Below are 72,089 nucleotides of genomic sequence, written 5' to 3' on the forward strand. Positions count from 1 at the left end.
GGGGCATTAAAGCACCTAAATATAATTATAGATTTGTCTTTTTCTCCTTGAAATTTTGTACGTTTTGCTTTATGTGTTTTGAAGGTCTGTTATGTGGATAAACATTTTGATAGAATGATCTCCTTTATTCTTGGCAATATATTTTTTTCTGAAATCTGCTCACTGTAATGAAAACATAGCCACTCAAGATTTCTTCAGATTAGGTTTAGAGTATTTTTCTCTTTTCATCATTTTACTTTTAACCTGTTTGTGTTTTACATTTGAAGTTATTTTCAAGTTTATTTTTGATGGACCGCAGATATACAGGGTTTGCTTTTTTTAACCAATCTGACAATCTCTGCTTTTTTCTTTTTTTCTTTCTTCAGACAGAGTTTCACTCTTGTTGCCCAGGCTGGAGTGCAGTGGCACAATCTTGGCTCACTGCAACCTCTGCCTCCTGGGTTCAAGTGATTCTCCTGCCTCAGCCTCCCGAGTAGCTGGATTACAGACGCCCACCACCACACCTGGCTAATATGTGTAGTTTTAGTACAGACAGGGTTTCACCATGTTGGCCAGGCTGGTCTCAAGCTCCTGACCTCATGATCCTCCCGCCTCGGCCTCCCAAAGAGCTGGGATTACAGTTGTAAGCCACCGTGCCCAGCTGACAATCTCTGCATTTACAGTCATGTGAAAATTAATGATGGGAATAAATTCTAAAAAAATGCATCATCAGGCAACTTTATTATTGTACAAAAGTCATAAAGTATACTAACTTAAACCCAGATGATATAGCTTACTACATGCCTAAACGAAATGGTACAGCCTATTGCTCCTAGCTTACAAACCTGTATAGCATGCTACTCTACTGAATTCTGTAGGCAACTGTGACACTATGGTAAGTATCTGTGTATCTAAACCTATCTAATCATAGAAAAGGTATAGTAAAATTCATTATTATGATCTTATGGGACCACCATCACATACTCAGTCCATTCTTTACCTTGTCTGAAACTCTGTTCTGTGGCACATGACTGTATTGTATTTAGTCATTTGCATTTATTTCAATTATTCGTATGACTGGGTTTAAATCTATCTTCTTCTTGTCCCCTTTTTACTCTGTTGCCCCTTTTCCTTTTTTCTGCTTTATTTTGGATTAGTAAATATAGCCAGTCAGTTGCAAAGACTTCTTAATTCTGCACATGCAGTGGTTCTCATACAATCCCACTGGTTCTACTCCTATAGCTTTCCGTGCAAATTATCTTTCTCCTGATGAATTTTATTAAGTTTTTTGGGCTTTCTGATTCAAAATTTTCTTTCCAATATACTTTCCTTTTTCTTCTTTCAAGAAGAATAATTTCAAATAATATATCAGTCTTTTGTGTTATAATATTTATGACTCAAATTTGCTAGTTTGTAACTCACTATAATTTATCAAACTTACATTGAGCTTTATTCTATTTTGTTTCTCATGGTTGCTTCTGAATCTTAGCTTACTGTGTTTACTTGGCTGTTTTAAATTATGTAATTTCTTTCCCCTCATTTCATCTATACTACCACTGCCTTCCCTACCAACATGTCTAAAAATTTCCTGGAGCCTTATCTGATTGTGCTATCTAGAATAAATATTTCCACATCCTAAGTTATGATCATGCTTAATATTACTTTTTTGTTTTCATATTTTATATCTCCTATTAGACTGCAGGGTAATATTATTCATCAATGCTTTTTACTAAGTACTTATTAAAGGATTTACATATAGTAGTCTCTCAATGAAAATGTAAAAATAAATTGGATAAATAAGTTAATCAGTGATATGGTATAAGAGCCACCCCATTCCATACATAACAAACAAACACACATAAGCATTCTCATTACATTTTAGGATACTTCTGCTTGGATACTTACAGTGATCGAAAAGTTCATCTAGGCAATTTTCCATTCTGTTGCTGGACTATCCTATTTACCTAAACATTTTTTATTTTAATAATCTAAAATCTGGGTTTTAAAACTTAATAACTAAAAATTATAAGAATAGTAGTAACGATTGCTTCAGAATTTTGTATTAAATTGTAGCTTATAAAATATTTTTACATAAATTTCAATAATTTCCCTGAAGATACACAGAAGGAATATACCCTTTTTTCTGCTTTTCTGTCTCATATATTATCACTCTTCCCCAATTGTTAACCATGAGCAAAGCTCTTCTAATGACTTTTCTCTAAAATTAGCATTAAAACCCCTTTTGGATATGTCAGAGAAAGGGTTAATATTGTTTAGCTAAAAATAGCTCATATAAGTGGAGTTTCAGTAAGCATTGTTATTCTAAAAACAGAAAAAGGACAAAATCAATTGAAAAATTAAATAAGATAATCCACATAAAGCTCTTAGTAGCATATCACATATCTTTTTAAGGAGAAGATGCATGAAATAAATTATTATTATTATTGTTAAAATAAATAATAAATATGTATGGTGTATATAGGAAAAATTGTCAGCATCTCTGACAACCAAATATAGTTAAAATATTATATATATATGAAAATATTCTATAATAATTATAAAAATTGCCAAGAACTTCATAACAGAGATATAGAAAATATCCTATATTTGCTTTTAAAATAAGGTGTATGTTTTCTTTTATAATTTGAAACAATTTTTATTTGACTGTTAAATATCTACTTTGGTTGCCTTTCATTTTTCACATATCAATTTATTCTGAACCTAAGCTTTCCTAGCACTCTTCTTTCAGATTCACAAATCTTGCTATTTTTGTCCTTTAATAGGACTTTTGTTCATATACTATACTAGCCTATGCCATTTCCAATCTAATTAGTGACCTTCTTGTGCATTTATATTAATTTATGTGACTACATTTATTTTTACTTTCAAGTAAAAAACAATTCAAGATTATTTTTAGAATAAAATTACTGGATCATTTATTCTTAATTATTTCTGTTCTTAAACATCTTTACTCCTTTGATAACCAGTCCCACCAATACCAATGACTTACTGACAGTACCACAAACTAGGGATAAAATAATCTGTGTATGTAATATATAATAGTCTGTGTGGGGGGGGGGAGTGGGAGGGGTTAAAATAATCCCACAAGTAATCTTGATAAACTTGCCTTCAACCCCTCATTGAGACTGCTACAAGAACTCAGTCTGAGACATTTAATTTTGCTGGTATGGGCTGCGGAACACTAGAGAGATGGAAATGGTCCTGGACTTATCAGATGACCTAGGTTAGAGGTCTCACTCCATCATTTACAAATCTTGCAATCCAAGACAGTCACTTAGGTTTTCTCATTTCCCTTCCTTGATTTTAAAAGAGAGATTAAAATATCTCATAACAAACTTGCCAGGATAAAATGAGTTAGTACCAAGCCCTCTGTAAGATAAAAAGAGTTATATAATCAAAGGCATGCGTATTACTCTTATTTCTTTTAACTTTGAAGTGTGCTTACTTAACATTAAGAGCTCCTTCACACTGTGCTCTCTCAGCTCTTTCGTTATTTTGAAATTTAACATTACAGGCTCTTTTTCAGACTTTTTCACATTATTGATTAGTTCCAATTGGGTCTTCCTCATTGGTCAAAGATCAAGTCTTCATTCATGTTTGTGTCTAAAGATTGATACACGATGGGAAAGTTTGGAGAATGTAGGCTAATACGTATTGTGATAGAAGTCAGGTCACCAAAGAATGCATTTAGAAGAAGTTTAAAAGTTATTTTCTCAGCTGGAAGCAGTGGTTCATGCCTGTAATCCCAACACTTTGGGAGGCTGAGGTGGGTGTATTGCTTGAGCCTAGAAATTTAAGGCCAGCCTGGACAATATGGTGAAACCCCGTCTCTACAAAAAATACAAAAATTACCTGGGCATGGTGGTGCGCTCCTGTCATCCCAGCTACTCCAAGGCTGAGGCATGAGAATCACTTGAGCCCAGGAGGCAGAGGCTGCAGTAAGGTGAGATGGTGTCACTGCACTCCAGCCTGGTGGACACGGCAAGACCCTGTCTCTCTCTCTCTCTCTCTCTCTCACACACACACACACATATACACACAAAACAAAAAAGAAGGAAAGAAAGGAAGACACGAAAGAAAAGAAATATCAGGGGAACCAGCCCCCAATATTTCAATGTAAGTCCTTTCTATTTTCTCTAAGTGTCGGCCGGTCTGAGAAATAAAGAGAAAGAGTACAAAGAGAGGAATTTTACAGCTGGGCCTCCAGGGGTGACATCACATATTGGTAGGTCTGTGATGTCCCCTGAGCTGCAAAACCAGCAGGTTTTTATTAATGACTTTAAAAGGGGAGGGGGTGTATGAATAGGGAATAGGTCACAAATATCACATGGTTTAAAGGGCAATAAAGATCACAAGGCAAAGGGCAAAGCAAAGATCATAAGGCAAAGGGGAAAAGTAGAATTACTGATAAGAGTCTATGTTTGGCTGTGCACATATTATCTTGATAAACGTCTTTAAACAACAGAAAACAGGGCTTGAGAGCAGAGAACCGGTCTGACCTCAAATTCACCAGGGCAGGATCTTTTCCCCACCCTAATAAGCCTGAGGGTAGTGCAGGAGACCAGGGCATATTTCAGTCCTTATCTCAACTACATAAGGCAGATACTCCCAGAGCGGCTGTTTATAGACCTCCCTCCAGGAATGCATTCCTTCCCCAGGGTATTAATTATTAATATTCCTTTCTGGGAAAAGAATTCAGCAATATCTCTCCTACTTGCACATCCATTTATAGGATCTCGGCAAGAAGAAAAATATGGCTCTATTCTGCCCGACCCTGCAAGGCAGTCAGACCTTTAGGTTGTCTTCCCTTGTTCCCTGAAAATTGCTGTTACTCTGTTCTTTTTCAAGGTGCACTGATGTCATATTGTTCAAACACATGTTTTACAATCAATTTGTACAATAGTGGTTCTGATGTGACATACATTCTCAGCTTATGAAGATAACAGGATTAAGAGATTAAAGTAAAGACAGGCGTAAGAAATTATAAAAGTGTGAATTTTGGAAACTGATAGATGTCCATGAAATCTTCACAATTTATGTTCCTCTGCCATGGCTCCAGCTGGTCCCTCTGTTCGGGGTCCCTGACTTCCCACAACAAAGAAAGAAAGAAAGAAAGAAAGAAAGAAAGAAAGAAAGAAAGAAAGAAAGAAAGAAAGAAAGAAAGAAAGAAAGAAAGAAAGAAAGAAAGAAAGAAAGAAAGAGAGAAAGAAAGAGAGAGAGAGAAAGAGAGAGAGAGAGGGAGGGAGAATGGGAGGGAGGGAGGGAAGGAAGGAGAGAGAGAAAGGAAGGGAGGAAGGAAAGAAGGAAGGAAAGAAGGAGGAAAGAAAAGAAAAAAGAAAAGAAGAGAAAGAAAAGAAAATTATTTTATCACTACTTTGAAGGATGCTATAGGTAAAGGCAACCCTAGAGAATATGACAGGCATGATTTTTTTAAAAGATCATTAAGTGCCCTCAAAAATCCACTACATTGTCTTAAACATATGCAAATTATTGAAATAACAGATGTTGGGATAGGAGTAGAGACGCCAAGAAACATAGAAAGTACAAATTAAAAGCAGTATTAAAATTAAATGTGGTAGATAAAAATAGGTCAACATACAATAAGGTTATTTAATATAAATTTAAAACAACCAGAATGATTTTTTAAAATACATAACATAATACTGCTGGTTAAAATTCCTTAATGGCTTCCAATGCATTTAGAATCAAGTTCCAACAATTGGACTTTTAGTTGTTTAAAATGACTCCATGTGTCTGTGTGTGTGTGTGAAAGACTGTGTGTGTATGTATTCTATGAGTTCTCTACTTTATTCTCATAATTAGAAAAGATATTTCATTGTTTAAGTCAATAAGCATTCAATAAATATCTTTATTATTTTTATTTTTCATTTCAATAGTTTTGGGGAAACAAGTGTTTTGGATTTTATAGAAAAGTTCTTTAGTGGTGATTTCTGAGATTTTGACTCACCTATCACCCAAACAGTGTACACTTTACCCAAAGTGTATTCTTTTATCCCTCTCCCCACTCCCACCCCTTCCCAAAATCCATTAATAAATGTCTTTTTTTAAATTGATAAACTCATAATGGGCCTTGACATTTTAGAGAATTAAAAAAATTATTAACTATTGTTCTTTTAAATATAGCTTACTTTTTAGTTAAAAAATAAAGTCTATCAATAACCAAATTAAATTTGATAACAGAAATGACATTAATTTTTTATGTTTAAAATGCTATTTATTTGGTGGAATACAAACATGTACATGTAGACATATATGTATTTACATGCGTATATAAATCCTTAGCAATTAATTAAAAAGCTATTTTGGAAGTCTAATATCTAGTAACTTCTCCATGCATTCTTGTTTCTTTATTTCTGTTTTCTTTGTCTTTCTTCAAAATAGCATGACTTTGTGATAATTGTAAAAATTTCCCAATTAGGAATTCTAGAAATTGCATTTCAATATTACATTATTCATAGATAAGTGTAGGAAACTGTTTCTCATCTCCAATTAGTAGGTGATTTAAAAAAAAATCAGTAGGATTTAAATTTTAATGACGGTTTTAATAGAAGCAGAGTTCTCAGAAATAATGATAATATGGCAACTTACTATGCTCAAGTCCTGTGTTATCTAATGAATGTATGTGAAGAGCTTTCTGGCCCTTCTACATTCTGTTGTTAATAAGAATATCTAGGGAACTAAGTGAAACCAATAAATCTTATATTTATTGTTTTTTGTCTTTAAAAAAACAATTAATTAGAAGAAACTGAAGGATGAGACTTAAGGAAAACATATGAAGATAACAAAGTAGGAATAAAGAATCCATGCTAGCAGGTGAAAGCGCTCAAGGAGTTAAAAATAATTAAAAGTGACAAATCTTAAAGGTGTGGCCTTTCACCCAAGGTTTGAGCCTAATTATATTTTGTAATCTATTTTAATAATGACTAACCCATGTTTTCAAAAATATCACAAGTTTTTCCTAAACATACAACCCTAGTTCTAGTGTGGTTTCTAATTCATCTACTAATTAACAGAAAATATTGATATAATAAAACCCAAAAGCTCATATCATTCTTAGTTATAATTGCCTATCAGATGAATACAGTTCAAATGTAATGGATGAGAAAGGATTATAAATCTTATTAATATGATTGTTATTTGGACCTGGCATAATAATTTTAATAACTTTGGATTTACTCTCAAATTAGCTATTTATGAGAGGTGTAGAGAATGGTTCTCACAACTAGAAATATTTCTTAAGATAGAGAATTTAGAGAAAATATTTATTTTTCTATTTTTCACCTCCCTTTTGCTGCTAAATTACCAAGCATGTTAAAATCTTATCTTCCCTGACTCTTGTTTTAAAGCAAACAAAACTCTTCACTATTTTAAAAGATTAACAATGTCCCAGATAGATTTATTATTTGTTCAGTATAGAGCATCACTCTGTTGCCATGTTTGACACTTCCAATTTCAATTTATTTCCTCACCTCAGGGTAACCTCAGATCTTAGATTAATGTCATTTGATAGCAGAGTACAATACTGCATGACATATTCTCAGTTGCCATAGACAATGCTTTGATGAACGCCTTTAAAGTAGAATAAATCTCTTGTGCTATAAAACAAATGGCCTTGTATACTTTTGCAACAATAATGAATACTTTTCAGGGGTAAAAATGTCAACAAAATTTTCCAAAGGCAATGAAAATAGGACAGTGGTAGTGTTCTTCTCTGAATTAGATGCATCAGGACTATTCTAACTGGTTCCCACTGATGCCACCTTTCTTGGAGATAACAAAGATGAAGGTGGAAATGATGAATACATGTGCAAATATTCAAGCCAATTCTTCAGTCATCAATGCTGCAAGAATACTGGGCATACCTAAATTAGGTAGATTTTACTTCTGAGGATTAAAAAAAAATCCCATTAATTTAGACCATTAAGTTAGAGTTCTATTATATTTTGAGCTGATTATGATAAAGTAATATTCTTTATGAGAGTTGTTCATCAAAATTAAATTATAAATCACTACAATATCGATTTTCCACTGTAGCAATTCAAAATATTTTTATGTTGACATGTTTAAGTGATATTCAAATGATCAAGGAAACAGCCTTAAATATATGTCACTCTGATTTCATAATCATAGCCATGCTCTGTGAAATTCTGTTTTTTCAAAGACGAGATACAATGTTCTCAAATGGTACAAAACTTAATAGTTTAAATCAAAGGAAGAATGGTTTAATTCAAAATAAAGATTTAAAATAAGAATAGTACTAAAGAGCAAGGTTCTAATTCAAGGTATTTCAAATCCTAACAAGACACTGTGTTGGTGATATGATTCAGGTTTGTGTTAGTAAGGCCTAAGAGTGCTGGACAAGAACAGATATATGATATTTGTGTTTGTTTGGATCTATCTATCTACCTAGCTTTATTTCTGGAAATAATTTTGAATAAATTTTTTTTCTATTAAATATTATCATGGTATCACTATTAAGTTTGCTCATCAATTTTTAGGTAAAAAGTTTCTTTGTAGTTATTGATAAGCATATACACACACATATACATATAAATAGATATATTTATATAGCCACTTACGTGAACCCAAACAATCTGTATGCCACTTTGGAACTCCTCAGAAGCTACTTCAAAAGCATAGGTAGTAGAACCTTCAGTCTCATCTGGTTGACCTCTCCTGTCGAGACACATAGAAGACCATCCTTCCCAGACTACTTGTAGTTAGGTAGGGTCATTTGACTCATTGTGATAAATAGACATGAATGGAATGGATGGGATTATGTTAGGACGGAGGTTGTGTAAAATCTTTCCACAGTTCTCTAGCTTTCTCATTTCCTTTTTCAATGCTCAGAGAGTAACATTTTTATGATGAAAAAAATCCCAATATGAAAACCAACCAGATATCCCAAGACATGACTTAGAAAACTTTCAGATTTATTGAACCCCTGCAGATTTTGCATTAACAAGATAGAAGCTTCTATTTTATTAAATCACTTAGATTTCAGGATAATTTCTTATTTGATCACAAACTAGTATTTATGTAAATGAAAATTATGTTTATTCTATCCATCTTGAAGTTCAAGGTGTGTTGAATTGGATATTTAAGCATATGATGTGCACCCTGGAATGTTCTTATTGATTCACATGATATTTATTAACTTTCTATCTTGCAATTGCATTTTGCCAGGCACTAGGAATACAAAGTTCCATATGATATCACAATCTAATAATAAAAAGAATATGAACAAGTAGTTAAAATTCTGTGATATTATTAGTGCCATTGGTGCTCTATTAGGAGATAGAAATCAAGAGCTAAAGAATATTTGAGAGACAGATAGAGGGAAAATGGCTGATAAGAGGCAGGACTAGATTGCAGCTCTCACTTGGATGGACAGAGCAGCATGTGGACACTCTCACCATGAACTTTTGCTCCAGAACTACTGCAAGAATATACCAGGAAAGGTAAGAGAATCCACAGACTCTCTGAAGGAAGTAGATTGCTCCTGAAGGACCCAGGAGACACCCGCAATGCTGTGAGTGCCCAAGCTGTGTAAGTGGGAAAGGGAGATTGTCCACCACTGAACACAGACCCTTACTGGGAAACCTGAAGGTATACATCACGGGAGAAGAATTTGACCTTACCTGAACTTGCGTCAAATTAGACAGTCAAGCGAAATAAAGGTGTAGAGGAAGGAGCAGGAAAAGCCCCATGGGCTCTCTCGATCCCCAGGGAAGCAATTTCTGCCTTGTCTCACAGGGGCCCTTGGGGAGGGCTGCCAGAGGAACAGGGAAAAGACCACACGAAGAAATAAACCTCCAGCTAAACTTTGTAACAATTCCAACCAAACATGGCGTCTCCTGGCCAGAACTCAGGGGAAATTGTGAACCCAGTTTTCAGACTTGACAGTCAGGAGGCACAAAAACTCTGTTTGCTTTCTCAGTTGGGAGGCTGGTAGCCTGGGGCAAGGTCTCTGCCCAGCTCACCCACTGCCTGGAAGCAAACTCAGTTCTGTTTGCAGGGGCACAGTGGGAGTGAGACCAGCCTTTTGGGTTGCATGGGAGCTGAGTGAGACCTGTAACTGCAGCTTTTCCTCACTTCCCCGACAGCCTGCATGACACAGGGGAAGCACCCATAATCCTCCTAGGAACATAACTCCATTGACCTGGAAACCACACCCCCATCCCCAACAGCAGCCGCAGCAAGCCTCACCCAAGGAGAGCCTGAGCTCAGACATGCCTAACCCTGTCCCCACCAGATGGTCCATCCCTATCCACCCTGGTAGCTGAAGACAAAAGGCATATTCTCTTTGGAGTTCTAGTGCCCCACCCACTGCCTGCTCTTCCTTATACTACCACAGCTGATGCCCTCTTGAAAGCACTACCTGCTGGCAGGAGGTCAACCAGCACGAAAATAGTGCATTAAACAACCAATACTAAGTACCCTCATAGAGTCCATTTCACTCCTCTGCCACCTCCACTGGAGCAGGTCCTGGTATCCATGGCTGAGAGACCTGAAGACAGTTCACATTACAGGATGCTGTGCAGATAACTCCCAGTACCAGCTCTGCTGGGTGGCTAGATCTAGAAAAGAAATAGCAATCACTACAGCTTGGCTCTCAGGAAGCCACATCCCTAGGAAAATAAGGTGAGTTTTACATTAAGGGAACACTCCATGGGACAAAAGAATCTGGACAGCAGCCATGAGCCCCAGAACCTACCCAAATGAGAAGGAATGAGTAAAACAATTCTGTTGATATGACAAAACAAAGTTCCTTAGCCCCCCAAAAAAATCACACTTACTCACCAGCTGGATCCAAACAAAGAAGAAATCTTTGATTTATCTGAAAAAGAATTCAGAAGCTCAATCACTAAGCTAATCAAGGAGGCACCAGAAAAAGGTAAAGTCCAATTTAAGGATATAAAAAAAAAAAAACTGATACAAAAAATTAGGGGAGAAATTTTAAGTGAAATAGATAGCATAAATGAAAAACAACCCAACTTCAGTCAATAAAGGGCACACTTACATAAATACAAAATGTTCTGGAAAGTCTCAGCAACAAAATCAAACAAGTAGAAGAAAGAGCTTCAGAGCTCAAAGACAAGGTTTTTGGATTAATCCAATCCAACGAAGAGAAAAGAACAATTTTAAGAAATGAACAAAACCTCCAAGAGGTTTGGAATTATGTTAAACAACCAAACCTAAGAGTAATTGGCATTCCGAAGGAAGAAAATAAATTGAAAAGTTTGGAAAATATATTTGATAGAATAATCAAGAAAAACTTCCCTGGTCTTGCTAGAGATCTAGAGATTCAAATACAAGAAGCTCAAGGGGCCGGGCGCGGTGGCTCACGCTTGTAATCCCAGCACTTTGGGAGGCCGAGGCGGGCGGATCACGAGGTCAGGAGATCGAGACCACAGTGAAACCCCGTCTCTACTAAAAATACAAAAAATTAGCCGGGCGTGGTGGCGGGCGCCTGTAGTCCCAGCTACTCGGAGAGGCTGAGGCAGGAGAATGGTGTGAACCCAGGAGGCGGAGCTTGCAGTGAGCCGAGATTGCGCCACTGCACTCCAGCCTGGGCGACAGAGCGAGACTCCGTCTCAAAAAAAAAAAAGAAGCTCAAGGAACATCTGGGAAATTCCTCACAAAAGATCCTCACCGAGGCACATTGTCATCAGGTTATATAAAGTCAAGACAAAAGAAATAATCTTAAGAGCTGCGAGCCACAAGCCACAGGTAAAACTATACAGGAAAACCTATTAGATTAACAGCAGATCTCTCAGCAGAAACCCTACAAGCTAGAGGGGATGGGCCCCTATCCTTAGCCTTAAACAAAACAATTATCACCCAAGAATTTTTATCCTGCAAAACTAAACTTGATAAAGGAAGGAAAGATACAGTCTTTTTCAGACAAACGAATGCTGAGAGTATTCACCACTGCCAAGCCAGCACTACAAAAACTGATAAAAGAAGCTCTAAATATTGAAACAAACCCTGGAAACACATCAAAACAGAACCTTCTTAGAACATAAATATCACAGGACTTATAAAACAAAAATGCAATTAAAAAAACAAGGTATATGGGCAACAAATAGCACGATGAATGGAATAATACCTCACATCTCAATACTAACATTGAATGTGAATGGTCTGAATGCTGCACTTAAAAGATACAATATTGCGGAATGGATAAGAATTCACCAGCCAAGAATCTGTTGCCTCAAGGGACTCCCCTAACACATAAGGACTTGCACAAACTTAAGGTAAAGGTGTAGAAAAAAACATTCCATGCAAATGGACACCAAAAGCAAGCAGGAGTAGCTATTCTTATATCAGATAAACCAAACTTTAGATCAACAGCAGTTAAAAAAGACAAAGAGGGATATTGTATAATGATAAAAAGCCTTGTCCAACAAGAAATGTCACAATTCTAAATATACAAAAACAAAGATAAATAGGTGGGACTTAATTAAACTAAAGAGTTTTTACATGGGAAAAGGAACAGGAAAGGAACAGTTGGCAGAGTAAATAATGAAACTTATTTAGGACTTCTGGTTTCTGAAACCACATGAAAAGGAATTTTGCTGCATTAAGACACTAAATAGGCCGGGCGCGGTGGCTCACGCTTGTAATCCCAGCACTTTGGGAGGCCGAGGCGGGCGGATCACGAGGTCAGGAGATCGAGACCACGGTGAAACCCCGTCTCTACTAAAAATACAAAAAAAAAAATTAGCCGGGCGTGGTGGCGGGCGCCTGTAGTCCCAGCTACTCGGAGAGGCTGAGGCAGGAGAATGGCGTGAACCCGGGAGGCGGAGCTTGCAGTGAGCCGAGATCGTGCCACTGCACTCCAGCCTGGGGGACAGAGCAAGACTCTGTCTCAAAAAAAAAAAAAAAAAAAAAAAAAAGACACTAAATAAATTTGTGAGAATTTTTTACAACAGGAATATGAAATAAATACATAAGATTAGCCTATAATTTCTAGCTAGGACCATGTATGTATGTGTGTATACACACACACATATATATATATTTGATATATTTGTATGTGCATGTGTGCTTGTGAATTTTGTGTATGTGTGTGTATGTAGGTATGTTCACATGTGAACTGATGAAAATATAGAAGAAAGGAAAGGCTAAAACTGAAATAAAATTAAAAAGGCAACATGGAACGCCATGTGTTTCTCACTTCTCTCCACTAATATTGCAGCCAAGATACTAGATATGAAAATATCAAAGGAAGTTAAGAGAGAAATGTTTTAGACATGCCAAGAAAATTATCCCAGCTGGTAGATAAAGTGCTGTCAGGAGGGCTAACATAGACTTTATGATTCCCTGTCTGGTGCTGTAAAGTTTAAACTCAGCACGTCGCCATATCTTGAATGCCTATATACCAGGTCTGCCTCTTCCACCAGCCTTCCATTAATGATTTTCAAGAAAAAGATGCTAAAATAATTTCATGAAAATCACTTAAGACCTCCAGATGGAAAATGGTTGGTGATAAACGTGATATTTGTAACAACCATAAGCTGGTGACCCAACACCCTCCCTGTACAGCCAGCTATGTGGAATAAGTAGAATTACGAAAATCACATAGGACAATGCTTCTCTGAATTGAGCAGAAAAAGCTCTGGAAGCCCAGTGATGCTTTCTGAATCCCCTTTGTATGAGTTTCTGTAATGAGCAGATGATAATTAAACATCAGCGGAGTCAGACACTGTTTTAAGTGACTTTTCATGTGTCATCTATTTGTTTCTCACAATGCCGCCATGACATAGTTCTTATGTGTCTAATTATCTCTCTTGCATAGACCAGAAAACAGGAGTCCCAGAGAGCTTAATTCCTAGTCATTAAGCAATAGAGTCAGGAGTCAAACTGAGTCCACATTCTTAACCAATGTCCTGCAGATTCTACTGAAAGTCATGTGGCATTCAGGTTCATTTTTTAGGTCTTCTATTCAAACTTTCTAATTCTAAGAGAGTAGCTGTAGTGCTGCTCAGTGCCCTATAGATCACTATAGATGATCTTTGATATATGTTTTAGATGCAGCAGCAGCAGCAATAACAGTGTGGGGTCAAGCAGGTTTGGAGGGCCTCCTAAAAATCTCAGGTTTTACTCATGCTTCTGGAGTTCTGGCTCTTTTGGAATTAAATTACTGAAACAGATATTCTGTACCTCTTCCTCTTCCACCTCCTTTCTGTCTTTTTTTTTCCTCCTGGCAACAGATCCTAATAATTGTCAAGATATCTGCTAAGACTTTCATGTTGATAGACCTAATTAGAACAAGTTTCTGATTAATATGTGAATATATAGATAATTAATTGGATAGACTGCAAAACAAAACATTGTGGTTAAGTAGAAAATAATTTTTTAAATACTTGTTGAAAATTATCCTTACCTATACAAGACACTTCTCTTTTTGATAAAAAGCTTTTATATTTTTCATGGCCATCATTTAAAATTGGCGGTCACATTAAACATGAATGTTGCTAAAGAAAATATAGAGACCCCCACTAAGTATATAATAATCCCACCAGGTAAACTGAATTTACCATTGTAATTTTTAATTACCATAAATAGCTATTTTTTGTAATTCATATTTTGTTTCTCTAAATGAAAAAGATAAAAATTAAAAGTCACATATTTTATTAATTGAGCTTATTAATAAGTAGATTTTTTAATTAACTTACATTTAGGCCCTTATTATAGTTTTTCCATGTAACCTATAAATATTGAAAAAATAGTATGGCAAAAGCAAATTTTTTTAATAATGTGAAAACAAACTTTCTTAAAAAACCATTCGTTTTCATTTTTGTTGTAAAATTAGGACATGCAAAGGAAATACATTTCACTTTCTGAAAGACATTCAGTGAAAGTCTCTGTCCAGAATATTTGCCCACTCTAACTCTTTCAGTGTAAATAGTTTTTTAATGTTTCTGATTTCAGTGTTTCTGTTGGCTATCTACATTATATTAATTATAGGCTTATGCTACTATTTCTTGATTGATCAACTATGGAGCATTAGCTATCAACTTCATTTACTCAAGATTAATTATGATTAACTTCAATTAATCTCCTTTTCCCTTTTCTCCATGTTTTATAATAAATATTAGTCACATTGATTGCTTATATAATTTAAGAGAATATACTTAAACCTTTTTTTTTTATATATAGGAGTCTCGCTCTGTCTCCCAGGCTGGAGTGCAGTGGTGCGATCTCGGCTCACTGCAGGCTCCGCCTCAAGGGTTCACGCCATTCTCCTGCCTCAGTCTCCCAAGTAGCTGGGACTACAGGCGCCTGCCACCACGCCCATCTAATTTTGTTTTTATATTTTTAGTAGAGATGGGGTTTCACCGTGTTAGCCAGGATGGTCTCCATCTCCTGACCTCATGATCTGCCCCCCTCGGCCTCCCAAAGTGCTGGGATTACAGGCGTGAGCCACCACGCCCGGCCTTAAAATTCTTATTTATTGATTCATTAACCTCAGTACCTCGACTTCCTCCATCCCCTTCCCACTCTGCCTCCCATGTCTGTCAGGATTCCTCCACGTCATCAAAAAGTTCTATCATTTGCATTCTGGTCTGTAATTATTACAGATTTCCATGATTTCACAACAAATTGACTGTGAAACTTTAAAGCTGAAACTTAGTGTTGGCCATGTTAAGATTATGGAAATACCATTTATTTCAAAACCAGGTAGATCCTCAGAGGCAATATGAATCCATGCCACTGAATTTTTACAACTAAACAAAAACCTCTTGAAGATCCAAAACTATTCTCCCTTTTATACTTTATCCATCATTCAAAATCATTTTATATTTTAATTTGCTTTGCACTGTCTTTCTTACTTAGAGCTCTACATTTTCCCGTGGATTTTCTACTTGTATTTCTGTTTTTTTGACCCAAGGATTATGTGCCTTATTAAAATCAGTTAAGGTTGATCAGTAATGGTTGCTTGAATGCTCTGATACTGACTCCTCCTTAGACTTGCTAAATAGGTTATGCTCTGGGAATATCATATGTACTCCTTTCTAAAGCACATGTCTAAAACTTCTATGGATAATTTATTTTTCCTGCAGTTTATATTATTTTTTCCAGAAAAAAAAAACATGTGGGAGGTAAATTTTCTGCATCTTATTTAGTCTTACTCCACAGATGGGATATAACATCATTTAGTGTCCAGTGGAGGCTACAAGAAACCAAAGGTTCGTTGTGGTTCTCGTTTCCTTGTAGGGCATTTGCTTTTTCTCTCTGGAAACTTTTAGGGAATTTTTCCCTTTCTCCCCACCGTCGATATTTTTATATGATATCTCTAGGTAGGAATGGGCTTTTAAAAATTCAACTTTCTTGACACAAGGTGGGCATTTCGAATCTGAAGACATATGTTTCTATTTTCCACTCTGAAAATTTTCCTTCTGTTATTTCCTTGGTAATTTCTTCCCCTCTTGATTTTTTCATTCTTCCCATACTTAAATATTTTATTATTATTCCTCCATATTGCTAATCTTTTTTGTGCCTTTTTCATCTATTTGTCTTTTTAGTTCTATGTTCTAAAATAGTTCCTTACTTCCTATTCCAAACATTTTATTAGATTAAATATTCATTAAGCATATTTTAAATTTTATATAACTGTTACCTAAATTCCCAGCAGACTGTTATATATTTTATTGAAACCATCTTATCTGAAGTCTGAAGATTTTAATTAAAAATAGTTTATTATTTATTTGTTTGTGTTCTATTCTCTAACCTTAATTCTGTTGCTTTACCTTCAGGATTAGCTGTCTCATTTTTTAATATTTACCCTTTTTTGATCTCAATTGGTCATTAGAAAATGTGAATAAAGGACCAGATAAATTATCTTAGGTGTCTTGAAGAGATTTTTCTCTGCTGTTACTGGGCTGTTTCTTGAATGAGAGGGATGTTTGCTTTCTTTGTGTGTGTGATGTTTTAAGGTTTTACTGTGATATATCCAGGAGTGTGTTATATGTATAGAACAGGTCAACAAATGGGTTAAGACCCATTCAAATACCAAAACAAGGCCAGTCTGACTAATGACAGTATACCCTCACTCACTCTGAGAGCCATGGGTCCTCCTCAACATACTCATCAACATGTATCTGACCTTAAACACTACTTCTTGATGCACAGCAATGGGAGGAACCTGAACATGCAGGTCTTTCATATTGACTCTCCCTTGATCATCATCATTTCTGTGCCTCCTCTCATACCTGCTGTCCTTAGCTCTTGACTCTAGGGATCTGCACTGAGCAAAACACTCCTAGCTCCACTGCAGCATTTTTGCTGTTGAATATACTGAGAGATGCCTCTTTTTATTGTAATATATCCATCTGGGTATTCCCATCAGTCTTCTGTCTTTCAAAAATGTATTCTAATCTGTTGACTGCTGGTGTTTCTCTGCTGTCATTCTCAGAAGCTTTTTGGATTTACTTACTTTTGCATTTCTTCACAGAATACTCAATGCATTTTTGAGATAGAGACAATTTAATGAGATTTCTGACTGTAATAACTTGAATCTTGAGAAGTTTTAAATGTTATAAAGGAAAGCAATTCGCTTGTTTTAAGTCAATATCAAAGTAATATTCCCATGTATATAGACACATGTATATGTATATATACTGAAACTTCCATGGATAATCTATTTCTCCTGCAGTTTGTATTAATTGTTTTCCAGAAAAAATACGTAGGAGGTAAATTTTCTGCATTTTATTTGCTCAATCTCCATAGATCGAATACACATATTTGTGTATATATACATATGTATAAAAAAGTCATATTCTCCATTCAACAGTATTAACACAAATCTCCAAAGATACGCTAAATGAGTGAGAAAGAATTCAAGGAAAACCATTCTATAGATTTGAAAATGAAAAAAAAACTTTGAATAATATTGCATTTTCAAAAACATATTAAAATATAAATGACAGGCAGAAAATACAATTTCAATGTGGATAGCTTAAAAAGAGTTGATAACTTTGTCATGTATATCATCCTTAAAAAACACTTACATTAAACTGAGGAAAATATTACACCTTACAACTGGAAAAAAGGGTACAGGATATGAAGAGGTAATTTAAAAAATGAAATAATAAAAAAAGTTAAACTTTTGAAAGTATGGGTAAAAATTTAAATTTTTAGCAGATAATATGAGTGTTCCAATGCAAGTGTCAAAAATATAATTTGAAAAGAAAATTAAGCTAAAAGAGAGTATACTGAAGGGATAGTGGTTTTGTTTACCGAGTCAAAGAAGAGGTGCAGGCCCCAGTATGCATCTGGGGATTCTAAGTGACCCAGTGACTCCAAGAAATTTACTCCCTCTGAGTGACCCTCATCTATCCAACCTTACTTGATTTACAAAAGCAAACATGGCAATTGATTCTGACAGTTACGTTCACTTTATCTAGGGACCCCGGAGAAGAGCTCTGCTCATTAGGAAAGATTCTGACCAACCTTTACACACGTATCGGATATGAACAAGTGAGTGTAGCCAGGGACATTGGGCACTGTGATTGAAGCATCCTGGTTCACAGACTAGGTCCTCTGGTCAGGGGGTGGTGACTGAATTGGTTACCAACAAATAAAGATAGAAATATTTTGTTGGCCAAATGAAATAAGAGCTATACAGCTGTGTAATGAGTTGAGGAGGTCTTGTTAAAAGAAAGGTGTTGCAAAACTATGGAGCAGAATGTCCCTGAAATCATTATTCATGGTCATCTCCAACCATAAGTATTTGTAGGATGTTCACTTATTAGGAAGAGTAGTAAATAAGAGATAAATACCATTTTGCTGAGGGTTTGCTGAGCTCTTGTGGACCAAGGTTTTACTGGGAAAAGATAGATTGGAGCATGTGATGTTACCTAAAGACCAATAAGTAACTGAATTTTTACGGAGTTCCAATTTCATTATCACCAAAGTCCCATGTGGTGAAATTGGACAAGCACTTGAGTGGTCCTGTGAGAATAGTAAAAAGAGAAGAAAATCAGTTAAATGGGCTCCAAGGGGTCCTGACTCACTTCCCTCATCTTAACACATGAAAACAATAGAAGAAGAATGGGTCCACATCGATTCATATGATTACTTATTACTAATGTGCCCCAACCAGTGAACTGGAGAATTTTGTCCCATTAGAAAACAAATGACTTAGAGGAGGAAGCAAAGAAGTAGGGGAGAGAAAGGAATGGGCACTCCTTTGCTGTATTATGCAGCTAATCTAAACTGAAGTTTTTGAAACCCCTATTATCACCTAAAACTCAGTCATGAGTTTTCTCTTTAGGACATAATGGCCTTAATTCATAAAGCTTAAGAGCTGGAAAATAACTTAGAAACTAAGTCCAACTGCATTATTTTATAGCAAGCTGATACTCTGAGTAGATATATAACTTTTTGGGATCAGGTTTCCTAAGACACAGCTGTGTCTGCTTTCTAATATACGTGGCTGTCCTTCTACCATTAGGAAGCTTTGTTCTTTATTGAAAAAATCTATTTGTCTATGTCTACATAATCTATCATCTATCCATGTGATCTTAAGAAAAATTATTTACTCTGTAAGATGTTCTTTAGGAATTAATTTCCATCTATAAGTTAAAACTCAATAAATTTATATCCAATCTTTTTTGTTAAATATATATTTATTTCCTGAATATCCCCCCTTCATGTGTAAGTTCATTTCAAAGTTTTATATACTATCTTTCAGAGCAATCTTTATTTATGTTAGTGAATATCCTTACTTTTTAACTATCTAATTAATTTCCTACTTTCTTATGTAGTTTTCATATCAGGTAGACTTAATAGAATAGACAGACACAAAGATACATAAACACATGTACACATACATACATATTCTACAGAAGCCTTGCTAGTATGACATTTTAAGTTTGCAATTTTTAGTTTGGGGGTGGTGAAATAGGCACTGATTTTCTATAGATCGCCCTGAAATTTGACTTAGAGTGATATATGATATCATGCTATAATTGCCCCTTTCTTGTCTATGACAAGAAAATATATCAATTTAAAAATCCTCATGTTTGAACAATGGCACATCCCATCAATTTAGTTCAGTATCACATAATGTAAGTAGGAAACTTTAGCTATTGGATGTAATGTTAATTATGAATATTCCTGTAGAACCTAAAAACAGTTTGGGGGTGTGTGTGTGTGTGTGTGTGTGTGTGTGTGTAGAGACGAGAGAGAGAGAGAGAGAAAGCGAGAGAGAGAGAGAAATAACTATATATTAGACCCTTGTGGTCTTTACAGTACACAGTGACATATCAATTTACCTGTATTATTTAGTTTTTGTACACAAACTTAGTCTTGTATGTAATTTGTGGGTTCAAAATTTTATGTGATACATACTGCAGGTGCCATATAATGAAACAATCAAATTTATAATAAAACCAGTATGAACCTAGTAACCTATATTATATCACTGTTTAAACTTTAATATTAGCAGCAATCAACTTTATTAAAATGCTTGGGAAAATATTCAAAATATGTTTTTTAACTTGATGAATTTGGAACAATTTAGTAGTCAGTATATTTTTTGATTAGCTATTAATAATTTATTTCATTCTACCTTGGGGTAAGTTAAGCATATCAGAATTAACTGCTGAATTATTACACTTGTCATTGCATAGAGGATGAAGATAGAAACAAGCATAAAATAATGCATTTCTAAAAAAGAAAATATCACACTTGATACATAAGGAAAATAGGAAAACATGTAACTAATAATGATTTATGTAAGTAAATTTACATATGCAAAAGAAATTGTCTAGAAATAAATACTTGTCTTAGTAACATAATGCTAACCAAACTTCATAGGGAATATTCAAGAAAAATGCAGTTTTAATTTTAATATGCACATGAGATCAATTAATATATTCACATATGCAAATATGAAGGCAATGACCCTGATTCTGAATCTTGTTATTTCTGGACTTGGCATATGGCTCTTTCTAACAGCAGACATAATGATTTCAATAAATTAGCTGCTAATGCCATGTAATGAACTCTGATTTGTGTTAATTTGGCCATTACTTAGTAATTTTATGTTAATTTTTTTAAAAATCAGTTTTGAACGCAGTATTAGAATTTCATTTTCCATCTAACATTTTAAATATAAACAAGAAAAAGATTTTGATTCAGATGTTAAATAAAACAAAAGTTGTTTTACAAAGTAAGAATTCAGAACATTACTCAGAGAGTTTACATAGAAATTTGTTTATAATCATGCAATTTTTGAAAATTCCATTGAACAATAACCATATCATAGAGTTGAATAGGGCTATTTTAGTCAACTTTAAAATAATTATTGCTAAATTCCATTGCTGAAGTCTTATCCACCCCTACCATTTTTATTTGGTGCAGAGCATCATAAGGTTTGTCTTGTTACATGTGATGGTGAAGGTAGTGGTGGTGGCAGTAATATTTACATATATGCGTAATCTATACATATAAGTATGTATATATTATATGTAATTGCATATATTAGGCTATTTATTTAAATAAAATCATTAGAAATCAAATTTGTTAAAAGAGAAAACTTTTTTTTCTCTCTGAGCCATGCCAAGTAAAATACAGAAGATTTTCCTCATAAGTTTGGTTTTGCACAGATAGATTAATGTTGGATATGAGCTTACATAAAAGCTAACAAACTTGAATATTTTCTATTTGATTTTTGCTGGAGTCTAAAAAGAGTACAATAGAAGTTAAAGTCATTCCTACTCTTACGTGTATTATTCTTAAAATCTCATTTAATTTTATACAACTCCTTTTTCTCACGCAGGAGTGGGATAATGGTAATTTACCCATACATCTCTGATGGGAATTTAATGAGCTAATATATGTGAAGTGTCTGGCAAATGGTAAAGATTAAAAAACGTTGGAAAGAAGTATGACTTAAATAGATAATGTCACTTAATTGAGCACAGGTATCCCTTGCTTACGTCTTTCAGTCCATTCTCTATGTTTCAGCCAGAATGAAATATAAATCTGATTTTTGTTATGGCTACTTTGCTTGAAATTATTTTATGGATATATCTAGGATAACGGCCAGAATCTACACCATGGAATACAAGGCACTTCATGTTTTGGCTTGTGCAATTTTCTTCTGCCACCTCTCTATCTTGGTGGTTCACGTTTGTCAGTCTATCCACGCTGAACTCTTTGTATTTACCTAAATGGATAGTGATGTTGAATGCCCTCATGTCTATCTAAATAATATTCTTTCCTTCTGAAATGCTTACCCTAACATTATTTGCCTGTGAATTTCCTACTGATTCTTCTAGACTCTGGGATGTGATCATTAATACTCCTAGGTGAGTCATTTTAATCTCATTGTTCTCATAGTTTCTTAAATACCTCATACTTGAGAATTATACTGTATATAATATATATTTATTTGCATATATCGCTATCCCTCGTAGACTCTTGGTATCACAGTGACTAGTGACATGTGTAATATATCTTTCAACAATAGTGTTCAATATCCTATCTAGCATTCAGTGAACTTTTAGTGACTATTTCTTAAACCTTATGTTGAAGATAATGCAACAATTGTGTTCATAAAATGATCTTCAAATAAGAGAAATTTATTTCAAGTACCCAAGATTTATTTATTATTTATTATTTATAAGCTAACATTCCTGTTTCTTAGCAGCTGTATTTTTATGTTCAATTTCATGAAATTCTAAATTCATCTGCATTCAATTATAAATATTAGAAACATTGCTTTATTTTACATAACACAATCTGTCTGACTTCCTGCAGTGGTGTCCATGTCACATTCGCTCTGGTAAATTTCTTACTTCATGGAAAGAACAGAAGATATGGCAAATTTATTCAGTGCTAATTAGGAGTTGGAATATTGATGATTTACTTCTTCTCTAAGACAACGTTAGAACTGCCAAAACGGTGACTTGTGTCTTTTGAGTCTATTTGCTGATTTAAACATACACAGGAGATTAGAAAATACCCATGGCCAATGTACAAATAGGTGAAAGATACTGAACTACAGTATATTTAAGAACATTAGATCTTTTTTTTTTTTTTTTTTGAGACGGAGTCTTGCTCTCTCACCCAAGCTGGAGTGCAGTGGCGTGATCTCGGCTCACTGCAAGCTCCGCCTCCCGGAAGAACATGAGATCTTAAACCTCATTTTTCTGAGATTTGCACTGGAATTTTTAGGATGGAAAATTGTATGCTGAACCAACATGCATTCTATTGTCGCTGAGGAAGACACCTTTCTGTGTGAGAAACACCAGCATTTCCCAGAGATTTGCACATGTGTTCACACTGCTGTAAAGTTCATTAGAACTTTATTACTAAGTATCTGTTGCACATATCATCATTTCAATGAGACACTAAGGTTTTGGTTCTTATCTACTTTGAGATAATAGACTTTCCATGTAATGTAGGGCGTTCTAACATTCCAAGTGGATAAGTGGTCATTTTAGAATTTTTTTTCTAGGCAAAGTATCATTTTTTAAAATTATACAAACCACCTCTTCTTACATCATCTACAGATGCATTAAATGCTTTTTATTTGTTTTATAAACATTCTAAATAATAGGAAAAATGGCTTGCTTTATCAAATTATTCACAAATTTTACATATCATAGTACATGTGTATACCACTTTAGAGCACTTGTTAACTAGATGTTGAATCATTACAAGTTTTTTTTTTTTTTTTTTACTAATTCACCATTATGTGGCATTAAAAAAAATCAAACAAATATGAACTTGGGTGCCTATCAGGATTAAGATATGTTTATCCAGTAACCTGGACTAAGAACCTAAGTGGAACAAGACCTGCTTACGTATTTGAATGCATGAGATGGAGGAAGGCATTTCAATGATTGGAGAGTATCATTGGAGTATAAAGAAAACCAGAGTGAAATGGTCCAGCTCAGACATTAAAAGAGGCTAACACATGGGAGTAGGCAGCTTATCAATTAAGCTGTATTAGTAATAGCAAAAGGGGAAGATGTTGCCTCTGAAAGAGGAAAGATAAAAAGGGTTAGTTTTACTGTTTAGTGCTGCTCAGGGAAACAGAAAAAATATATTTTATATACTCACACACATATATATTTAAAATATATGTGTATATATTTTATTACATCTATAAATACATAAATAAATTTTTATATATAGAGGTTTTATATATGTATAAAACCTGACTAATGTTGTTACATCCTGATAAACCCATTATATGTTGAACAGTATTCATTAATATATATTTAATTATTATAATATATATATTTAAAGAGAGAGAGAGAGATTTATTGTAAAGAATTGGCTCAAGCAATTATGAGATGGCAAGTCCTAAGATCTGCAGGGTGAGTCAGCAAGCTGGAGACCCAGGAGAGCCATTGGTATAGTTCCAGGCCAAGTCCAAAGGCCTAAGAATCAGGAGAGCTGATGGTGCGTTTCCAGTCTGGAGTCCAGCAGGCTTGAGATGCAATAAGAGATGATGTTTTAGTTTGAATCATGACAGAAAAAAAGTAAATGTCATAGTTCAAAGGCTGTCAGGCAGAAACAATTCTCTTATTCAGCCTTTTTTCTCTATTAAGGCTTTCAACAGATGGAAAGAGGCCCACACACATTGGGGAGGGCAATCTGCCTTATTCAGTTTTCCAATCGAATGTTAATCACATCCAAAAATACAGAGACATGAGACTAATGTTTGGACAAATATCTGGGCCTCCGGTGACCCAGTCAAGTTGACACAAAAGTAACCATCACATTTGTAGAAATGTATTTATGAAATCAGTGAATAAATCACAGATCTCTGACATCTTGTGGAAATTAGACAAAATGGCCGTACAATTTAATTGAGTCTGAGACAGAGCTGTATTGGATCAAACTGAGTAGAACATTTACTGCAGCGGAATTGAACAGGTAGAATGCTCAATTGTTCAAGCAATGAGGCTCTCTCCCCATTCCAATGGCTTTATGATGAGAAAAAGAGGACACACATACTCACACAAGGAAGTAAGCTATAAATACAAGGAGAGTTACTTAGGGTCCAGTAGCTAATTTTACCCTGGGAGGTCTTAGAAATTTGAGGGGGGGTTATCATGAAGTAAAAAAATTGGGAAATTTTCAAAAATATTAACTTAAGCTTATGTACTCATAGTAATCATGTAAGACTGACTTTGTCCTACTGACTTCGTTTATTTGGTTTTGTAACTGTGTTATATCACCAAATTTATTTTTCAGTCTGTGCGGAACCTTAGAACTGGGGAAATACTGAAGCTTATTGTTTCCATATTCTTTGTAACTTGTTTTAGGATCAGGGACATTGTAGAATTTGGCATCTTAGATTGCCCTTACCATTGCCATTACTGTGATTAGACCCCATTAGGAGAGATAACAGAAATGGAATAGGGAGTCAGACCTGATGAGAAGCACCTGTTTCGAATCCAAAAGGAACAAATCAGGGTGAATGAGATTTTATGGTAGTGCAAAGCAATGCACATCCAGTAGAAACTACTTCGAGTACCCGTACAACCATTTCGTTTTTCACTTTCAGTACCTTATCCAAAATTTATGAGATATTAAACACTTTATTATTAAATAGGCTTTGTATTGGATGATTTTGCCAAACTGTAAGCTGATGTAAGATAAGTTAGATTAAGCTGTGATGTTCAGTAGGTTAAGCGTATTAAACACACTTTTCACTTACAATTTTTTCAACGTATAATGGGTTTATCAGGATGTAACAGCATTACAAGTCAAGAATCATCTGTATTTGTTTTATCATAAAAAGTCTTAACTGACCTTTACTTAACTCCTTAATTAGTTAATTATGTAGAAGAATGCCCATTGCATACTGAAGTCCTGGCTAAAAAGCCAGTGTGTTTGTACTATTTAAATTGAATCTCTACTAAAAAAAATCATTTTTATTCATTTCCAAACCTATTCATTTCCATTAACATTGTCATTGCAATCATCAACTCTAAGTATGCATGTTCAGATGAAATATGAGTGTGAAAAAGTGTTGATGCTTGTATAAAAACAAAGTTGAATGGCTAGGATAAATTTGATGAAGATGAGAAGAAAAGAAAATATGCTGAACTATGTATAGGCAAAAATTGCAAAAAATGAGAGGAAATCACAAAAATCTGTGGACATTCTGTAATCACATTGCTTAGCAACTGTCTTAAATTTTGGTTCACGCTGAAGAAACTCAAGATGAAATTCACACATTAGATTGTCATTTATGCAAGGAAGACAGCTCAGAACTTTAAACGTTTATCGATTTTAATGCTATCTTAAAAATAATTGGTTGACAGACGTGCATTTTATACTTTGTGTTGAATTTAAATGTTTTAGGTATTTACAGGTTTTATAACTAATATAAGTAAATAGTAATTCTGTTTTTAACCAATTAATTGACTAAGCAACTATACTAATATTTTTGGTTATGAAACATCTACATTAGTTAATTAGCCTTTTCAGCATAAAATTTGAATGCATTCATTATTATTAACTAAATTCCTTGCAAGTTAACAATATTTGGGCCTTGTGGCTAATATACATAAGCATAACAATCTTCAATTTCCAAGAAAAGATTTGCATCCAATTATAGAGATGAGATTTTACTTACGTGATTCAGTAGACTAGAAAGTCCTCAGAGAGGAGGTGGGACTTGAGTTGGAAGAAGCAAAACGAAAGGAGCATTGGAGGAATGTGGGGAGTGGAAGTCAAGTTAGTTGAAGGGAAGATTAAGGGATTAAAAAAAACCAGGAGGCTATAAGGAGGACAGCTTCAAGCCATTTCCTGGATCCAAAAGTCTCACTGAGGAGTAATAAATGATTAACCTATAGAATAGAGACAAGTTATGTCAGCTTTCAATGCTATGCCAGAGTATATTATGATTTATTTATTTGTGTGGATTTATTAAATGATTTTAAATAGCAAAAATGGCAAAGAGTAATCACATAATTAACATCATATTTTATGTAAAATCAATTCATTATGTCTAATGATAGAAGGGGTAGAAAGATGAAAGAGGAAAGATTTGGCAAGCATCAAGATTATGATGAACAAATCTGAAATATTTGGTCTTCAACACTAACTCTCCAAAATTACTAACTAATATAAAATATGAAGATTTCTTACTAATTTGAATGATAACTACTCTTTTATTATAATTCTTTGGAGTCACTCAGACTTTTCTAGCCTTTTATTTAAAATCTTTTTAACTAGATTATATTATACATAGATACATACATATATAATCTATTACATAGTCGTATATTTACTTTATAATTTTATAAAACAAATATATGATATGTTTTGAATGGTTTGTCCTGACTTGTCACTACAATAGTCTCTGAAATATTCTGACAGTTATAGATCAGCTGGCTTGATTCACTCAATTCCACAATATGAGTTGCTTGACCTTGATATATTTTCTAATGCTATTTCTATCTACTCCTCAATTTCTCTGACTTATATGTCTTCACTGTAACCCACGTTTTATCTCTCCTTAGCTGATTTCATAAATTCTTCTCTTCTAGTCACCTGTCTAATACTATCTCAATATACCATCTAATAGAGGATGCCCATTAATAGCAGTAGAAAACTCTAAACTGCAGTAAATTATATGACTAGCATTTTTATCTAGGCTTTTCTCCTCATAAAATATGTGTTTTTCCCCATGTCCATCCTGAATAGGCTTTGTCAAATATGAACAGCACATAAATATTTGATTTATTACATTCCTATCCACAGCACCAAAATTGAAACGCCAAACCTAAAGCACCATTTGTCATCAGGGTGGTAAATGTTCAACCAGACCATTGAATTCTTTTTCATGGGCATAGCTAGAACTAGAATTTATATGGCCAAACAAAACAAAACAAAATGAAACCAAAAGCTGAAAGCAATTATACAGGTTAGTGTTTTGCCTGAATAAATATACTTCCCCTCTCATTATTAAATGGCAAATATGCAAAATAAACAATAATTTATTCCACTTATGATCTCCAAACATCATTTTGAGCAATAAAGTCAACTTTCTTACCAAGAAAAACTTAACAGAGCTCACCATAAATATCACGTTTAACAAGAGTTCATATATATATTAAAAATATATATATATATAGTCTGTCCTCTATGAATTTATGTATAGCGCACCCTCCTATACGTAACTCACCCCTATGAAGGGCCTGCTATGGATCTCCTATTGCACTCTGTGTATTTTAGAGATGGATAAATATATAGCAGAAGTATGGATATCATCATTCTGTACTGTAATTGGATGACAGAATAGGCTATGCCCAAGACAGAAAATAGTCAATGGATAGACAACAATTTACTCCCTTAGCATTTATTAAGCTCTTACTATGGATTGTTTGTTCTACTGGGTCTGAAGTTATAAATTTGGCTCCAGGTCACCCCTCACTTTTGGTTTTCCTCCTACTTTACTGTACAGTCCTTCTCTGATTTCTTTGCTAGATTCTCCTCTCTTGCTTAAACTCTCACTGTTGGAGTGTGCGAGGATTTATGCTTTGGTTTTCTTCTCTGATCTGTCTAGACTCCCTTTAGTGTCACAAACTGTCATGACTTTGAGTACTAGTTACATGCTGATAACAATAAAATTTATATCTACAACCCTAGACTACTATCCTAAATTCTAGTCATGTATCTAACTGTTTATGCAATATTTCCATTTGGAGTTGAGAAATAAAAATAAGATCCTAGGCCAGGCACGGTGGCTCACGCCTGTAATCCCAGCACTTTGGGAGGCCGAGGAGGGCGGATCACGAGGTCAGGAGATCGAGACCATCCTGGCTAACACGGTGAAACCCCGTCTCTACTAAAAATACAAAAAATTAGCCAGGCGAGGTGGCGGGCGCCTGTAGTCCCAGCTACTCGGGAGGCTGAGGCAGGAGAATGGCGTGAACCCCGCGGGGTGGAGCCTGCAGTGAGCCGAGATCGCACCACTGCACTCCAGCCTGGGCGACAGTGAGACTCTGTCTCAAAAAAATAAAAAAATAAGATCCTAGCCGCTCAACCAACTGAACAAATTTCCTTTGAGTGAAGGGGACCCAAGAGAAAACTTGAAAACTGAGTTCCTGGCCAGGATGGAACACAAGGTTGGACACTCCTCAGTATACCCCTTTCCCTATTACTCTTTAACCAGAATTCTTTCCTAAGGAGGAAGGAGAAACCATCTCTGGAAAACAAAAAGTGGATGACTCATTTCTTTAACACGTTTAGTCAATCATCTGAGGCCATGACAAGACTCCCCCTTGCTCTTTGCAGTTTTGACATAACAGCTCACCAGTTTTACAACACATCCCATTATAAAAACTGACCACTATCTCCAGGCCAGTTTTGGCCATCTTGTGGAGGATGCACAGTGAGGGATTTTATGCCCTTGGCTTCACTTTTTGACCAAAAACTTCACCCTTAGATCATGTTAATGCTACTGTAATCCATTGTTTGCCTGATGTGCAGCAAAGACACCATAACAAGACATCAACGATTGTAGCTGTGAAAGGAAAATATCTTGGGCCCCCCAAATCACTAAGCTAAAAGGAAAGCTCAAGTTGGAAACTGCTCAGGGCAAACCTAACTCCCATTCTTTTCAAAGTCATCCCTCTGCTCACTGAGATTGATAAACATTCTGATTTTTTCCTTTGGAAATGCTTATCAGAAACTCAAAATGATGCAACAGTTTGTCTCTCACCTACCTGTGACCTGAAAACCCCTCCCCGCTTTGATTTGTCTACGCCTTTCTGGACGGAACCAATGTACTTCTTACATATATTGATTGATATCTCCTATCTCTCTAAAATGTATAAAATCACTCTGTGCCCCGACCACCTTGGGCACTTGTCATCAGGACTTCCTGAGGCTGTATCATGGGCACACATCCCCAACCTTGGCACAATAAACTTTCTAAATTCACTGAGACCTTTCTCAGATTTTCTAGGGTACACAGCAGAGAAAGAATTTAATAATTATAAGGCAGTCAAATAAGGAAATGAGAGGAAACCTCAGATCTGTCTCTTTGAGGAGTTTGTGTCTAGGAGTTTTAGAGTGGGCTGAAGTGTTGGAATCTTGGAGTGGGCTGAAGTGTCGGGATCACAGATTGATCGAAGAGCGCAGGGTGAAGAGGGTGAAGTCTCCGGATGGGGAAATGCAGATAATGCATTCTCATGCTGATTTAGTTCCTCTGTCAGGGTCTTTGACCTGGTTGACATTAGCCATTCCACCAGAATTCAGGATCCAAAGAACATCTTAAGCAATTCTTAAACAAAAAGCCTTATGATTATTATAACAGTGATCCTATCTATAGGAATAATGGAGAAGCAACTGGTCAGTATCTAGTGCTATGTGACTTTTGGTTATAAGGAAGTGGGCCAAAATAAAAGCCCAATTAATGCTTAATTGTAAATAAATTTCCGCCCAGAACCCAGCAAGTAATTTTTGTCAACCCTTTGAGGATGGTTTCACTGTCATTTTATTAAACATGCAACCCATGAAAAGACATGAGGCTCAATTATGCATGCACATATTTCTCCTTTCATAAATATTTATGACTGCTGCTATAGTTTATTAAATATGTAATTCAGCCACCACATTCAGCATATCCTTCCCTCCTTCAAAGTACTTGATATCAGCTTTTGCCAGAGGCTGTGCTTCCCAGCCTGAAGGACGACCAGCATGCAGGCTGCAAACCTTTATGAGAAATAAAGCTCTTCTTTTCAAATTTTTGAACCTTGTGATTCTTCAGTTGACAGAGTCTATGATACTCTTTGAACCAATATGTCCAAAATCAAACTCATGGCTTCTCAAAAACTTTCTTTATTTCTAACTTCTTATTTCAGTTGAGGGAAACTGTATCCTTTTGGGTACTCAGGTCAAAATCATAGGAGGTACATTCCTTGACTCTTTTTCTTATAGCTTTGCATCCAATCTGTTAGGAAATCCTGTCATCTTTCCTTTCAAATTATATTCAGAGTCTGACTCATTCTCACCACTGTGGAAGCCAAGGGAAAACTTCCCCTTTGCCCTCTGAAGGTTCACTGAAAATCAACAGACAAAAGGTAAATTAACAGAAGAAAAGGCATATAAATATATTCATGGGTATGGAAGTCTTACAAAATATAAGATCCCCAAAAAATTGCCAAACAGTTGACACTTCCGTACCTTCTTGAGAATACAGAAGGAATGGGGGCTTGGAGCATGGCAAAACTGGTTATGGTGAAAAAATAGGTTACGAGAAGGAGAGAAGAGGAGGCCTGGCTAACAAAGCTGGTCTTGTTATGTAGATGAAACATCACAGGTAGCAGCCCTCATAAAGAACAGATGGTGTTTCTTTGAGAAATATTTGAAATCTTTCCAATATTTTTGGGTAAATACTTTTGTTTCTTTCACCACCATTCGTGTCTAAACCACCATAACCTTCCACTTAAAAAAAAAAAATTCCAGCCAGAATTATGCTCTGCTAGAAGTGAGATTATGTTATTTTGCTCAAATGGAGTTGTTTGCAAAAGAACAAAGTCATTTTGATGGCCTGTAAGATCTGGTATAATCTGACTCCTGACTCCTGATCTTTCTTACCTCATTCCCTTTTTCTTCTTTCGCTCACACTTCAGACATATTGGTTTCCCTGCTTTTCCTCAAACATGCCAGGCACATCCTTGCCTCAGGATATTTGCACAAGTTCTTCATTTCTGCCTGAAGTTGATATGGCAGAGTTAACTGATTCTCCTTGCAGGATGTGTGACAGGGGTGTGGATCACCTGCTTGGTTGCCCTGCAGCTCAAACCCCTAGGGTGCGCATTCAGACAGGCAGGTGCAGAGGCCAGGCAAGTGGTTTTGGGCTCCAGCCCACAGCAGCGCCTAGGGGTGGTATCTGACTCCTGAATTCCAAGTGGCCATAGGTTACAGAGCTCTTTCAGATTTGTCATCATCAGGCAGCTTGTGTATTAATCAGCTCAATGAACCCTCTGCCTTATAGCAAGGACAGAGGACCAATATGACAGCCTTCTGTATCCCAAGCTCTTAACCAGTGTCCTGAAAGAATCATACCACACGCAGGCTCAATGATGGGTGTAAGGTTTTACTGAGCAGGGAAGGTGGCTCTCAGTGACATGGATGGGGAGTGTGGGAGGAGGATGGAGTGGGAGGGTGGTCTTCCCCTGGAGTCAGGTAGCCCAGCAGCTGGACTCTTCTCTGACCACACCGGCCGACCTCCCCTAGGTGTCCAGATGTTCCTCTTCTTCTCTCTTTCTCTGCTGTGTTGTTTTGCCATCGCTGGTCTGCTGGCCTGCTGATCTCAACATTCAACCGCTTGTGTGTGTGCTCACTAAGGTCTCAGGTTTACACGGGCACAGACAGGATAGGGGACATGGCAGGCTAGAGTGGTCTTGGAAAATGCAACATTTGGGTGTGAAAACAGGAGTGCCTGTTCTCACTTAGGTCCGTGGGGACAGGCCTGATGGTAGAGCCCTTGCCAGGGACCCTGTCCTTTTCTACCCAGCACTTCCTGCACCCCCATATCAAAGTGATCGACCACCAAATAACTACATGGAAAACCCACATACTTCTAGCCTTTGCTCATATGTCCTTATTGCAATTATTCCATCCTGTCTAACAACTCTATTGATACCAGCAGTGAATTGGTAGCGCCCTGCAGCAAACTTGATCCTTCCTTCCTTGGAGGAAAAAACTTGGCTGAGGTGCAGAAGTAGGTTTAAGGCAGAGGGAAGGAGCAAAGGAGTGAGAGTGTATTAAATAGTCTTAGAGCAGGAGTAAAAGAAAGCAAAGTAACTGGAAAAAGGGCCAAGCAGGCAACCCGAGAGATCCATGTGCCCCATTTAGCCTTTAACTTGGGGTTTTATATGTTGTTATCACTCCAGGTTTTTGTTGTTTTGTTTTGTTTTGTTTTAATCCTCCATTGAGTCTTCCCTTGGGGTAACTGTTGCCCAACTGCAGCATCTGAAGTGTGGGTTAGCACGTTGGGATGGTGACCACATGCGTAGTGCGTTTATTGAAGTCGTACTCATGCTCTCTAGGGTCAATTTACCTCTACCGGTCAAATGCCCCCAGAGAAAAATCATCCATCTGCCATTTTGCCTCTTAGTGCACATGCTTGAGCTCGCTTGTCCAGCTCCTGAGATCCTACTGGGAAGCAGCTGATCTCCAGCTCCAGGTGTTTTGTTTCTATTGGGAGACTAGCATTGCCCTGGCACCAGCTGTGACTAATTATTATTTTGGAATGACAGTTTAACAATCACCTGACTATCACCTGATGGTTGCTTGACATTCCTGGGTGGGGGCCCTCTCCTGCCCTGCTCATGTGTGTCTAGTTACATACTCTAACACTATTACATATTATAACCACCTCTCTTTTCTACTTTTATAGCATATATAAATTTCTAACACACACTGTATTCATGTATTTGTATAGTTTTAGTTTTTTATTTTTTTTTGCTTTTTTTTTCTTTCTGCAATGTACCTACCATGTGACAGGGAAATTATTTCTTTTTTCACTGATATATACTAAGCAACCAAATCAACACTTGGTATATATCAAATTATTTATCTTCCGAAATGCATATTTTTAAACTTGTTGAATATCTTTACAAACAAAATGCACTTTATAGGTGATAGGTGGTCATAGATCAACTGAAAAAATATTTTTATTTTTATTTGTGGATAAAATAATACAGTATATTTTACCATCTATATGAAATAAATCGAAGTATTTTACCGCAAAACATATGTATTTGACATATTTTGAGATGAATCTTCAGATGCCCTGCCAACAGAATTACCCCTGCAAAGGGAGATTTGCGTCTGAAGAAAACCTGCAGTGATGCAGCCAGACTTTCTCTGATAGTCTGACACCTTTAAAGGTCTGAAAGAAACACCACCTATTCTCTCTGAGGGCTGCTACCTGTGAGATTTTATCTATATAAGGAGATCACCTTTTCTAGCCAAGCCTCCTTTTCTCTCTCCTCCCATAATCTGTTTTGCCGCCATAACCTGATTTACTATGTTCCAATCCCCTATTCTTTCTAAAACCTCAAGATAATATATAAACTTCTGAACCTTATTAGGGATATTGGGAGTAATCATTGTATGGTTCTTGCCTGTGTGTGTGTTAATAAATTTGTATGCCTTTTCCCTGAATTATCTCCTTTTGCCAGTTGATTTTTCTCTGAACCTTCACTCCGACATATGACATGCAAGTTTTAATAAAAGACAGTGGAAGACATTTTATACATATTTGTTGAATGAAATAATAAGTGACTAAGAAAAAACAAAGCAGTTTTTCCCTTAAGGTGTTTGCACACTAGTTGAGTAGAAATATTTGTAAAGGTGCATTTATAATAATGAACTCTGCAAACTGTCATAAGGGCAGCATTGAATACAAAAAAGATTTACTGTTATTGCTGAGTGAAGAATAGAAAAAGATAAGGAAAGCTATTGCCACCACCAGTAGGAAGGCAAGAAGTGTTGTTCATACGGGGTAGAAAATGGTAGGTCAGAGAGAAAAGAAGCTAATTTGGAAAGTGATCTGTGGTGGTGATAGAGGGTCATCTGCAATGTATAATTATTAAAGTATAGAAGTTTTCCTGTTTTCTTTTTGAATACTTTCTTAAGATTATTACAGTAAAGCTTTGTCCTAATCGTGCATTGTATATATAAAATTCAAGTTTATGTAGATTTATTTATATGTCCTCCTTCCTGATCATGAGAGTTTGATTTTGAAATCTGGGAAATATAATTTCAGTTATTTTCGGAATAATTAGAAAATTAGTCATATGAATTTGTGACTATGTATTTCTCCAGGATGTCCTTAATGTCTGGAAAAAGAGTTAATATATATATATTCTTAAATTGAAGAGGCGCTTGTTTCCTGACTTCATAAACACCCTCTAGAGTGTTTGCAAAGCTTTTTAAAGGTTAAAGCTGAGATGGTATGGGTAAACCCAGGTCACAGAATTGCAACCTCAAGTTTATTATTAGAGAGAAAGAAAGAAATGGGAGAAAAGTGCAGTTAGGATTTTCTTTGTCATTAAATTGACTGTAAACAGTTTACCTTGTTATAGGATGATAGTGTGAGGCTATCTTTGTTGTTGTTGTTGTTGTTTTTGTTTTGGTGGAGTGAAAGTGAGTTTGAGAAACATCTTTCTGCAGATAAAATTAACTGTCTAAATTACACCAAACTTTTAAATTGAGACCATAAGTTAGGCACATTGGAATTAGACAGAATATCAAACACATGTTGAAAATTTGGACAAAGAACCAAGCACACATTAAATACACATAGCCCTGACTTAATGTGTTAAATATAGCAAAAAACAAATTATAAATATCACATAAATATGGGGAAAGAAAAATACTAGACATGTTCAAGGTACAGGAATAAAATAGTAAATATCTATAAACTCTAACTAGATTTAGCTTTAGTCAATTCATAAAACAATGTGAACAAGGAAGTATAAGATATATTACAAAATATCTTTTCTGAAGAAGATGAAATTTCATCTAAATCAGTCATATGAAATGAAATAATTGTTTTGACAAATCTAGGTAGCCCACCAATATAGAGTGTTGATGATTGTTTCATTTTTTTTTTTTTGTAAAAACTGAAGGAACACCTCTTGTATTCTAACCACAGGACAATGTACTACATTAAATATGAAGTATATCTTCTTGTGAGAGCCTCTGGTTGACTGTAGTCTTCTTAAATAGAAAGTTGTTTATTTTTTGTTATTGTTTATCACTAGAGCCCAATTATCTAGCACAGTGTTTGACAAATAGTATGCAATTATTAAATAAACATTTAAGAGATAAATATTGAATAACAGCCTGCTGTTAATATGTTTTAATGAAGACTTATGTTGGAAATTTTGAGATTAAAGAATTAATGCAGCCAGGCATGGTGGCTCACGCCTGTAATCAATCTCAGCACTTTGGGAGGCCGAGGAGGGCGGATCAAGAGGTCAAGAGATCCAGACCATTCTGGCTAACACGGTGAAACCCCGTCTCTACTAAAAATACAAAAAAATTAGCCGGGCGTGGTGGCGGGCGCCTGTAGTCCCAGCTACTCCAGAGGCTGAGACAGGAGAATGGCGTGAACCCGGCAGGCGGAGCTTGCAGTGAGCCGAGATTGCGCCACTGCACTCCAGCCTGGGTGACAAAAAAAAAAAAAAAAAAAAAAAAAAAAAAAAGAAAAGAAAAAAATAATATAATAATATCCTTAGTTTACCATCATAAGACCATGTCCAATGTTTCTTCTTTTTCTGTGTCCAAGGTATTGTCATTTTCTTTTTTTTTTTTTTTTTTCTTTTTAGACGGATCTCGTGCAGTGGCGCAATCTCGGCTCACTGCAAGCTCCGCCTCCCGGGTTCACGCCATTCTCCTGCCTCAGCCTCTCCGAGTAGCTGGGACTACAGGTGCCCGCCACCACGCCCGGCTAATTTTTTGTATTTTTTAGTAGAGACGGGGTTTCACCGTGGTCTCGATCTCCTGACCTCGTGATCCTCCCGCCTCGGCCTCCCAAAGTGCTGGGATTACAAGCGTGAGCCACCGTGCCCGGCCGGTATTGTCATTTTCAACAGGACGATTGCAAAGGTCTTTTAGCTCTTTTCTGCTTCCACTCTTGTGCATACTTCCAAAAAGGCGAAGTCTGTTCTCCATACAGCATTCAACTTGATTATTTTTAAATTAAAGCACATTATGTCATTTACCTTTAAGCAATAAAAATGAAAACGTCCAATGAATTCCCACGACATGGAGAAGAATGTGTAAATTTCTTACTACAAGACCCCAAGATCTGGCCCTACACTATCTCTCCATTTGATCTTCTCTCCTGGCACTCGCTCATGACTGGCACAGCTTCACTGGCCTTGTCATCTTTGATCATGCTTAAATCTGCAAGAGCAACTGTTCTCAACTGCATGAGAAACTTTTTCCACTGCTGCTCCTGCAATGCCCTTTTCTCCAATGTTAATTTATTTTTATTCTCTTATCTGTTCAAATGATGCCTCACTATGGAGGTTTATCTTGACCACCTTATTTGAAAAACCATCCCCATGTTACTTCTTCATTTAATCTGTTTTTTCAGTTTTTGTCTCTATCTCTCTTTCTTTGCCTAGACCATATTTATAGATTGAAAATAAAGGCATGGAAAAATATACGTTATGCAAATAGAAACCAAAATCATCAGGAGTAGCTATACTTATATCAGACAAAATAGATTTCAAGACAAAAACCATAAAAAGAGAAAAATAACAAATAAATGGTCAATTCAGCAAGAGGATGTAACAATTATACAAGTATATGCACCTGGCCAGGCGCAGTGGCTCACATCTGTAATCCCAGCACTTTGGGAGGACGAGGCAGGTGGATCACTTGAGGTCAGGAGTTTGAGACCAGCCTGACCAACAAGGTGAAACCCCGTCTCTACCAAAAATACAAAAAAATTAGCCAGGTGTGGTGGCAGGCTCCTATAGTCCCAACTACTTGGGAGGCTGAGACAGGAGAATTGCTAGAACCCAGGAGGCAGAGGTTGCAGTGAGGCAAGATCACGCCACTACCAAGATCGTGCCACTGCACTCCAGCCTAGGTCATGGAGCAAGACTCTGTCTCAAAAACAAAAAGTATATATATATATATATATGTGTATATATATATATATATATATGTATATATATATATATATATATATGCACCCAACATTGGAGCACCCAGATATATAAGGCAAATATTATCACAGCTAAAGAGAGTGATGGGCCCCAATACAATAATAGCTAGAGACTGTAACACTCCACTTTCAGCACTGGACAGAAAATAAACAAAGAAATAACTGACTCAATCTTCACTATAGACCAAATGGATCTAATAGATATTTACAGAACAGCTGCAGAACACACATTCCTCTCCTCAGCCTATGGATCATTTTCAAGGATAGACCATATAATAGACCACAAGTCTTAAAAATTTAAAAAAATAAAATTATATAAAGTATTTTCTCTGACCACAATGAAATAAAACTAGAAATCAATATTGTTAAAATGTGCATACTACCCAAAGCAATGTACAGATTCAATGCAATGCCTATCAAAATACCAATGGCATTCTTCATAGAAATAAGAAAAACAATCCTAACATTTATATGGAACCACAAAAGATTCAGAATAGCCAAAGCTATTTTAAACAAAAAGAACAAAACTGGAAGAATCACATTACCTAACTTTAAATTATACTACAGAGCTATAGTAACCAAAATGGCATGGTCCTGGCATAAAAACAGACACATAGACAATGGAAGGGAATAGACAACCCAGAAACATATCCATACACCAACAGTGAATTCATCTGCGACAAAGGTGCCAGGGACACACACTGGGGAAAAGATAGTCTCTTCAATAAATGGTGCTGGGGAAACTGGATATCCATATGCAAAATAGGGAAACTAGACTCCTGTCTCTCATCATATATAAAAATCAAATCAAAGTGAATTAAACAATTAAATCTAAGACCTCAAACTATGAACCTACCAAAAGAAAACATTGAGGAAACTCTCCAGGACATTGGAGTGGGCAAAGAGTTCTTGAACAACACCCCACAAGCACAGGCAACCAAAGCAAAAATGGACAAATGAGAGTCACAACAAATTAAAAAGCTTCTGCACAGCAAAAGAATCAACAAAGTGAAGAGACAATCCACAGAAAGAGGCAAAATATTTGTGAACTATCCCTCTGACAGGAGATCAATAACCAGAATGGAATATATACAGAGTAAAAACAGCTCTATAGGAAAAAATCTAATAATCTAATCAGAAAATGGGTAAGGTATCTGAATAGACACTCCTCTAAAGAAGACATACACATGGCAAACAGGTATGTTGAAAAATTTTTAGCATCACTGATCATCAAATAAATGCAAATCAAAACTACGATGAGACATCATTTCACCCAATTAAAGTAGCTTTTAACCAAAAGACAGGCAAAAGAGAACGCCGGCAGGGATGTGGAGAAAAGAGAACCCTTATACACTCTTGATGGAAATATATCTTAGTATAGTCACTATGAACACCAGTATGGCAGCTCCTTAAAAAGCTAAAAGTAGAAATACCATAAGGTCCAGCAATCCCACTGCTCAGTATATACCCAAAAGAAAAGAATTCAGCCTGGGCATGGTGGCTCACACCTGTAATACCAGCATTTTGGGAGGCCAAGGTGGGCAGATCAGGAATTCAGGAGTTCAGGACCAGCCTGGCCAACATGGTGAAACCTTGTCTCTACTAAAAATACAAAAATTAGCTGGGTGTGGTAGTGCACACCTGTAATCCCAGCTATTCAGGAGGCTGAGCCAAGAGAATTGCTTGAACCCGGGAGGGAGATGGGGGTTGCAGTGAGCTGAGATAGCACAATTGCATTCCAGCTCTGGCTGACAGCAAAAGTCTGTTTCAGAAAAAAAAGGAAAAGAAATCAAAGAGCTATCTAAACTCCCGTGTTTATTGCAGCACTATTCACAATATCCACGATTTGGAAGCAATGTAAGTATTAATCAACAGATAAATGGATAAAGAAAATGTGGTACATATGCATAATGGAGTGCAATTCAGCCAGAACAAAGAATGAGATTCTGTCATTTGCAAAAACATGGATGGAACGATGAGGCATTATGCTAAGTGAAATAAGCCAGGCACAGAAAGGTAAACTTTACATGTTCTTACTTATTTGTGGAAGCTAAATATTAAAACAATAGAACTCATGAAGATAGAAAGTAGAATGATGGTTACCAGATACTTGGAAGGGTACTGGTGGGGCAGGGATGTAGGAGTAGTTGATGGGTACAAAAATTTAGTTAGATAGAATAGGTAAGATTTAGTATTTGATAGCACAACAGGCTGACTATGGCCAACAATAATTTGCTGTACATTTTCCAGTAACTAAAATAATATAATTGAAATGCTTGTAACACAAAGGAATGATAAATGCTTGAGGTGATGGATACCCCATTTATCCTGATGTTATTATTATGCATTGTATGCCTGAATCAAAATATCTCCTGTACCCCATAAATATACATACCTACTATGTACCCATAAAGGTTTCAAAAAGTTTCACAGGCAATCAACAAAATTGATAAATGTTCATTTATACCTAGAACTGTAAATTATCTATCATGGATCAGTTTCAACCAAGTCAAGTTTAAAACTTGTTTTTGCAATAATAACAGTAAGGAATGTAATAACCATGGGTACTAAGCATTAGCACCTTAGTAGCTTATTAGGTGATATCTTATACAGAATTCCAAGATTATATATTATATAGAATCCCAACATTTATTGGCTAAAATAAAAACAGTGGGCCAGGAATTCAGAAACACTTTACTGAGTCCCTTTGGCTTAGCTTCTCATGAAGTTGCAGTGATTATGTCATCAGGGCCCAGTGTCATTGCAAGACTTGACTAGGATGGGGAAGTTTTCATGGTTTTGGCAGGAGGTCTTGATTTCTTACCACAAAAGCCTCTCCATAGCTTCACTTTCTTTAAATGTGAGCCTTTGTTAAGACTGCTCATGCCATGACATCTAACCTCCCTCGGAGCAAGTAATGAGAGAGAGGGGAAGAGAGAGAGAGAAGAGAGAGAGAGAGAGATGTCTTCTATAATCAAGTCTCTAAAGTGACAAAAGACCACTTCACACTTGATTCTATTAGAGGCCAGCCAATAATTTCAACCCACACTCAGTGGAAAAAATATTAGGCTCTACCTCTTCAAAAGAGGAGTATCGAAAACTATGTACCTGTTGTAAAACTGCCACAGGTTTCTTAACATATTTTTCTTCAAGCCTCTAGGGATTCTCACTTTACTATTGCATTTTGATATTGTCACAACTTGCATAGATTTTTAATTACATAAATAATTCAAGATAATTGAAGGAAAGGTAAGATGACTAGTAGTAGTAGTAGCAAAAAAATTAAACTTCATAAGCTATAAGGAGTGAGTAGAAAAAGAAAAATTGAAAATACATATGACAGAGCAAACAATAGATCAGTGTTTTAAAGCAGAGAAAGACAAAGGTTTCCAGAGAAAAGTTATCTAAGAAAAATTTGTCCTTTGATACTAAAAGAAATTATAAGAATCGTGAAGATACAAATGAATGTCTTAGGAGGGGCGGGGGAAATAATTATGTTTTATTTAATGATGTCTTTTTTCTCAGTGAAGTACCAATAAAGATTCTTTGTTGAGAATTAGAAGACCACTGGTTAGCAGAAAATGTGCAGAGATGGGAGGACGTTTTGAATAATGTCGTAGGATAAAGGAAAGTTCTAGGATTAAAAATTAAAACTAGGGAAGTTTTCAAAGCTCAGTTGATGTTGTAATTCATATATATGGTGGCATTTAGCATTTCAGGCTGTCATTTACTGAATGTTTATTTTGTGCAGTGTACCAAACTAAGTCCTGTGCAGATACTAGCAGGTTTATTCTCATCACAACCCTTTGAGGTATGTGTTATTATTTTAGATAAAAAGGAAACTGGAAATCCTGGAGATATTTTACTTTCCAACTTCAAACAACTACATGCAGCATAGGCAAAATTTAAATCCAGGTCTATATGACACAAATATTTATGCTATAAACAACTACCTTGGGTACCAGGAGGTATCTTGCTTCAGTTTAGGAGCAGGGATGTGGAATCAGTCATCTGGAGCTAGATGCTATTAAATTTAACCAAGAAAGAAAGAATAGAAAACAAGGAAAACAAGGATGCTGATGACAATGTCATTTGGGATATTGATCATGAGGTTCAAGTTAGATCCGGAAAGGAAATGAGAAGAGGGTTGATAGACTGAGGAAACATGGAAGGGGTCAAGAAAGCATCATCCCATTTCCTGAAGCATCAATCATTATTGATTCACACTACTGCACACACATGAGACCCTGCTTTTCTATCTCAAACTGTCAGAACTAGAGTTATCCTAGAGGTCATCTAACCATTTTCAAAATTTTTGAAATAAAAATCTAACATTCAGAAATATTAGAGACAAGATTGTTGAAACTGAGGTTGAGTGGAACTTTTCTTGTTGCTTCATAATTGATACCTGAGTCTGCACTGGGACCTGATTAGTCCTAAAAGTTCATACATTCTTTTTTCTTTTCTTTTCTCTTCTCTTCTCTTCTCTTCTCTTCTCTTCTCTTCTCTTCTCTTTTTCTTTTCTTTTCTTTCCTTTTCTTTTTTTTGAGATGGGATCTCGCTCTGTCGCCCAGGCTGGAGTGCAGTGGCATGATCTTGGCTCACTGCAACTTTCACCTCCTGGGTTCCAGTGATTCTTCTGCCTCAGCCTTCAGAGTAGCTGGGACTACAGGCACACACCACCACATCCAGCTAATTTTTGTCTTTTTTAGTAGAGACGGTGTTTCAGCATATTGGCCAGGCTGGTCTCAAACTCCTGACATCAAATGATCCACCCGCCTTGGCCTCTCAAAGTGCTAGGATTACAGGCATGAGCCACTGTGCCCAGGCCTAGATTCTTAGGACACCTACAATTGAAGACTGATGACCAAGTCCATCTCTCACCAAGTGTATCGGAGCAGAAAACTAGCACAGGAAGAAGTTAGAGTCGGACGTTCGATGGGTCCAGGATTTATGAGCCTGGAACTCATATAATTTTGGAGTCCCACTTACAAATATACAAATACCTTTATTATTTGCATATTTTATAAATTCAGTAACTATGTAAATATAATTCTAGATCTTATCCTTTGCAAATAAGGGGTCCAGAAACTTAATCTTCAGGAATTTATGGTAAATTATTTCTTAGTAAGGAATCAGCCATATTATTATGAGTTTAAGATTTGTAATGAGAGGTGATATTCTACCATTTCTTGGTGAAAGCAAGAAGCTACATTGTCTATGTTCAAACCAAATGAGAAGAAAGTCCAAAAAATATGTTCCATAACTAATAATAATGTAAGCAACAATATTGCTGATTTGCCCTGTATTTGTGTGTGCAGCGAATGAGAATTAGGAGGAGCCCAGTATTTTACATGGAAATTACAGTGCGTTCAGTTGACGTATTGGAAGGTAATTGGGTTAAAACTATCCTGTGAGCATTTCTTTGAAGAGGGGCCTTCCACTTGGTGAGCAGACACCAGCAGGAAGAGACTGTGAGATGAACCACCTTAAGACCCTCCAAATAATTCATACGTGTGCCCCAGTGAGGGCCTGTATTTGGATGCTTGATACATGGAGGACACCTATTGACAAGAATTAGAGAAGCATCTAGGAGAAACAAGGAGGGTTTTACATCCGTGACCTTTTAAATAAAGAGATGCTAGTGCCTTTTCTTTAATCTTTCTGTCTCTAGACACAGAAGAGTTAAGGGAGGAAATAAAAGAGCAGCTCAAAATCCTCTTTACATCCTCTTTAAATGGCCTTATTTGTCACAAAGAGATAAGTAAAAGGGTTTCACTAAAGTTCAGTAGAAAATAATAATGAGAGAAACACACACACACACACACACACAAATTGTATCTCATTTTGTTGAAACTTCTATGTAACCCATGTTGAGACCTCAAAAAATTGTACGATTAAATTGTGTTAGTATTAGGTGTAGAATTCAGGACTCCAATCTGCTTTCATCTTTCCATAAAACCAAGCTGCTGCCTTTGTAACTTGAACTCATACATCAACTATGATCTAATCACACTTATTAAATGCATGGTTTTATGAAAGAGAAATATTTCCTTCTTTATTACTAAATTATGATGAAGTATGTACTATGATTCTGATGCTACTCAAAAACCAAAGATGGATGGCCAAGCTCAACCTCTCACCTTTTCAGTTTTTCCCATGCAAATCAACAAATCTCCTAAGCAAACTAAAATAGGACAGCTAATATAAATGTTAATTGCTCCGAAATCTCCATTTCTGTCTTTACCTTCTGGGGTTCATATTATGTTCATTTTGTTCATTTCTCAAGCCATTACCTTGTTTAATAACTTAGAATGGCACCATTGTGCATCAAGCAGCCTAACCCTGAATTGTTAATCTGGAATTAATTTCTCATCTCAGTCAATCTCATCTCATCCATCTAGTCATTGACCCCAGTTTTAAACTCAATATTACTCTTCACAAAAATTACAGTCATTATCACATTCTTCTTCTACACTCCAGGGTACTTGAAGAGGTGCTTTAAATCAGTACCTGCTTCAAATGAGTGTGCTGAGAATTTTTAGCATCATGTTGGCACAAGGTTTTTGTTTGCTGAAGAAATCTGGAAATGTGAGACTTAGATGCATTTAAGCCTCAAAAATACCTTACAGATAATATTAAATCCTCACTAGTTTTTAGAAAACTCAAAGAGAAGAAATTAATCTTTATTCTTACTTAATAGAAAGCCATGTTATTTATGAAACCATTTTACTTTAACTTAACGAATATTTACTAATCTTCTATTATATGTAAAATGTCAGTGATACCACAGTAAATGTATCAGACAAAAACCCTTATGTCCACAGAACTTAAAGTTTAATTGATAGTGAGGAACAACCGAAAACATAAGTCAAGTGGTAGGGGTTTAGTAGGCAATAATTGCTTTGTAGAACATTAGAGAAGGAAAGAATGATGGAGAATATGGGGCTGAGTGTTTAATTATAAGTCAAGGAATGCATCACTGAAAAGAGGACAGTGATAGAGGCTTAGAGAGGTAAGCGAGTGAGCCTGGAACTATCCTGGGAAAAGCATTCCAATCAGAGAGAACAGCCAATGCAAAGATTCAAAATGGTATTGGACATATTGGGTTTTATGACTCATAAATTCAATTCTGGCCAACTTACTGATATGAAGTTTGATATTGTTGATCTCAGAGTAAATTTTAACCACTTCATATAACAGTTAACTGTTATGGGCTGTCTAGGGGACTACGTCCATCCAAAATTTGTATGTTGACGTTCTAACCCCTAATACCTGAAAATGTGACTATTTGGAGGTAAGGTATTTAAAGGAGTAATTGAGAGTAAATAATATCAGGAAGGTATCCCTAATCCAATATGGCTTGTGTCCTTATAAGAAGAGATTAGGATATGGATATACATAGAGGGAAGATCATGTAAAGACATCCTCTACACATTAAGCAGATCTTAAAATAAACAAACTTGATGACATCTTGATCTTAGACTTCCTTCTAGCCTTCAGAACTGTGAGGAAATTAATTTCTATCATTGAACCCACACAGTTTGTGGTATTTTGTTATGGCAGCCCTCACAAACTAATACATTCACCATTTAAGAATTCTAAGATATAAATGAATAATTTTGCAAACCAAAAATACATCTTTATGGAATACTGCTGTAGGACACATAAATAAGTTGTTATGCTTTCCAGAAAACCTATTAGTGCTATGGTGAGATATGAGGAATCATAGGAAGTACAAGTCACTGCACAGTTATCATTTATTGTATAGTCTGTTCTGATCATATTAGTCTGGATTAATAAGAATTAAAGTTATTCTGGAATCGTATCAAGGTCGACCTTGGTTACATAAAACACAGCTGTGGAAATATTAATTATCCTATAATACTGGATTGTATTATAAAATCAAGCCAGTCAGAAAATTAAGATATTGGAAACATCATTCAAATCTCTGCCTCTTTCTTGTAAGAGAGTTTAGTTTTTAAAGCAGTGCTTATAAAAGGCACACTTGGCAAGCACCCTGCATAATGACAAATATGCTTACCTCTTCAGGAGGACATGACAGCCAGCAGGGGCTTTGGATAGCCTGCAATTTGTGAGCAGGTAATTTTTTTCCACAAACCTTATAACCCATGAAGCAAACCATGCACAGATAATCCGCCTGTTCTCCAGGCTTCTTTTGATTAACTGCATAAAAGAGCAAAGATTTATGAGGGGATGTTGTTTCTGCATTGACCTCTTGTGGTGCTCCTTCCAGAATATGAAAAATGGCATCATCTGATTCCAGAAGGGGGATACAGGACAGTGTTCTCATCAAAACCATTATAGGGGTGCATTTGCAGATTCTTGCTGATTGCTCTTCCAGGGAGCTTACACTCAGCAGAAATAGACCCATCTTGACTTCACCTGTGCCTGTCATTAACACCTTCTGTAGAAAGAAAATTCCAACAAGTCTCTGTTAATTCCAATTTATACCAAGAGTTTTTAAGAAGCTAGTGATGAACCTACCTGGGTTCAGCATTGTATCATCACCTGCAATGATTCTTCAGCCTAAAATAACTTACAGGTAATCAAGAGGAGAAAGCGTCAAGATTCCGGATTGGTAGAGGTCATCCCTTGTACTCATTCTTCTGATTGCTAATGTGCCTAAAAATTATCATGATAATAGTAGCTGCTATTTTTGAGATTTGCTTTTAATTCTGCATATGGCATTTACATTTATCATCTTAAATGCTCAGTACATTTGTCTGAATTAGGACCTATAATGCTCTCACTAAAGAGATGAAGACATTGATGTACAGAGGAGCTAAATAATTTGTTCAGTGTCACACAAATCAAAGAGTTGATGTAGGATTCAAACTCAGACAGTTAAACTCCAAAATTTGCTTGCTTCGCTCCTAAAATATACTAAACAGCCTATATGCAATGGATATTTGGTACATTTAAGTAGCCCTGTCTCTTTCCAATTAATTTTCTTTTTCAGAAATAAATATCAGAATTGACACATCTCCCAGCTTAGTTCTAAGTAAATAGTTACATGTTCATTAGGTTTGAAAGGATGACTTTGTCTTCTGATTTACATGCTGAATGTTTTCTTCTTCTCTCTCCCCGGGCCCCCACTTCTCATCTCTCTACCTGTATCATGTTCCAGAAAGATGACATACATGTACTGCATGAAGAGGTTTCTTCTTTCAGGTTTCTGGTGGATAGCCATTGGAGGGTCAGACAATACACTGGAAAAGGAGAATGAGGTAATATGTCCTTATTACTATTTTGCCATCCTTGTAATCCAGCCAGGATCCAATTGAGTCTCTTGACTATGTTCATCTTAAGGAGGTTTCAACTCCTCAAGATGACGAACTTTCCACAAAGACTTTTCAGTCTTCAAATGGACCCCTTTCCTGTTCAGGCCATTGAGTAGGAATGGTGCTCCACTCTTACTAGCTGTAGGGTACTGTACCATCTTTTGAGGTTTTCCTTGTGCTTTAAAATTTGTATGTTATCTCTTTACAAAATCGTCCTTGTCACAATTTGTCATAATTTCTATATGCTGTTTCTTTGGTGACCTGAATTGATACAGTTTGAAAAGTTGTATGGCTTAATACAGAATATTAAGCTTAAGCATGCTTGTCCACAGCCTTCAAACATTTTCTGAATCTTTCAAAAAATCCACCTCTGCTGGATGCCTTTGACTTACTAAATGTCAGGGTCCAAATTGATCTAACAACTAAACTGGTGATTTGGGGAAAAACCAAAACTAAACAAAAAATGAAAAAAAAAAACCAAAAAACTCACAATGGCCTACAATTGTGGATCTTGTCTTCTACATAGGAAAAAAAAAATGCATCCCTTTCGTCAAAATTCTCTAGTGATCATTAGTGTTTAAAATAGGCTTGCCAGGGTGAGGCAGGAGAATCCCTTGAGTCCAGGAGTCCAAGACCAGCCTGAGTAACATGGCAAAACCTCGTCTCCTTAAATAATAAAAAAAATTTAAAAATCTGGGCATGATGGCATACGCCTGTGTTCCCAAGCTGCACAGGAGGCTGAGGTGAAAGAATTGCTTGAGCCCAGATGGCTGAGGCTGCAGTGAGCAGTGATTACTCACTGCACTCCAGCCTGGGCAATACAGTGAGAATTTGTCTCAATAAATAAATAAGTAAATAAATAATAAAATAGGCTTGAATATTTTTCAACCATATTTAGTGTCTTAAAATTTTTTGGTTTTGAATAAAACAAGCAGATACAGATTATTCCTTGCCTGAAAAGCAAGAACTCCCCCAAAACAGTGAAATATTGATCAACTGTGCATTACAGTTATAATCATCATCATATTGAAGGAATGTTGATTGAGGCCTCAGTGAGTGTGCATAATAGTTTCCATGTTATAATCCATAAAGGTACATATTCCTACCAAATGAAGCTGTTTGTGGTATGCCCTGCTCCAATCTCAGCCATATTCCCACTTTGGCATTTCTGGATTCTCTGTCAATTCTATTTCTATTTAGATAATGCTGGCAAATTACTGTCGTTATCTTCATTGTTCTGGCATTAATGCTGCCTACTTCATTTTGAACTCTTTAATATGAGTGTTATAGATACCTTACATGAGTCAAGACCTGAATCTAAGTAGGTTAATTAATTGGAAGATCCATCTATTTGGGTCAACATTAGATTTTTTAAATTTGTGCTTACTACTTCAACTTGTTCAATGGCCATGATGAAATTTCCAAGCAATGCTGAGAACCTCTCAAATGTGGATCTAGTCTTGTATTCAAAGAGGAGGAGGGCAAGTGGGTGGAAGGACTCTAGCCCATTGCACAAGAGTAGGGAAAACCCTGAGTAATTCTATTGATTGGGTTTAATTATATCACCTTTGTACTCAGAAGACAAGTTAATGGGAACTGCAATTAAAGATTTCTTACCTTAAAATTGAATCACCACTCAAATTGCTTAAAAATTATCTCACACGTATATATCTATATATCTATTTATGTAGAACATTATTGAATTTCACATATCCTGGTGTATAGATATGACACCAAGATTTTTAAGGCTGCTGAATAGAAGTGAAGGTAAGGGTTAGTGGTTTTCAGACACTAATCACAGAATAATCTGCTGCTTTTATAACATAAACAAGTTTGACCCTTAAACTATGATTGTTTTCTTTCAGTAGTGATAGAATTGGAGCCTTGGCTCCATCCCCAAGAGAACACAATTTTATATTTTCCCTTTAGCTCAGACAAAAGTAATTTTCTTCTTGCCAATATGTTTTCTTAGTTGGAACATTTTATGACCAGCTTACGTTACCTCACCTTTGTACTATTCCCCCTTGAGAATAATAATTAAAAAAACTTTAACTCAAAGTAGTTTTTTAATTTTTTCTCTTCTTTTTTCCTCTATCAGTAAATCTATTTGAGAGAAAATAAGAATTGCTTAGACAACTCTAATGATTGCTATCATTTCAGAATAGTTTGTTGACTATTGATTAAATTGCAATGCTACATATGAACACAGTTGTGATCAGATTTCAAATCACAGAGTTCTGATTTTGCTTTGGTAGACTATAAGTGACTTAAGGTAGTTATTTACCTGAAAATAAAGCCCAAGTCTGTCAAGATTTTTTTCTTTTTTATACACAGCAAACAATAAAAACAAAATACATTGTTTTCTGTACATTATTAAAGTGATAGTACCTGCTCAGAGCAACATGACATACCTTTGGTGACATATGATGTGTTCAACAAGATCAACTAGTTTCTTATGGTTTGGGAGAATGTAAAGTGCCAAATCATAATGTGGCAGCACCAGTCAAATAACAATAACGAATGGGTAAGTTGTATTTATACTGGATCTTTTCTGTTTTCCTAATATACTCTCATTTGTTCTAAAATTATTTCTGTGTAACATTTTTCTCAAAAACTTGATCTATTAGCCACTAAGTCTAAAGACAAATGAAAAGTTATCTCATACAAGAAGAAAAAGAAAAAGTTTGGAAATATCACCACCAGTAAAGCCCCAGGAACACATAAAAAATATATTATGGTGTTCTCTAATTAACATGTGAGAAAAGAATTAATGCATAATATGAAATAAATGTATTTTAATTTAACATATATGAAAATTACAATTATATACTAGCTGTGCTTTAATTTAACTTTACCAATTAAAATTTCTGTCTAAATAATGATAATATTTAGGGCAAAAGAAAGAAAAATGGTGATTGCTTTTAATGGTAAGCTCTTAAATTAACTAGAGTAAAATAAATAAACAAATGTTATAATTTGACCAACACGAAGAGGAAAAGAATAATTGACAAATGGGTATAACGTATGATTGCTAAAGTCCACCCTCTAAATTCTATCTTCTCATACCATGAAGAGCAGGGAAGACTCTCTTATCATAGTCAGAGGGAATATTTTGTCTTATTGAGAGATTACAAAGTGGTTACTATGATGGGCTTGATATGAGAAAGGGAGAAAGCCACTGGAGTAGGGATAAGAAAGCTGGCTCTTCTATTCCATGGTTGTATCATCTTCAGGAATCATTTCACCTCTTTGTCTTACTTTCTCCATCCAGTAGTATACAGTAATGATTAAGATTGCTTGTTTGGAAACCAATTTGCTAAGGTAAAATTACAGTCCATCATTCATGTGTGATGCTGGGCATGTTTCCTAATGTCTCTGGAACTTTTTCCTCACTTTCACAATCAGATCATTAAAGTACCAGCTCATAGGATTTTTGTGAAGATTAAGTGAGAAAATACATTTAAATCATTTAGATTGCTGTCTAGTCAGTTGTAAACTCTTAATGAAAGTTGCCTTTAACATTCTACGATACTGTCACAAATTAATTAAACTTTAGAATTTTATTTTGATTAACATCGTATTTGATTAACATACTGTATTTATTTAAGATTTGAATATTAAATGAGAACGGTGGCTTCTTATATTTGGCTAGCTTGTTTGTATGAAATTCTGCATTGATAAATGTTTTGCCAAAGTGTAAGGAAGAGAATAAACCATTTAAGGGATAATACATCTGGCTCGACTCAGATAAAGGCAACTGGACATGGGGGGCCATCAACACTCCTTCTCCCTTCTGACTGACCTGGCATCCACTTTACAAGATTCCACCAGCAGCAGAAATGTGATAAGTTGAAACAAGGAGCTTCCTGTGGTGCCTAAAGAAAAGAGAAAGATTATTTGCTTTAGAGATTTGCTCTGAATTCCCTAATAATGCTTCATATAAAAGCTGTTTTGAAAACGAAAATGGTCTTTGGAAAAACTGGGGCCTGTGCAGAAAAATCTGGGTCTGTGAAGTAAGTGGTATTACTTAAGACACAGTTGGGGTGGTATGTTGTCCTTACTACAGGAAATTCTGTAGAGCCTCAGAAACATAGCAGGGACTTAAAAAGACAGAGGGAGAGAGACAGAGACAGAGAGAGAGAGAGAGAGAGAATTAACTGTGATAAAATACACATAGTCTAAAATTTACTAATTTAGTTTTTTTTGAGACAGGGTCGCTGCTGCCCAGGCCAGAGTACAGTGGCATGAACATACATCACTACAGCCTTGAACGCCCAGCCTCAAGCGACCCTCCCACCTCAGCCTCCCAAGTAGCTGGGACTACAGGCATGTGTCACCATGCCCAGCTAATTTTTAAATTTTTTGCTGAGACAGGGGTCTTGGCTCATTTCCTAGTTCAAGACCAAGTCTTGAACTCCTGGTCTTAAGTGGTCCTCCTGCCTCTACCTTGCAAAGCAGTGGGACTAAGGGTGTGAGACCCCTCACCCAGGTTAACTATTTTTCAGTGTACAGTTCAGTAGTGTTACATATATTCACATTGTTTTGCAACAAATATCCAGAACTCTTTTCATCATGCAAAACTGACACACCATGCCCATTAAAGAACAACTCCTTATTTACCTTTTCTCACAGCTGCTGGTTACTCTTTCTGTTCTCTATCTTTATGAATTTGACTAAACTAAGTACCTTGGATACATGAAATTATAAAATATTTGTCTTTTGGTGACATTTCATTTTGGCATACTTTTTTAAGTTTCACCCATGTTGCGGCATATGTCAGAATTTCCTTCCTTTTTAAGTTTGAATAATATTCCTTTGTATGTATATACCATATTTTGTTTATCCTTCCATTCATCAATAGACTGGACTGTTTTCACCTTTTGGTTCTTGTGAATAATGCTTCTATGAAATGAGTGTACAAATGTCTTTTCAAGATCTTGACTGCAATTCTTTTGGATATTATTTTACCCAGAAGTAAATTTGATGGATTACATGGTAATTCTATATTTAATTTTTGGAGGAACCTACATGCTGCTTTCAATAGCAGCTGCACTGTTTCACATTCCTACCCAGAGGACACAAGAGTTCCATTTTCTCCACATCCTCACTAACATTCATTTTGTTTGTCTGTTTGCTTTATTTTTTTAAGTAGCCATTCTAATAAGTATGAACATAGCAGGAATTTTAAATTTTTCTTTCTTTTTCTCTATACTATAAACTCTTCAAGCCAAGTCTCATAAATGTCTTGTTTATTGCTATAACCCCTATACTTCATACAGTTCCAGAACTCAATAGAGCTTCCATAAAGGTGCATTAAATATAAGAAGAAAGGGAGCACATTTTATTATGAGTTTTGGCACCTTGAGGGTTTGCAACTCTGTGATATACCAGGCAGTAGCATTTCAAGCAAGGTGATTTTCCAGCAAGCTCAGGAAGCAGATCAGAGGTGATGAACCTCTCTGGAGAGATTTATGAGCAGCAAATATCAACCGAATGGCTGGTAGGAAGGAATAGAGATAGACAGGAATTTCTGTAAGGATACAGAGATTACTTGAATGCTTTTGAGAGCCTCTCTGGGGCTCACTCAAATTATGAAGGGAGATATTCGACTTATGAGAGGTAAAAAGAAAGGATAGTAGTGACTCTGACTTCTTACAACTAGGATAAGCCAACGCATTTTAGATAATACAGTTTAAATGACTATAATCTAGTTTAAGTTCTAAATAGTTACACTCTCACCCCCTTAATTGGCTAAACTTTCTCTATTTATGATTTAGTATTTCTGAGTAAGTAGCTCATTATATCTTCACATTATAAGTAAATTGGTAGTAATACTATTTCAGGCATTACTAACAATATTCGATGGTAAAGAAGAATTGATAATGGACACCACCTATTAGCTTTAGTTCATGGCCTTGAAATGAGCTTTGTTTGACAAAGCCTTCCACTAGATAATGCTTCTTTACATAAACAGGGTTTACTCAAAATATAGATGCACACAGATGCTAATTAACAATTGACAGGACGTAAAGGAACGAACACAAGTTGCATGATTATCTCCTGTGCTCTGGCTTATTGTATCCTTTTATGAAGCAGCCCAAACTTGGAGCTAAGTAAACTAAAAACTTGAAATTTGTTAATTGGCAATAGAAGTAGGGACAAAAATAATAGAAGATCCAGAGAAAGCTGAAGTTATGCATGATTAGAGACTGTAAGTTTGCAGAGAAAACAGCAGTAAGGAGAGACCATAAAGCAGATGAGTGGCAACTGATAGACAAAACAGAGAGGTTTCCCATGGTTCCAGAGAGGGGAGGAGAGGGTAGGTGGTGTGTATGGTTGTCTCATTTTGTAATAAATTCTCTGTTCAACTTCAACCTACAGGTATTATTAAAATCATCTCACTTTTTCTTAAAGCAATTCGAGTCTCTATTTCATCCTTTGAAATGAGTCTAAGAAGAGAATGGTGTCTCCTTGGGAAACCTGATCCCAAACCTACTCTTATCTGCTGATAGCAGGTTCATTGTCCACTAAGCTTTAATTTGTAAATTGATTAAATGCAATGGAAATTCAGGTGAAAACGTTTTGCATATCTTCCTATTATTTACTATCTTATAAGTCATCTGCTTTTATTATGGAAAATTAATCCTGGAATTACATACAAGTGACACTTGTTGAGGGCTTTTATGCAGTAGGCATAGAACAAGCAATTAAAGATTTAGACTTCAAAATAACTCTATAAAATAGGTCGTAATATCCTATTTCAAGTATTAAAAAATTAAGGCCTTGAATATTTAAAGATTGTTTCAGGAGTTACCTTCAGGTCTATAAATAATTCAAAAACAAAAGCTCTGAAACATTATGGTAGAATAAGAGAAGACCCTTCCAGCTTCTGCATAGAAGAGGCTAGCTAAATCATGCCAAAGAAACATTTATCTTTAGTTTTCAAACATTCATAGCATGTAGAACTACTAATAATTGGCATGGCAGTTAAAACTGTTTGAGAAGATTTTTAAAGGTAGAAGTAGGTTTTCATACGTTTGGAAGGTGAGATCCTGTGAAGAGTGCCTGTAGAGCTGATGACAGACAAACAGGCTTCTTTGCCTCTACTAAAAACCAACTCTCTTCAGGGTTATCCAATGAATAAAACAAATTCTGACTTAAGCTGCTTTCCCAGAATTTGATTACAGTTCCACAAAGACAATGTGTCTTTGCGAATACAGACCAGTACATTTTTACTAAATGTGTATATTTTTCTATTATAATTGTTGCACTTGAAATATAATGACAAGATTTCCGTCTTCTGGCCTTGTTCTCTTAGCTGATCTCCCTGTTTTGTAAGAGTCTTCACTGAACCATTTGCAAAGTGCAACCCGGACGATCCTTTTAAACATTAACAGAAATATATCCACACATCTACTTAAGACTCTTCAATGGCTATACGTTTTACTCAAACTACTGTGCCAAAATTCCCAGCATGTCCTAAAGGCTTCAATGTGAGCTTGTCCTGCTTTCCTTTCTGTTTGCTTGTTTTTAAGCCTCTGAATCCCAGACTTTTTCCTCTATGTCTGGAACACTAGTTTGAATTTTCTTTATTCCCTGTGGGTTTTTTTTCCCCCATTTTCCTATTGTTAGAGAAAATGTATCTGAACCGGACATTCAATATTTGTTCCAAGTAGTGTCTATCCTCTCCACTTCTAAATATTTTCAAAGAGTATTTGTGTTTATTCCGAACAACTTGACCTTCTCCATACAAGTAGTTATGGACCAAGATGTTCCCCTAATAAATAACAGTCATTTCCTGAGACTTTGGAAGTGGGGCCAAAAACATTACGTCTTAGCCTTAATTATCCAGGATAAAAAAAAAAGATATTAAATCCAGAAACAGTTAGTGGAATTCATTTTCTCCTAGGTGAACTAGATGTGAGGAAATCTCATCTGTGCTAAGATACATGTAAGTAGCAATACAGAAACAGAAGCTGTCTGTGGCCACACCACTAATCACCCACAGAAACGTCCTAGTCAATGGTTCTGACATCTGCCTGAGTCCCAGCTGCACCTCTGCTTTTATGTTTCACAAGGAACCATGGTATCCTAATCAGAAATATAATGGATGTTCTATTAAGCCACTTGCACTTTACTGATTCACAGAATTAAACAACATTCTGCATTTCCTCTGAAAATCATATTGTATTGACTTCTCATTTCAGTCATGGCTGAGTATTCACGGCTAATAAGATCCTGTCTAGTATCCCCCACTCACTCCTGGTCCTGTATTTCAGTTCAGTGCTTAACTAGAGTCAGCCTTGTTTGTTCCCCAATATGCCAGCGGATTGTTATTAAGTTGAATTCCTCAGTTCAGTTACCTATTTTGAAAACCAATAGAATTTGAGTGCATAATTATAAACAATTGTGATTGCCATAAAAAGTGAATTGAATATTTTGAAAAGAAAGAAAGAAAAAATATTTTTAAAGTACTGGGGAATTAGATGTGGGCAAGTTAATTCTAAAAGGTTGAGGAACAAATAATATTCCATCCATATTTGGCTTTATATCAATATTTGGCAAACAAATATACGCTTTGATATTTAAATTGAAATATAATACGTAAGTTTTAAATGTGTTTTTTCCCACAATTTAAAGTGGATTTTAATTAGTCTACCATTTTCCTGAGCCCTCTTGCATTGTATAATAGCACTTTTACTAACCTCTTATTACTTAAAGTTGAACTAAAGTGAGTTTATTATTAGTCCTCTTTCCCCACCAAAAAATCCAAAATCAAACCAAAAAACACACTTTTTTTTTTTTTTTTTTTCCCCAAGACAGGGCCTTGCCTTGTTGCCCAGGCTAGAGTTCAGGAGTGGCCTATCACTCCTCTGCAGCCTTGACTTCCTGGGTCAAGCAATCCTCCTACCTCAGCCTCCCAAGTAGCAGGAACCACAGATGCATACCACCACATCTGGTTATTTTATTTTATTTTTTTGTAGAGACAGGATATCACATCTCACCATGTTGCCCAAGGTGGTCTCAAATTCTTTGGCTCAAGCAATCCACTGGCCTCAACCTCCCAAAGTGTTGGGATTATAGGCGTGAACCATCATGCTTGATCAAAAAAACAAAAAACAAACTACTCAATTTTACAATTTCTCATAGATTGTTTGTTATTTCTGAGTAGAGAGGCCAAGGTGAGGCAGAAAATATATTGAGAGGAGATACGTTCAGAGGAGGGCATCTAGGATTCAATAGTAAGACGTTCAGGTTTGCTAGGTGAGATTTGTTTGTTTCCTTACAAGAAGTGAATTCACTATTTAAGTAAGGAATATAAACCAGTGTTACAATGTCTCTGTTTATTTTATTTACTTCTGCATTTATATTTCACCTTTTACTTAAAAGATTTGAAGCTGCTTATAGTAAAAACAATTCACTAAGACTGAACTATTAATAGAGATTGTTGTTATGTAACAGTTATTGCACTCCAATTCTATGTTGTATTTGAAAATGTCCTTGTTTTTTGAAAAGATTATAAACAGCTTGAAAGAAAAGTCAGCTCTATAAAACTGCATGTGTATTTTCCTTTTTTCCTTCTCTGCCAACCTACCTCTTCACACTTCAGTAATCCAAAAGAACAGAAACTTTGTATGATCTATGTTACAAACCTTCTTAAATCCATGAAGAACTTACCTATAATAATTTTTTAACAAATGGTCTGATTTTATTTTGTTTAGACATGTACACATATACGTGGTTGTGAAAGGGAAGGTGATTGCTTTTAAAGATGATTTTGTAATAGAGAAGCTGTTTTTTTATGTGTGGCTAGAAGACCTATAAAAATAAAATTCAGGCTGGGAGCAGTGGCTCTCGCCTGTAATCCCAGCACTTTGGGAGGCCAAGGCGGGTGAATCATTTGAGGTCAGGGGTTTGAGACCAGCCTAGCCAACACGGTGAAACCCCATCTCTACTAAAAAATACAAAATTAGCTGGGCGTGGTGGTGGGCGCCTGAAATCCCAGCTCCTGGGAGGCTGAGGCAGGAGAATCGCTGGACCCTGGGAGGCAGAGGTTGCAGTGAGCCGAGATCGCCACTGCACTCCAGGCTGGACAACTGAGCAAGACTCCGTCTCAAAGAAAATACATAAATAAAATAAAAAAATAAAATTCAGGACTTGTCTACTTATCGATTTTCTAATTTCAATCTGAAAACTTCATCACTATTTTTTGCCACACTACACCAAAAACTATGCCAGTTTAATAGCTATAAATCCTTTCAGTTGTCTGCAATCGTTTCAAGGCTATAAAAATTCAACCACATTACTTATGGTTCTAATTTACTGACTCTGTAAATCTGCCCAAACACTTGATTGACAATAGTGAATTCACTAATTTCTGGCAGACATTTTATAAGAAAGGGTAAGCTCAGGCCTCCTATTCTTGACTGAGGTCACTGTGATAACTCTATACATACTTCAATCTGAGCTCCGATAGCGGCAATCTTGGCATGCTCCTTTACAACATCTCTGTTGTAAAAGAGAGAAAAATATTTTGGCCCTTGAGTCTATGTCTGCTGAGTCCTCAAAAATATCCAGTGTTTAGTTCTGATTGATCAAAATAAAGAAAACTTTTTGAAAATATTTGATATGATTGTTGTGAGATTTTTTAAAAAACGAATGCAAACACACAGGAGCAAATATCTATTTTGCATAATAAAATGTCTTTTTAAAAAAATTTGTAGAGGTTCATTGTAGTTCTGATCTGCTCATTCCATTATGGAAATTATTAAAGATTGCTTTGGGATGTGGCCGAAGTAATGAAGTGCTCAGAGTAATAAATGTCATTCTTACAAATAATGGCTTCTGAGTAGCTATTTTAAATATTAAACCATTTAACGTTATCTTTTTGCATACTTACGATTTAGGGAAAGGTACTTTCTACTTACTAAGTGTGAGTCCTCTTCTGCTTTTATATAAATGCGTGTTTACCTGTATATTTATTTGTACAGGGCATTGACACTATAACCCAGTGATTCAGGTTGATTCTAATTCTATCAATGTGCATTTGAATTTGGAACGAATAAATATTACTAAAATGTAACCAACTTCATACTTCCGACAGCCTTCTTTAATATATTCTATTTAATTATCTTCAGGTCTTGGCAAAAAGGTCACACTCAAATAGAAGAAGTGTAGATTTCGTGGGGGCAGGGACTCATAACTATTTTGCCAGCTTTTGTATGCCCCCAGTTTCAAGGAGGGTGTCTGGGGTATATTTTGGGCTTAACGGAGCAAGCTCCAGAGTAAGTATGTCTGAGTGGGAATCTAGTATTGCTACTTGCTTGCTGTGGGATGTTTGGCAGGTTATTAACTGGCTCATGCTTTAATTTCTAAAAAGAAAATAGATATGTTTTCTATTGCTGTACATGTATGTAGGCTGTATCTACTCCTCTTTTCAGACTTAGTTCAGTTCCAGCAAGATGCTACATGCTTCACTAATTAGCTAAGAAACTCAATCTTTTCATTTCCTCCCTCCAATCCATAGCCCACTTGAAAATTTTCAATTTGAAATTGACCTCAAATCCTTTTCACGAATAGTTAAATACATGATCTTCTTATTTAGTGTGGGTTTTGCGTCACCTTTATTTTAAAATTTTTAATGTCCTCATAGTAGTATAAAAGTAGTTGGATCTTTGAGTCAAATAGTGTGTATATGTGTGTTTGTAGATGTGCATATGTGTATATGTGTATTTGTGTGGTATATGCGAGGTGAAAGAGAGTGACTGTAGTTGGTATTACGTGAAAATGTTTCCCTTTTTCTAAGATCAAAATGGGCATTTATCTACTCCGAGAAAATATCTCAATATCTTACATTTACTTGACTTTCTCAATGCAAACTCACATAATTCACATCATTCCTCAAAAAGATCTTTAAAAATCACACCTTAATAGAAACAGCAGTATATATTGTTTCCTGAATTAAAATATAAGCACTTTTTTGTTCTTTCTTTAAATTTTATAACCTTCTCTGTTTTTCTGTAATTGAAATATTCCTACGCCAGTTAGAATGGTGATCATTAAAAAGTCAGGAAACAACAGATGCTGGAGAGGATGTGGAGAAATAGGAACACTTTTACATTGTTGGTGGGAGTGTAAATTAGTTCAACCATTGTGGAAGACAGTGTGGCGATTCCTCAAGGATCTAGAACTAGAAATACCATTTGACCCAGCGATCCCATCACTGGGTATATATCCAAAAAATTATAAATCCTTGTACTATAAAGACACATGCACATGTATGTTTATTGCGGCACTATTTACAATAGCAAAGACTTGGAACCAACCCAAATGTCCCTCAATAATAGACTGGATAAAGAAAATGTGACACATATACACCATGGAATACTATGCAGTCATAAAAAAGGATGAGTTCATGTCTTTGCAGGGACATGGATGAAGCTGGAAACCATCATTCTCAGCAAACTATCACAAGGACAGAAAACCAAATACTGCATGTTCTCACTCATAGGTGGGAACTGAACAATGAAAACACATGGACACAGGGCAGGGAACATCACACACCAGCACCTGTCTGGCAGTGGAGGGCTGGGAGAGGGATAGCATTAGGAGAAATACCTAATGTAAATGACAAGTTGATGGGTGCAGCAAACCAACATGGCACATGTATACCTATGTAACAAACCTGCATGTTGTACACATGTACCTTAGAACTTAAGAGTATAATAAAAAAAAGAAATATTTCTCAGAGGGGCTGTGTGTAAATTTAGTTTTACAGGATGAAGAGAGATTAGCCATGTAAAGGAATGAAGATGAAGAGGGAAGGAAATGCATGACTGTATGGGTAAGATGAAATCTCCTGAATTGCAGTGAGACAAATTAGTCATGGTTTCACTACCTGCGTGGAGTCCTGATGATGGGGTGCCATTTATCTACTTAGGCCCCCCTAATAATGCTTCCATCAACATCATTGGCAATCAAAGGCTGAACAGTTCACCAAAGTCAGAGACTGAGAAGTACCCATTAGATATGACTATAAAGAGATTACTAGAGCCCATGCAATGGAGTCGTGTGAATGTTGCATTATTACCTGAGCCTGATGGCAGAGGAGTAAGAGGTTAATGGTCAATAAACTCATGGTGTCGGTACATAGAGATTCTTGCTATTTAAATGATGATCTACGGACCATGGCATCAACCCCATCTAGGAGATACTTGTAAATGTAGAATCTCAGGTACCTCCTCACAACTACTGTCTCAAACTCTGCATTGTAGCAACATATTCATATGATTGCTCAGGACGTTAAAGTTTGAGAAGCACTGGTGTAGACATCCATGTTTAAAAGATTGTTTACAAAACAAGAGACAAAAATAAGGCAGTAGTTAGAGGAAGGTAGATAGTCTGTGAGTTTTATTATTACTATAAAACATGTTGGGCATAATGGAAAATGAGGATGGATAAGGTTAAAGTGTATGATTTACAGGTAACAGCAAATCAAACTTAAAAATAATTCTCAGTGTATAGATTTGGAAAACAAATTTCAGAGAGGTTAAGATACAATGTTTTGTCAAAGTTATAAAATAGGATGGATAACCGTATTCAAATGTGAGTCTGTCTGTCTCCAAAACTTATGCCCCTTTTTCCTGATTAGATTGATGGTTAATGAGAATAAATATACTTAATTAAGCAACAAATAAAAGCTATGGTGGTTGTGATTTTTAATTTTTATATTATAATTGATGGTACCAAAGGGTGTAAGATTTACTTAGTTTATTCATTTCCCAATAATTTTGTCCAGCAAAGTTGGTAAATTTGGCTGATAAAATAATCAACAGCAATTTTTAGAAAATATTTTGTGAAATGATGGGCTGATAACAGATATAATTGCTACTGATATGGACAGGAATACTGGATAGAAGAGTGTGGTTCCCTTGGCAAAGGCCCCACTCTAAAGCCTGAAGACCAGCGGTTCTAAATGAGGACAGGCATTTCTGTTTTTGTGCCCAGAAAGTTGCCTTATGGATTGCCATGCCACCTATCCTGTCCCCATATAAAGCCCGAACCCCAGGCTCCAGAAGAGACCCACAACAAGGAGACAAGGAGGCAAACAGACCAGCAGACCAGCGGGCCAGCAGACCAGTGGACCAGTGATATTGAAACAATGTGGCATTGAAAGGGAGAAAAGCTGAGGGGAGTTCAGCTGTGGGTGGTCAGTTGGAGAACAGTCCAGCCGCTGGGTGGCCCAACTCCAGGGGAAGGTCACTTCCCATTCTATCCTCCTTTTAAGCTCCCCATCCATCTCACTGAGAGCCACCTCCACCACTCAGTAAAACCTTGCCCTCATCCTTTGAGTCCGTGTATAATCAGATTCTTTTGGGACATTGAGCAAGAGCTCGGGATACAGAGGGCTGTTACACTGGCCCCCTGCCCTTGCCATAAGGCAGAGGGTGCATTGAGCTGATTAACACACAAGCCGTCTGCAGATGGTAAAGCTAAAGGACCACACTGTAACGCACGCCCACTTGGGCTTTGGGAGTTGCAGACACCCACTCCTAGATGCTGCTGTGAGGCTGGAGCCCAGAAGCACTTGCCTTGGTTCCTGCACCTGCCCATCTCTGTGCTCCCCCTCCCATAAAGGGTATGAGCTGCGGGGCAATCCAACAGGTAAGCTGCACCCCTGTCGCATGTCTTGCCAGGTGAATTAGGGAACTCTCCCATTTCAATACTGTAGTTGCTACTATTTTTGGAAGCTAAATATTGTGAAAAACTCGAATTAAAATGTAATTTTAGGCTGGGTGCAGTGGCTTACACTTGTAATTCCAGCACTCTGGGAGACTGAGGCGGGTGGATCACTTGAGGCCAGGAGTTCAAGACCAGCCCGGGCAACATGGTGAAACCCTGTCTCTACTAAAAATACAAAAATTAGCCAGGCGTGGTGGTGCATGCCTGTAATCCCAGCTACTCAGGAGGTGGAGGCACGAGAATCACTCAAACCCAGGAGGCGGAGGTTGCAACGAAAAGAGATCCCACCAGTACACTCCAGCCTGGGTGACAGAGTGAGACACTGTCTCAAAAAAAAAAAAAAAAGGTAATTTTATACAAACATATTCAGTCTCCTACCAGGAAGTTGATGGATACCACGGTTTCTAATCCTAGATAATTTTCAGGTTGAGGCACTCTCCTTTAGCTGCAAAGCTAACTACTTTTTAAGAATTACCCTTAACTTTATAGCAGCATGATTTATGCTAAATGATGAGTTAATAGGTGCAGCACACCAACATGGCACATGTATACATATGTAACAAACCTGCACGTTGTGCACATGTACCCTAAAACTTAAAGTATAATAATAATGATAAAATAAAAATTAAAAAAAATAAAAGAGTTACCCTTAACTGAAGGGGTAATACGGAGAGCATCTGAAAACAAAAATAAAAGAGTTACCCTTAACTGAAGGGGTAATACGGAGAGCATCTGATCTTCCAATGCCATGTTGATTCAGCTGGGGCCTCTGTTACAATTGCACTGTATTTCAATTCAACGGTCTGGGACAAGAGAAAAATTGTTAGATTTTTTTAGGGAAGATGTTTCATCATTTTGGTTCTTAATCTTTGTTGAGCTTGAGGCAGACAACAAACTTACATTCATATTTTTGGCATTTGCATGCCTTTGTTGCGGAATGGTTATGGGAGATTAAATAAATTATAAAAATGATATTTCAACAACTTTTTCGTCTTATATCTTATCTTAAGATAAAGTTCCAAAAGTTTGCGTTTCCTGACATCTCAGCTGTTATAAGGTTGGACATAGCTCTCTAATTCAAAGGATTAAGTTGGTTTAAACAGAAAAAGTCGGACTTGGTTTTCTTTCACAGATTGCCATGGGAACATGAGTGCTGCAAAGCTATTATAACGCTCTTCTGCAGCATTTCAAAAAATTTAGAGTATCTCAAATAATGACATTCAAAACCTCCCAAGCATGATCATCCAGAATATTAAGGTTAGAAAACTGGGCTATTTTATAGTTAAGTGCTGTTCCAAATATTCCAGGGGTACTAAATTAACAAATCATGACTTCGTTTGGAAGAACATTTGAATTAGTGGTATTTTCTAAAAGCCTTAATTAGTGTAGACTATGTATGGTTGAAATGTAGCAAGCCCAAAGATAAGGTAACAAAGCACTATGAGGGGCAAAACACTAGCCATAGAACAGTTTTTCCTATGGTCACACAAGCATTAATAACTTATTTTGGAACAGAAGCCCATTGAAATTTTTTTTCACTTTTGCTGCCACTACTTAACCGGAGAAGTAAAATAAGATCTTTTTTTTTTTTTTTTCTTCAGGATGAAGCACAAATTTTGTTTTAACCAGGCTTGTTGCTACTGCTGTCATAATAAAAAACTCTATATGCAAGTGTTTTTTTTAATTGAGATATATTCATGTTTATTCTTACTTTAACTTGAATGTTGCTGAGAGCAATTTCACTTAAGATGAATAGAGAGACAAATTTTCTAACAACAGCAACAACAAAATCAAAACTTTCTTTTATCTCTCTTTTTTTTATTTAGACAAAATGGCTGCTGTTGGCTGAATGTGTGTTTCCCCTAGCAAATTCATACGTTGAAACCCTACTTTTATGTGATGGTGTTACGAGGTAGGGTTTTTCAGAAGTAATTACAATTAGATGAGGTCATGTGGGTGGCAACTTCACAAATGGGATTAGTGTCCCTATGAAAGAGATTCCAGAGAGCTCCTTTGCCCCTTCTACCATGTGAGGGCACGGTTCATATATCTATGAACCAGTGAATGGTCCCTCACCAGACATCAAGTCTGCTGGTGCCTTGATCTTAGACTTCCCAGTCTCTAGAACTGTGTAAAAATAGAAACAAAAATAAATTTCTATTTTTATAAGTGGTTTTTATAAGCCACTCAGTTTGTGGTATTTTGTTTAACAGACTAAGGCAATGACTATCTGAATACAATTCAAATGTCATGAGGCAAACATTCTTTCATGCAACCTTGATTTTTCTGTTAATTAACCAGCTAGTTTTATTATTAGCTTCCCTTGTTATTTTGTGAACACTTAAAGTTACCTTATCTTTAATAATCCATTGTGGACTATACTTTCAGTTTCCAAGTACATAGGTAATATATATCTTCCCACCCAACTATAACAGAATGTATTATTTTTCTAATGATTTTAACACATTCTCTGGCCTATGAGAAAGAATACCTGTTTCTCCTAAGTCAAGACTATATGTGATCTCTTTCTTAAACCTTTCACTTTTTCTACCTAACCAGGGCCAGGTTCATTATGCCTTAAGAATATGCATCTAAATGTTTGGTTATTCATTCTTACTGTACTGATCTCAAACATTTCCTACAATGTTGCATCTTCCTCAGAGACAGTAATTGGAATTGTTTACAATACTGTAGATAAACTGTAACTGAAGGGTGCAGGGAGATCAGTCAGAAGAAACATAATATAAAATGTAACAGCATGACTTGTTTTATTTTGTCCTTAAACAGGGAATAAATGTGTGAGGATAATTACACTTTCAGCAATTAAAAAAGCTTGCATAAAAATAATTTTCACTTAATAGGAAATGCTTCAGAATAGATATCTCATTGTTAGAAAAACCTATTTCTGAGGTTTTTTTTAAAGCACAATCCAATTATTGTAAAAGACAATGTTGAAAAGGTTTTTATTATTTTTCTTCCTTCAAAACCTGGGACAAGGAAAAATTTGTGGCTGTACTTTAATTTTATTGCTACTGAGTCTTTCCTAAAAATGAACTGGCAGATGCCATTAGTAGGTTAATTGATTTAATAATGTTTCCATGAATAAACTAGCATTTCTGACTTGAATTATTTTCTCAGTTGATTGGTGCTCTATAATAAGATTCTATAAAATGTATAAAAAGAGCAACAAGGAATTTAGCTCTGGATTTTTCAGCTAATTCGTTAGCATTTCGAAGTCCAGGAAATTATTGCATTTTCAATTTGCTAAATACACTCATTTGTTAGTAGTAATTAGGCACATGCATTACTTTTACAAAAGCTCTTTAAAAATGCAGTCTTGTAAAAATGACTCTAGAAAAAAGAGTGCGTTAGTAGCTTAGTAAAGTGTTTGTTTTTCAACTGACAGCAAGTAGTAGTACTGTCCAGGAATATATAAGATGGAAGAAGTCAGAGGATCACTTAAGGTAACCTTCTGGGCAGCCTCAGTCCAGGGAAAAAAGGAAGAAAAGGGACTGCCATGGAGAATAAGTAAGACTCGTGAATCCAGAGGAACAAGAAGGACCACTTTGGCTGTAATCCACTTTCAAAACAACAACAACAACAACAAAAACAACAACAAAAAAACACTGAGGTTTTGTGAAATGACTGCTACTTATTTTAGAGTTTTTAATTCAAAATGTGGCCAACGGTCAAATGGTCCCATGTTAAAATGTATTTCCCTATTCATTTAATTATTTTAAAATGATTAGATATTTAATCATAATAATAAATGCATTGATAATATTAACTGAATGTCAGCATACCAAAAAATATGAAATTTTTAAAATTTCACATTGCAGCTACTATACTTACCTATATTCGAAAGAGATATGGAAATATTAACAAATATCTGAAGGACGTGCTTTGTTTGGTGTAGATATTTTTGCGCTGATGAAATATCATGCGAACCTCTGTGACACAAAGTCCCAAATTAAGTATAGATGTGTTTCTCCAATGCTACCATTTCCATAAGAGATTTCATTTGTCATTAGATTTATCACGTCATTGTTTAAGTAAATTCATCCACTGTCCATTTTAACTGAAAAATAGCTAATCTTCTTAGGACTTATTTATTCATGAAAAATTTATTGAATCTGTTTCATGTACTAGCCCCTGTTTCTGGCATCAGAGATAAAATAGTGCATAAAACAGAATTAAGACTGTCTTCATAAACCATATATTCCAGGAGATTTGATGAGTCTTGACCAATCCCTGTCTCTCAAGGTGTCCAGGACTAGGGCAAGGAGAATGAAGTACTCTCCACTGGTACAAAATGTAAAGGGACTCTCAAAACCTCAGTAACAAAGACAGGTAATATTTCAATACAGTATTTTAAATTATCAAAATGAATGTAAGTAGTTCATGATGAAGAAAATAGAAACATAAGGAGCGTCTTGAACAGACATATTGCAGCCAAAGCAAACGAATAATGACACAAATTCCACCTTTTGCTGAGAGAGTGACATGTGCATACGAGGAGGAAAAAAATATGATATGCATGAGCCGTCTTCCAGAAATTCAACACTGTGATATCAGTTTTCTATTGCTGTGTAACAAATTATCATAATTGCAAAATACCCATTCATTAGTTCACAGTTCTGAGGTACAAATTATGGCACAGAGTGATTACATTCTCTGCTCATGCTGAAATTAAGGTTCTGGCGAAACTGCATTCTGATCTGGAGGTTCTGGGGAAAATCCAGCTTCCAAGCTCATTGCTGTTTGCGGAATTCACATCTTTGCTGTTGTAGGACTGAGATCTATGTTTCCTTGCTTGCTGCCAGCTGAAGCGCACTCAGTTCCAAGTGCCACCTTCTTTCTTTGACACTTGGGCCTTTCTATCTTCAAACCAGCAGTAGTGTATGGCATTGTTTTCATGCTTCAGATCTCTGACTTCCTCCTGTGCTAACAACTGGAGGCAATGATCTGCTATTAAAGGGCTCATACAATTAGACTAGGGCTACCTGGATAATTTTTCTTTCTTAAGGTCAATAGTGTCATATAACGTAACCTAATATGGGAGAAAAATCCATTATATTCACAGTCTCATAGTCAGGATGGAAAAATCTTGGGAGCTGTCTTAGAATTTGGCCTGCCACACTTCTACACCTTACCAGTCTTAATAGGGAGGTTTCCTGTGAGTGCCAGGTATGTGGAAAGCTTTCAAGAGGTACCTTGCACTTTCTGACCTGCAGTGGGTCCTTTGTAGTGTCCTGTCACTGCCAGTGCCTGTAGTAGAAGCCATATAGCCTCTACCAGCTGCCAGAATAAGCATCAGCCACCCAATGTGCTTACATTACACCTCAGTATTGCCTTTCTCATTTCCTAGACAAAACCATAAGTTGTCTGAACTGTCTTTGATTCCTCAGTAACAGGTGTAGCCATGGATATGAGCCAGCCTTGGCCTAGAGGACCTGAGCTTGGGTCCACTTAGACCTTACAGAGGTCTCCTTTCTTCATGGACATTGCTGATCCCATACGCGATGCTCCCAACCCTTCCAAACCAGAAATTGCCTACTGCCTACTACCCTAGATTGTGTGATGACAAATGGTTTAAGCCATCTTTAATCCTGGGGTTTCTGCTCATCATGTGAGGTGGATTCAAAACAGAATTGGGTACTTCCGGCCTGAAGGGAATGGAAGGCCTTTTGTGGGGACCCCTGGGTTTTCTTCAGAGATGACAGCAGAATGGTAGGGAGCAGGCCTAAATTTAGGTTTGAGCTCATTTGCATTGCTGTCCAAGATCTCCTTGGAGAGAGTGAAGAGCTCTGTGTGCAAGTCTTGTGGTCTCAACTTCAAGACTACACTGAGTCCAGAGCTCATCCTGAAGAACCGTAGTCATGACAACCTTTGGCAGCTCCTGGAACAGGAAGAATTGGGTCTCTTGTTCACACAGAATGTGCCACATTCCTCAGCAATGTTGAGAAGAAGCTGTATCCAAGACCCGCATAAAGTCTAAAAACTAGTAATGAGGACACTGAAAGTAAGATACAGTGGCCCTCCCAAGATGGAGTTGACATTTTACTAGGAAACAAGCATTCCTTAAACACTCAAATATAAGCTGGTAACTATAATAATGGTTAAAGGTGGCATCCTTCATGCTATTCACTAAGACTACACTTAATTCTCTACTTATCAACCTCTGGGTCTGTCCTCTTGTCTGTCTCCTAGGGGCTTAGATCATTACTACAGTCAGCTCTTACCTTGTAGTGGAGGGATCCTTATCTGTCTGCTCTTCTCCCTTTGGACTGTTATAACTAGTCTTAATGTTTCTATTCTCCTCATTGTCATGGAGTGAACCTGAAGTCTGAGGGTTGGAAGAGTAATGAACTGCTGCAGCGCAAGGTCATCCACTTCCATCTTGTGCTGCCGTGTGCAGGGAATGATCCCCATGTGGCAGCCAAGGGGACATTTAAAAAAAAAACAACAAAAAAAAACTAGAGCGCTAGTCCTGTGGCTGCCAGTTTTCTTCAAGAACTGGACTTCCATGCCCCCGGGCCCATCTCCATCTGCGACTGCCTGGGAGTCTGGTTCCATTTCAGAGGAGACAGGCAGGGTCATTATAGTTTAATGTAAAATAACCAGAAAGCAGAAATGACCAAACTCTCTGTTGTCATGGGTGGATAAACATACTACTACATCCACATAATGGAATCCTAGTGGCCATTAAAAGTTACTAATACAGGAAACCACATGGATGCATTATAAAAGCATTAAATAAGTGAAAAGGGCCACATAGAAAATATACGATTCTTTAAAATTTTATTAGTATGAATTCTACTAAAGGCAATTCCACAATGATGGAAAGCTGGGTCTGGGCTTCTTTGAGGGGATTGATTGCCAAAGCCATGATGAAACTTTATGTGATCATGAAATTGCTCTGTAACTTCATTTTAGCAGTGGTTTTATCAAATTCATTGACTTATACAGTTAACATCGGTGAATTTTCTCTCTCTCTATATGTGTGCGTATATATATATATATATATATATATATATATGCTTTAATAAGGCTACTTTTAAAAATTAAAAAGAAGTGAGTTTATAAAACAGAGAAATATTGTATGTCTTTAGATAAAACATAAAAGAAAAACTACACATGAGCTTATCTTCAATGGATATGTATAAAGTTATCGATAAGCATATTTTACATAAACAGCTTGAAGTAATTTCATACATGACAAAAATTTTCTTACATAACATGAAAATGAATCTTGCATAAAATTTCCATTATGCTTGTCAAGCATTTAAAGAAAAATAAGAATCTGTAATTATACCTTAAGTAAATTATGAATAAATAGAAAAAATTTTTCAGTTGACAATGAAGGGTAACAGAGACAAAAAATAATAAGTAGCTCTGAAAGTCTGAATTTCTGTAAAATCTTACAGAACCTCTTAAACTGAAATTTTGAGTACCTAATGTCATTTAAACAAATTTAGAACTCAAAAGTTATTAAGCATAATCAAATACAAACATTTCTTTTGTACCCTAACAAACTCTTCCTTTCCCTTTATAAACTCAAGTAAAGCTATTAATTAAATGAAACACAATTTCTATTAATAAAAATGAATTATAAGCCTTGAAAAGAATGTCACCTGTTCAATTGATATGGTGATTCATTTTTAATCAGAGCTTCTACTCAAATGGTTCAGTTTTTTTCATACGTACAGAATGAAGAAATTGTTAGAAATTGACCTAGGTAATTAAGTTCTAAAGATGAAACATTTTAGCAGTGACAGGTTGACAGAACTGAATGATTAACAAAGGAAAAGCAAAGTTTATATGAATTTACCATACTTGAAATTTTCTCATTTGTAAGCTTGCCAGTTTACAGCTAAATGAGAATCATTGTTGAGGAAAATTGAATGCTGTATGATTTTTCTTACTGTTAATATGGAAAGAGATAACTACATATACTGAGAGTAGAGAGTATTTGTACATTTAAAACTGAGTCAAGGAAAAGGAAAACGACAGGCACTAATCAGAAGGAGAAAGATATAGGTGACGTGGTACCAAAATGTAAATAAAAATGGGGAAGAATTTGTATATCAATTTAACTGAATACTATTTAGCCAATATCTGGAATTTTTTATGGTTTTAAAAAGCATAGCATAAAAATTTAGTTGCAAACTGTACAATCTGCCAAGTACTCAAAATATGTATGACACCTTAAAGACAAAAACTCCGTGCTAGTTTCAAGCATAAGCCATCTGAAGTCACTTAGGCCAGCATTTTAATCTACTATGTTACCGTAGGAATCCCTGTAAGGAGGATTTGAAACCTCATTCATGGAAATCTCTTGGAGAATAAGAGTGGACAGGACTGTGACAACTGCTTTTCAGAACCAAAGACACTGTGGGGGCCTATCACGCAGAGCTTTGTAGTTCTTTTTCATTCCAGCTGCCTCCCAAAGCACCTTTCTCTCTTAAAAGTTCCAAGCCACATTGACACTCCCTGGAGAAGTGCTAATCATTAGCTAATCATCATAGCAGTCATTATCTGCAAACCTGGCCAATTTGAATTTCACTCTAACTTTCCTGGAATCAGCCAGTTGTCTTTTCTTTCCAAGAGGAACCATTCCAGTCTCTGCACTTCTGCTCTCACTCAAGAATAAATCCCTTTCAATCCACAGTGAGAAGTCCCAGGAAGGGCTAAGCTTGTCATGTAACTGGGTGAGTGAGTTGGTGCTCCTTTGTGCAATCTGCATGATTCTGCACATAGGAGGAAAAACAAAATTATTAAATTAAAAATTGATTACAGAGTTTCTAGAAGAGACCTCTCTTTCCCTTTCTCTCTCTGGGCGAGCATAACCCTTAATGGACTTGTCTGGTGGAAATGGGCCCTCTAAATATGACTTGGAAGCTCAGTCACATGTAAAAAAGAAAAACAAAAACACTTTTGTGAAAAATATTAAATGAGATTTTGGGGACTGAGATCAGGAATATTAGGGAGATAAATGAAGGAGGTTGGTAGAGTCATAGGAACTATAACAACATGACAAAGGACTAAAGCTTGCGCAGAAGAAAATTGCAGTGACGATTTTCCACAGCAAAGAATATCCAAGACACTTTTAACAGCACAGTTTATAACACTTACGCGCAAGCCCTTTTCCCCATCCAAGTCCCTGACATGCATGGTAAAGGTGTAGAAATAATCAAGTTGAGTAGTATGTGGAAATTCAATGCAACTTTCTCCATCCTTCTCAATAGTTTGTTCTGGCTCATGCTTCCTCTTCCAGTAGAATGGCTAAAATCCAATAAACTGGCAATACCAATTACTAGTGAATGAATGAAGCAACAGGAACTCTCACTCACTGCTAATGATAATGCACAATGGTACTGCCACTTTGAAAGACAGTTTGGCAGATTTTTAAAAAGCTAAACACAGCTCTACCATATAATCCAACAATTGCACTCCTGGGTGTTTACCCAATTTATTTGAAAACTTATGTCTGCACATGAACTGGTTTGCAAATGATAACATCTTTATCCATAATTACCTCAAACCAGAAGCAATCAATATGTCATTCAATAAGTGATGTATCAACAAACTCTGCATATTGTAAAATGAAAGAAACTAGTACAAAATTGCTACAAAATATATGATTTCATGTACATAAAATTTTTAAAAGGTAAAGCCATAGAGAAGGTGCACAGATCAGGGTTGACAGGATTTTGAGTGGGGAAAGGTTAATAGGTGAAACAGTAGAATTTTAGGATAGTGAAACTATTTTGTATAATAACTATGATAGCTCAGAGTGAATCCTACTATATGTAAATTTAAAAAATAAATTAGGAGGTCATGAGAGAGTAGGGTAGAATGCTGACTATAAAAAAAATATAACTGTGGTACAAAGGTATTAAATAGCCTCCCTCTTGTAGGAAAAGGCATGGGAAAAAGCTGCTGACCTTGAAACTGACCCAATAGTCACATAGAGTTTTTGTTTGTCGGTTTATTTATTTTTTAGATAAACATAGAAATTGGCCATTCTGATCTTAAAGCTTGAAACTTAACATTATTTTATCTGAGTTCCTTCCTCAGGAAAGGAACCACAGGCTTCTCCAGAAGTATCGAAGAACTGAAACTCACCAGATTATCTCATCCAGATAATGAGACACCAGGTCCCTCATTCATCGTGATTCCTTCCTTATCCCTCCCAAATTCCTGTTCCCTTGTACATGGCTACACTTCTTCCCTGTTCTATAAACCCCTAATTATAGTCAGAGAGATGAATTTAAGGCTGATCTCCCATCTTCTCAGCTGCAGAACCCGATTAAAGCCTTCTTCCT

The sequence above is a fragment of the Hylobates moloch genome, unplaced genomic scaffold (assembly GCF_009828535.3).
Source record: "Hylobates moloch isolate HMO894 unplaced genomic scaffold, HMol_V3 SCAFFOLD_2, whole genome shotgun sequence".
NCBI classification, from domain to species: domain Eukaryota; kingdom Metazoa; phylum Chordata; class Mammalia; order Primates; family Hylobatidae; genus Hylobates; species Hylobates moloch.